Source organism: Panthera leo, chromosome C1 (assembly GCF_018350215.1).
Source record: "Panthera leo isolate Ple1 chromosome C1, P.leo_Ple1_pat1.1, whole genome shotgun sequence".
Lineage (NCBI taxonomy): Eukaryota > Metazoa > Chordata > Mammalia > Carnivora > Felidae > Panthera > Panthera leo.
The window spans coordinates 16555041-16622388 of record NC_056686.1 but is presented as its reverse complement, the minus strand read 5'-3'; the positions used below and the strand labels follow the sequence as shown (position 1 = coordinate 16622388).

The 67348-nt window shown below is 54.8% G+C and overlaps 2 protein-coding genes across 2 annotated transcripts; both read right to left on the bottom strand.

Annotated features, from left to right (window-relative positions):
* Window positions 1–172: 172 nt before the first annotated feature.
* C1QA (complement C1q A chain) lies at window positions 173–3453 on the bottom strand. Its single transcript, XM_042951485.1, has 3 exons — window positions 3356–3453; window positions 2289–2458; window positions 173–983 (listed from the first exon to the last, which is right to left on the bottom strand). Exons 2-3 carry the CDS (start codon window positions 2449–2451, stop codon window positions 409–411), a joined length of 738 nt encoding a protein of 245 aa, XP_042807419.1. The 5' UTR covers window positions 2452–2458; window positions 3356–3453; the 3' UTR covers window positions 173–408.
* A 31273-nt stretch (window positions 3454–34726) lies between these two features.
* On the bottom strand, window positions 34727–64865 carry EPHA8 (EPH receptor A8). The gene is made up of 16 exons (XM_042952738.1): window positions 64806–64865; window positions 57825–58488; window positions 50520–50675; window positions 48201–48536; window positions 43890–44014; window positions 43650–43812; window positions 42329–42422; window positions 41296–41360; window positions 40299–40463; window positions 39923–40108; window positions 39554–39615; window positions 38868–39077; window positions 37811–37960; window positions 37528–37718; window positions 36897–37070; window positions 34727–36754 (listed from the first exon to the last, which is right to left on the bottom strand). The coding sequence occupies exons 2-16, from the start codon at window positions 58420–58422 to the stop codon at window positions 36640–36642; spliced, it is 2790 nt and encodes a 929-aa protein (XP_042808672.1). The 5' UTR covers window positions 58423–58488; window positions 64806–64865; the 3' UTR covers window positions 34727–36639.
* Window positions 64866–67348: the final 2483 nt, after the last annotated feature.

Sequence of the window (67348 nt, the reverse complement as noted above, 5' to 3'; positions counted from 1 at the left end):
TGCACACGGTTGGACAACCGGTAAGGGGTGGCCCTAGGTCCTAGGACTCCCAGGACCTGCTAAATACCTGCTGTAAAATACAAAACGCAGGCCTGCCTCGTAAGCACTCCGTAACTGTCGTCCTTATGCTCCCTCCCAGTGCCCAGTGTAGCAACTCAACAGACGCTCAACAGACATGGCCTCAGGTATTTATTGTAGGAAGGGTTCGAAGAGATCAATCTCCTTACAGCGTGCAGCCAGCGGTAAGTTCTAGGGGCCCCGGGAGCCAGCCCTCTCCCTTCAGACAGCTCAAGCAACAGCACCCCCAGGCAGAGCAGACCATAGCAACCAGAGAGGTGGAGTGAGCGGGCCAGAGTCACACAGAAAAGGAAGCATGTGAGGCCAGGGTCGGGAGGCTCCTTCCCTGGTTCAGATGGATGGGAAGACGAGGAAGCCACTGAAGACGCTGTCCACCTCAGGGCCCTGGTAAATCCGGCCCTGGGCGGGGTCTCTTTCAATCCAGACCCGATCGCCGCGCTGTAACTTGAGAACCGTGCTCCCGGACACCACCTGGAAGAGTCCCTTGCTGTTGGCGTCACAGAAGCCCAAGGAGCGCTGGGCCTGGTCCCTCCCAGAGGACACGATGGACAGGCAGATGTCCCACTTGGACACCACCTGGAAAGTGAAATAGTAGTAGCCGGACACAGCACAGATGAACTGGCCCGTGTTATTGTGGTACGGGCCTTCCTGGTTGGTGACGACCGTGTCGAAGATGACGACGTTGCCACTCATTGGTGGGTTCCGCCTGATGGCCGAGAAGGCTGGCCGTGGCTGGTCCTTGATGTTGCCCGGGTTGCCCTTGATGCCTTTCACTCCCGGGGTGCCAGGGAGACCCAGGGAGCCACTGGGCCCAGGGAAGCCCATGTTGCCAGGGTTTCCAGGGGGCCCAGGGTCCCCCTGGTCTCCTTTAAGGCCCCGGATGCCCGTCCAGACGCCAGGTGCCCCTGTGGGGGAGAAAGGCCAGATCTGGAGTGAGAGTCCAGTGTTCCCTAGTCCTCAGGGAGATGGGAGCTGGGAGATGGCCCGACTGCTGTGCAGTGGAGGATGGGGGAGTGCCTGGGCCTTTAAGACCTTGACTCTGGCTGGCTGTGTGACCTTGGGCAGATGTTTCAACCTCTGAGCTGCAGCTTCTTTATCTATCAAGTGGAAAGAAGTGCAAACAGGCACTTGGGAAGCTGTCAGGTCCTGGCAAAAGCAGGACACTGGCTCGTCCACTGTGCTTCTGGCCGGCCGTGAACTCCACACCCCGCTGGGCCACTGACCCCGATCCCTTTAGGTCAGGACTACGTACAGGACGCCTGGATGCAAATGCTTGCAAGTGTCTCTGCAGATCTCTCTGGCCTGCTGCCGACTGGGAGGCTCAAGAGAATTCCCTGAGACTTCCTTCTCCCACTCTGGGCACGTCCTCCTCTCCCTTCTCCTTCACCCCCAACCTGTTTTCTAGACTGTGAGTTTCTGATGCCAGAAGGGGCTGGCAATGGGGAAGCAGGGACAGAGTTGGGTGTGGGGGGCTGGAAGGAAGCCGAAAGGATAGTTGCCATCAGTCGATCCTCTCTGTGTGCCAGGTGGGGTTATTTCTTCGGTTTACAGATGAGGAAACTGAGGCTCAGAGAGGGTCAGTAACTTGCCTGAGGTTACATAGCAAGAAAAGTCTCCTGAGTCTAAAGGCTAGCACTTTATTCGTTCTGGTAACTTAACAGCAGCCCAGGAGTGTGCACTTTTCCAAGACCTTTCTCATTCATTGCTTGTAGTGGTCCATCCTCCAGGGAAGGAAGGTGAGGCCAAAGAAAGAGGACTCAGGCGCCTGGGTGGCTCAGTTAAGCGTCTGACTTCGGCTTGGGTCATGATCTCACGGTTTATGAGTTCAAGTCCCACATCTGGCTCTGTGCTGACAGCTCAGAGCCTGGAGCCTGCTTTGGATTCTGTGTCTCCCTCTCTCTCTCTCTCTGCTCCTCCCCTGCTCACTGTCTCTCTCTCCTTCAAAAATAAATAAACATTAAAAAAAGAAAAAAAAAAAAAAAGAAAGAGGACTCAGGCAGTAAGGGGGATATGGAGGGGCCTGGCAGCCTGGGGACATGTCCAGAGAGAAGACTAGGCCCCCTCAGCCTCTGGGACCAAGTGTAGAGTGAGCAGGCATCACGTGGGGGCCCAGGTAGATTCCCGCTTCTTGGTGCCACCCCCAAGTCTCCACCCTGGAGGCCAGGCCAGGCCAAGGGAGGAGGGGCTGGGGTCCAGAGGGAGGTACTCACCTGGCTCCCCTTGCTCCCCCTTGAGGCCTGGCCGTCCAGGTCGGCCAGGCGCTCCTGGGGCCCCAGCCTTCCCATCTGGTGCTCGGCACACATCCTCGGTCACTGTAAAGGTCAGGGATGTGGCCAGCACGCAGACCACCAGCCAGCCCCATGGGGCCTCCATGATGCCACTGTGGAGACATGGGCCAGAGTGGGCATCACACCCTCACACACACCCAACTCATACATTGAACCCTACGCCCACAGTGTTCTGTACACATCCCCCCACCACCGAGGCACATACACTCCCTCGAGGGCCTCCGAAGTCTGCCTTCCACCCAGCTCCAGGGACCCCGCACATATACGCAGAACCAGAAATTTGCCCAGATACACACACACACACACACACACACACACACACACACACACACACAGCTGAGCACACCCACACAGTTACATACTCAAACACACAAACACAGCCTCTCATCCCACACCTGCACACCACGGCGAGCGAACTCAAAATCCACTGCACGCTCCTGGAGGCACAAACCGACACCCAAATAGACTCCACCTCTCACTCCCCGAGACACACACATTCATATACTCCTACCGATGATCAATCCCATTGAACAAATATTTATTGAGCGCCTACGCCTTATTTAATTCACACTCTCTCACCCAGATGGCAGAGCTGTGCATACGCACAGGGATTCACAACCCCCTGACACAACACATGTGCTCACTCCCCTACACATTCGGCCCCTTTCAGCACCCGCTGTACCCTCTACGGGGACCCCTCTGCTGGCTCCAACACCCCTAGCCTCTCCCCAGCTTCCTGTGTTTTGGGGGGGCCGAAACCTGGGAACTCTGGCTAGAGCTGATGTGTCTATATTACCACCTCCCACCGTCTCCCAAACCCAAGGAATAAAGGTCCCCCCACTCACTTATTCCGGATCTTGGATCAGTGCCCCTTGCAACCCTGTCCTGGCACAGAACCGGCTGGCAGTGTTCTCCCTCCCTCCCGCCTCGATTGTCCAGCCTCCTAGGTCAGCTCCCCGGGCCCCCACCCCCTCAGGCGCGGGCCTCACCTGCCTCAGCTGGCAGTCAGTTCAACTGGATGCTCCTGTCCTCCACCCAGGGACCCCTGTGGGACACCCAGCAGGGGTGGTGCCTGTCCGGCTGTGGCCAAGTTTCACATCCCTTCTGACTTCCCCTTCTCCTTCCCTGGACCTGCCCCCAGCATGGCCCCAGGGGTCAGAAGCCTACCAGGGACATTTTGAGCAGACCTCAGCAAGACTGGGACACTGAATGTCCTACCCCAGCCGCAGCTGGCGTGGGGGCAGGGACAGCAAGGCAGGAGTCTGCAAGGATGGAGGCGGGGGGGGGGGGGGGGGTACTGGGGGGATGTGAGAACCAGAGAGGCAGAGAACATCAGGGCTGAAGGAATTTTTTAAAAAGTCAGGAACTTGGACTGATCGTCAAAAGCTTGGAAAATACAGAAGAATACAAAGGGCAGTGTGGTAGTGATGGGAAGCTCAGTAATCAGCTTCCTAGACCTGCCACTTCCTAGCTGCCCTTGGGAAGTTACTTAACCTCCCGGGGCCTCAGTTTTCTTTTTTCTTTTAAACTTTTTTTTTTTTTTAACATTTATTTAGTTTTGAGAGACAGAGCATGAGCGGGGGAGGGGCAGAGAGAGAGGGAGACACAGAATCCCAAGCAGGCTCCAGGCTCCGAGCTGTCAGCACAGAGACCGACGCGGGGCTCAAACCCACAAACCGTGAGATCATGACCTGAGCTGAAGTCGGGGGCTTAACCGACTGAGCCGCCCAGGCACCCCAACGGGGCTTTGGTTTTCTTAATCATAAACTGGGAACGACGGATTCTACCTCATCAGATTATTATAACATTTTAATGACATAAAGTACATACAAAACTTGGCACATGGTGAATATTTAATAATTAGCTTTTATCGACATTTAAAAAACAGCAACAGGGGCATCTGGGTGGCTCAGTCGGTTGAGCCTCCGACTTCGGCTCAGGTCATGATCTCATAGTCTGTGAGTTCAAGCCCCACATTGGGCTCTGTGCTGACAGCTCAGGGCCTGGAGCCTGTTTCAGATTCTGTGTCTCCCTCTCTCTCTGCCCCTTTCCCACTCACACTCTACCTCTCTCTCTCAAAAGTAAATAAACACTTAAAAAATTAAAAAAAAAAAAAAACAGCAACAAAGCCCATGAATTCTACCATCTAGAGAATTACTGTTACTTTTTGGCCGGATCATCTAGCCTTACTTACTTATGCTGACAGGGTGCTCACCACCTGTCAGCCCATCTCACTTCACCAGCTTGGACCTGGGAGCACTCTTCTTTGGACTGAGCTACTCTGTCTCTCCCAGACTGGAGACCGATGTGTTCAGTCCTCGGCTGACCATGTCTTTCTGCTTCTTCCCATGATCATGTTTGGTTTTTGGGTTTGTGTGTGTGTGTGTGTGTGTGTGTGTGTGTGTGTGTGTGTTTTCTTTCCTGAGTATTTTACCAAAGGGAAGAGGGGAAGAAGAGGAAGAGGAAGAGGAGAAAATGGAAGGCTATTGACCTGGGCAGATGGAGATGGGCTAGGGCCGACATTTTCAAGCTTCTGGGACTCCTTTTTCATTTGCAATCTTGAGTGGCACCCCCAGTATGTATTCGATAGATACAAATGGGGGTTCTCTGGATAAGAGTGTGGGGGCCCAGAGCAACTCCTGCCAGCCCCTCTCTTGCCCCCGGGGATTCAGGAAGTTAGGAGAGATGGAATCTCATGGGCCATGCCCACATATAATCACCGTGTGACCTTAGGCAAACCATTTCTCTAGGCCTCAGTTTCTCTATCTGTAAAACGGGGATGATACAGGCTCCTCATTGGGTGGCTGAGGATCCTCTGGGGAAGTTGATGCTATCAAACACCACATTAAAATAAGTCATCATTATGAACAATACTTGTGTGACCTTGGGCAAGTTACCTAACCAGTCTGAGCCTCACCTTCTCCATCTAGCAAAGCGAGGGAGTGGTGGGAGGCAGGAAGATTGCACCAGGTGGTCTGTGACACCTGATCCAGCGCCATCTTCTTTGATTATAGTGTGTCAGCCTTGCTTTCCTGCAAGAGGAGTTAGAAATATCACATGTCAGGGCACCTGGGTGGCTCAGATAAGTGTCCGGCTTCGGCTCAGGTCATGGTCTCACGGCTCGTGAATTTGAGCCCCGCATCGGTCTCTCTTCTATCAGCACAGAGCCTGCTTCAGACCCTCTGGCCCCTTTCTTTCTGTCCTTCCCCCGCGTGTTCTCTCTCTCTCTCTCAAAAATAAATAAACATTAAAAAAAATTAAAAAGAGGGGCACCTGTGTGGCTTAGTCGGTTGAAAGTCCGACTTCAGCTCGGGTCGTGATCTCATGGCTCATGGGTTCGAACCCCAGATGGGGCTCTGTGCTGACATCTCGGAGCTCGGAGCCTGGATCCTGCTTCAGATTCTGTATCTCTCTCTCCTTCTTTCTCTCTGCCCCCCTCGCTAGTGCTCTGTTCTCTCTCTCTCTCAAAAATAAACTTAAAAAAAATTTTTTAAATAAAAAGCAATTCGAAAAAAAGAAATATCACACGTCACATAAAGACCAGAGACAGAAACACTTGCAAATACTGTGAAAGGCTTCTCACAGCATAGTTTTCAAAACTTGAAATACACCATCCTTAGAGAAATACATAGTGAGCACATGTGAATGGATTTTTCCCCCCAGCTTATTAATGAAGGAAACGGCAGGACAACAAAACCAGTTCAATGAAGGATGTGAGAAGAAAATATTTATATGTACCTATGTATGGAGAGAGAGAAAAGAGAGATCCAGTAAAAACAAAACCAACAATAACCCCAAAACTAGAATTCTGGAATATTCATCAGCTTGCTAAGTTAGATGCAAAACTGGTTAATGTTTATAGGGCAGTAAAATTGTAACGTTGGGGGGTTGTCTTCTCTATTGGAAAGAAATCATTTGCATGATTTCTTCACTGGCCAAAAATGATTTGTAACTTATCAGTCTTCTACCAGCCAACGGCGATCTTTACAGAGCCTGGACCCTGATCAATAGTAAATAATAAGTCAAGTGAAGTGACATTCCCCTAGAGTGTCAGATGACCCTTAGGAGGACTTGTTAGACAATGTTTTAATTTGACTTTGAAAGGACGCTGGTTATCTATTTGCCTTATTTCCAAGTGTTGGATGATTTTACTTATCAGGCTGTTGCAAGAGTATAAACACTGCTAAAGAAATAAAAGTCATCGATAGTAATGAACATATCATTAGTGTGAAAGTAAACGGGTCAGCGATAGCCCTGTGAATGTCACAAAAGGGACACCTTCAACCAGAGGGGATGGATGGTATTCCTCCTCTTTTCCCGGAGCTCGGACTCCTGGAGGGGAGGCAGGAGAGGGAGGGATGAGAGCCCCCGCCCTGTAATGCCTGTGGAGTCAAAATCCATGAGGCCCAGGTCTAGTTAGGAGTTCGAGTAAGAACCAAAATCTCCATTTCTTTATGGTAGGGTCACTTCTCACCGAGGGTTGCTTGGGTCCCAAAAATCAACATATAAGGCAAAAATTGTAAATGGTCAATATTACCACTGGAGAAAACGATCTTAGGAATGCAGCATGTTGGAGACCATATGATCACTTCTCTATAGCCCTATGCTGTCAGTTTTGGCTTTGACCTTAGAACAGAGTTCTCTTTCTTCAGTTGGGTACCAGCTGGCTAATGTATATCCCCCTCACCCCCCACCCCAGAGCAGGAATTGAATCTTTGAAGACTGGAACCACACAGTGCTGAGGTGTTTCGACCATGGTGGGGAGGGTGAGGGGGGCGCTCATGGGATCTGGGACACACTTGGGGACAGTGGGTCCATTCGGGTCTCCCTGTCCATGCTCATTCCAGAAATAGGCTCCTTGAGGGCGTAAAGTGAGGGCGGTACCCCCGCTACCTTATTTAAATTGGTATTTGTAACTCTTTCTCTCTCTGAATCTTATTAGGCAAAATGCAGACAGTCAACTGTTATAAAACGTGGCTCTGAAGTTCTTGTATTTCTTTTTTTTTCATTAAAAAATTTTGAGGTATCATTTACATACAGTAAAATGCAGAAATCTTAAGCGCACTGCTCAGCGGCTTTCCGTGCGCAGGAATGCACACCCTTTACCACCACCCAGATCGAGAGACGAACACATCCTTCACCCCAGCAGGTTGCCTAGGGCGCCCCCTACCGCCAAAGCGAACGGCTTTCTGACTTCTGTCGCCACCGGTCACTTCTCCCTGTTCTTGAACTTCCATGTAAATAGAAATCATTCAGTGTGTGTTCTTTCGTGCTGGCTCCTCTCACGTCATATGCTTGTGAGACTCATCCGTGTGGTGGCGGGTCTGTTCGTTTCTTATTGCCGAATAGTATTCTTCCATTGTATGCATTTATCACACCTTATCTGGCCCTTCTCCATTGGTGGGTATTTTTGGTCATGATGAATAAAGCTGCAGGAGAACCTGCTGGTACAAGTCTCCCCCCGCCTGTCCAGCCCCTGAGCCTACAAGGCATCCACTCTGCTGTGCTGTTCGAGCACCACGAAGGAGGCATAGCGTTTACGCCCATATCTTCCCCTTCCCCTGCCTCACACCTCTCTCTTCAACACCCCCTCCCTCAAAAAAAAACGCAAACCTCCTGGACCCTCTTTGCCTGAATTTCTTTTTCTCCTTCTCCCCCTCTCCTCCCCTTGCTCTTTATTATGGAGATGACCTTAATCACCTCTTTGTCGGGGGCTAACTCCTTCCCCTCCTCCTGGGCCTTCCCGGGTCTCTCCTCGTAGTCTCCTTCTTCCCCACCCAATAAGATCAGGCTTCTCCTTGGCAAGGTTGGGGGGAGGGTTGGGAATTGGGGAGGGAGAGCTGTCAGAGGCTGACACTCGTCTCCATTGCCCACTCTTTATTCTTTGCCTCTCTCGGCAGATAAAAGCGCTTTGGGGGATTGTCTTCTGAAAAACGGAGGGGATTGTCAACAACAAATAATTTGTTGGGGGGATGAGAGGCAGCATGGGTTCAAATTCAGCATCTGCCCTCTTTTTGGCATGTGCTTTTGCATGAGAGAACTCCTGTGTCTGGGGTGGCAATTGGCCCCTCGAAACTGGGACAGGTGTAGCTTGTCCCTGGCGTGGGGCAGGCACTTAGCAAAAGTCCTGTCTCCTTCTTCCCTTCCCTGCCAGACAGGGGGCTGGGGCGCACTGGCCAGTTGAGAAGTTTGGGAAAGAAAATGTGAAAGGGAGACAAAACAAGGCAGAAGCAATTTTGCTGGGGAAGGGTGAAGAAAAACAGGGAGAAAACAAGCCCCCTCCAACGCTGGTGCCAGCTGGAGCCCAGCACCCTGGAGGCCCGGAGGGGCCTGGGGAAACCCTGGGAGAAGCTCCCCACGACAGGAAGATCTAACAGGGACAGGCAGGAAAGGTGTTAGTGGAAGCCACGAAGCATGCAGGTAGGTGAGAGGTGAAAAGATTAAGGGGATTAAGAGAGTGTGGGACACAAACAGAGCAGGCTGTGGGAAGCCGCAAGGACATAGAGCCTCTGCCTTCTGGTGGTCTGGCCCTGGGTCCTGAGGGCCATGGGGACCCACCGCAGGGGGACGTGGCACCTAGAAGGCCAGAGGGATGCCCACTTTCAAGGAGCTCACATAGATGCAAGGGTTGCAGGAGACTGGCCAAGGAAAGTGCCCCCCCAACCATGCAGAAGTGATCTCCCCCATTCTGCAATGATCAGTCTTGGGGTGTTTTGAAATTGGAGCTGTATCTTGGTGTATTTGCAAGGTGTTAACTGTCACTCCTTAGTAAGCCCAACCACTAGGCTTGCAGAGACAACTCCAGGCAGCTAGTACTAGGACAAGCACCTTTTATAGATGAGGCGACCACGGCTCAGAGAGGGTAAGTGATTCTTATAAGGTCACACAGCCAGTAGGTGGAGAGTTATTTCTACCACATCAGAAACCTTTTTGAAAATGTTCCACTGGCACCCTAGGGATGGGGGCTTTACAGCAGAGACTCTGAAAGGGAGAGGAGCATGGAGGAGAAAAGGATTGGGTAGGGGCACTCTGAAGGCAAGATTTGCCTTGTCACAAATTTACCTCCCCTGGGTTGGGCATTTTACGTATATCATCCCACTTAATTTGCACAGTATTCTAACAGGGTAGCATTTCGATTCTTTTTCAAAGGTGAAGAAACTGGTGAAGTGACTTGCTCATGAGTCCAGGGTTGGCAGATTTTAACAAATAAAAATACTGGATGTTCAATTAAATTTGAATTCAGATAAATACCAGGATGCATAAGATATACCTGTACTAAAAACTATTTGTCCTATATTTTCTCTGGCAGCTACAGAGGCCCACAGCCTGGTGGCCATTGTCCTGCATCTCCCAGAATCACTAGGAAGCCAATCTTGGGAAAGAAGTGTGGACTGAAGGAATGGCTCCTCTCTGCCTCCCAGGTGAAGATGAGCCTTTGTCCCTGCCTAGGGTCCCCGTTACTGCCGTTGTGGGCCAGCCAAGTTTCTCCACCGTGACCCCTACATCATTGCTATAGCAGGCTGTCCTCTGGGGTCTCTCTTCCTGCCCCAGACTTTCATCAGGAGAGGCCACAGTGGGCTGGAGGCAGGGGGTTTGGGTTCTATTTCCAGCTCTGCTGGGTGCCATCGGACAAACCACCCTTCTGGGCCTGTCTTTCCGTCTGTAAAAAAGAGGGAGGAGGGGTGCCTGGGTGGCTCAGTGGGTTGAGTTTCTGATTTAGGCTCAGGTCATGATCTTGCCGTTTGGGGGTTTGAGCCCCGCAGTTCATGGCTTTGAGCCCTGCCTCGGGGTCTGTGCTGATAGCTCAGAGCCTGGAACCTGCTTTGGGTTCTGTCTCCTTCTCCCTCTCTGCCCCTCTCCCCCCTCCCTCAAAAATAGATAAACATTGGGGCGCCTGGGTGGCGCAGTCGGTTAAGCGTCCGACTTCAGCCAGGTCACGATCTCGCGGTCTGTGAGTTCGAGCCCCGCGTCAGGCTCTGGGCTGATGGCTCGGAGCCTGGAGCCTGTTTCCGATTCTGTGTCTCCCTCTCTCTCTGCCCCTCCCCCGTTCATGCTCTGTCTCTCTCTGTCCCAAAAATAAATAAAAAAATAAAATAAAATAAAAAATAAAAAAAAAAAATAGATAAACATTAAAAAATTAAAAAAAAAAAAAAAAAAAAAAAAAAAGGAAGGTGGAGTTGAACCAAAGCAGTGGTTCTCTCCGGTCAGAGTCAAGGAGCCGGTTATGGATACCGTTGCCTGAACTGCACCCCTCCCTACTGCTTCAGAACCTCTGGCTTCCGCGTTTATCATGGGTACCCCAGGTGACCCAGGCAGGCAGGTCAGCACCTTTCTGGAGCTCTGACTGCAACTGAGGATCTTTCCAACCTTGACACATTGGCCGGGTCCACCTTTGGACATGACCTTTCCGCATCTGACAAGCAGAGATCGAGGGCTGAAGGGTCTAGAAGGGCCTCGATGAAGCAGGAGAGGGGGGCAAGTCCAGATATACTGGGTCGGGGCATGAGGGAGGGAAGGTCACTAAATCTCCCTTGGGGATGAGACATTTCCGGCCTGGGAATCCAGAAATATTTCTTACATTTGAGTAGAGATTTATGTTTTTCGCGGCCCCTGCCTGGCTCATATGATTCCCCGCCAGGTTGTTAGTCCCACTGACGGGAAGACCAAGGCTCAGGGAGGGCAGTGGGTTCCCCGTGTCACACAGCAGAGCTGGTCTCCTGTTCTAGTCTCTGGGACCAGGACTCCACCCACGAGCCCCACCTTCCAGATGGAAGGTCTCTGGAATAGACAGTGTCCTGTTCCAGTCCCTTCCCTCCCCAGGCTCCTGGGTTCTGGGCACTGCTTTCTTCCCTGTGATGTTCTGAGGCCCGACTCTTGTCCCTCCGGCAGCTCACTGTGTCCCACACCCCCCTGAGCTCAGGTCCAACCACCAATCACCCTATCTCCTTTCCCTGACCCGGGCGAGCCCCCACGCAGAGCCGGGATCGGGTGCAGGTCTGGGGTGCTCCAGCTCATGCTCATTTTTCCACCTGCAGAGCTGCTCCAGAATTTAGGCTAACGACAGCTGCTTCTGCCCTGTTTCCTCCCCCTCTTCCAGCCCTCTGCTGATTACAAATAAACACCCGGTCTACGCGGGAGAGTAATTAACTCTCCAATGTGGGGAGAACTAATCAGTCTGGAGTTTGCTGCAGGTGGGAAAAGCGAAGGCTTTTTCCTAAGTAGTATGCAAATGACACGCGTAGTATGCAAACCAACCCCTCTGGGCTCCTGGGAAAGGCCGCCAGAGCCTCAACCCCGGGCTGCAGAGGAGAGGCTCTGGGAACGGTGGCCCGTGGCCCGAGCGGCTGGGGACCTCAACCTTCAGGTTTAGGGGGGCTGAAGGGGTCAGAGTAGGAGTGGGGGTTCACCTTCGTGGTTCCCCAGCACCCCTGTGTCTGGAGCACTGGGGGGCGGCGGGGGCTGGAGGGGAAACGGGCTCAGAGCTCAGAGAGGACTGGCTTTCAATCTGGGTCCCGCTGGTCCTCACCTATGTGACTTGGCCAAGTCACTTCCACATTCCTGAGCCTCGGTTTCCTTGTTGAAAGATGGGGATAAAAACGCATACCTTTTAGGCTTGTACTGATAACTGGACAATACATAAAGTGCCTAACATGATTGGTACTTAGTAGGTGTTTAGTAAATAGGAACTCTTTTCAGAAAGCATCAAGATATATATGCCCATAGCATCCCTGCGGCCATGTGCTGCCTAGTCAGGGCCCAGTCCCCCTGGGGGCTCGTTTTGGGGGCATGGTCGGCCTTGTGATATATGACTTGAAAGCCTTCAGGAATGGCCCTCTTTCTCCCAGGCACGTAGGTCTCCTGTCTTGGCTGAAATTCTGCACTGGGCCTACGGTAAGAGAGTGAAGCTCCCTGAAACCAAAATTTCCGGAGGCATTCTCTCTCAGGATCGTGCAAGCGCAGAATCAACCCCAAGAGTGAGCACCTGCTTAAAATGCTGTGCTCCAGGCATCTTGCTCACTTCCCGCTTGTCTAGGTCCTGCTGAATCTCCATCATCTCTCAGCATTAAGCATTGCCCTTTAACATTGCAGGCATAGGGGGCATGAGGACATTTTCTGGGTCATAGAAATATTTTATATCCTAACCAAAGTGTCAGTTGCATGAATGTATACCTTTGCCAAAATTCATCAAATGGTACATTTAAGTTATACGCATTTCAATGTATGTAAATTTTACCTCAATAAAACATAATTTAGAAGTAAATAAAACATAGGTATCTTCTGGGAGATACCACACATTAATGTACAATGATGATGTTGATGACCAAAGTGGTCATCCAGCTTCTGTTGTATACCTCTTGTGATGGGGAGCTCACCACCTAATGGAGCCAGGCATCACTTGTTTGGCAGTGGGATTGGGATTTGAACCCAGATCTGACTCCAGGGTCCAAGGCCTTGGTGTCGACTCTACTTACTCTCCTAGGACTGTATGTGTTCTGGAATTGTCATAGGTGTGATGTCTGAAATGCCTGTCACTTGTGGAGAGATATTAAGAGCTCTTGCACATCTGGAGACACAGGTGAATTGCACTTCCCCAGCCCATCCTAGTGGCCAGGTAGGGTCTGGGCTAGTTCTGTGCAATGACGTTGAGCAGAGAGACATCCGTGATACAAATCCTCCAACATGCTCTTGCCCTGCCGCTGTTGTAGAGCCCTCGTGTTGCAAGGGTGGAGCCACAGGACCCATGTGTCCTGGCTTGCCGAGTGTCTTCATGGAGGACAACTATCCTGGAGAGTCATCTCGACCACAACAGGCTTTGCAGGAGTGATGAGCAAACGTTGCTGGTGTCAAGCCACTGAGGTGTGGGTTGTCACTACAGCGTAACTTATCCTGACCGATGGACCCAACATAGAATGGCATGACATTGGTATTGTTGCTGAGCTCATAGTCTTAGTCATTGCCCTCTTCCTTTTCGTGTTTAGGACTGTCATTGTCATAACAACACGGTTATAGAATGCTTCAGGTGGCTGATCTCTGCTGAGCTGTCCAGGGTCCTGTCCATGGCCTGAGCCCCCACCACTGCCCGGACTTTCATCAGTTCTACGCCATCCAGGCTGGGCACCTGGGATTCTACAATGAAAAATACCCAGACCCACCTTTGGAGAGCTTACATTCTGTTGGGGGAGGCATACATGAATAACTCCCAAAGTGAGCAGGTCATGGGGTGCCAGAGACACCTAGAAACCAGAGGTGGGAGCTCCCAATGGGTAAGACAAGAGTCACCCTAGTGCAGTATCTTGGGAAACTCCTTGGAGGAGGAGGAAGGGTTGGAGGAAGAAGATGGCAGCAGTGACTCCCTTCCTGGGTATTCATAGGATCTCATCATGACTCAGGTCTGAGTCCTAGTTCTTCCACTTCCCATCATATGATGCCAAGCAGGCATTTTCTCTCCTAAAGCCTTGGTTTTCTCATCTGTAAAATGGGGACAATAGAAGTACATCTCATAGGGTTGTCATGAGAATTGAACAAGTTAATATACATAGGGTGCTTTACTCAGTGCCTGGCATATAGCAATTGCTCAATAAACAGCTGTTATTACAACCTCATTGGGCCCTTGCAACAACCCTGCAAAAGAATAGAAATAACTAGGATTATCTGCTTTGCAGATGGGAACAAGAGGCTCAAAGAGGGCAAATGAGTTGTCTAAAACCCACAGCTAAGAAGTGCCTGAGCATGGACTGGATGCTGGGGCTGCCTTTAACCAGAGCCCGTCTGGGGTTGGAATTTGTATCCTCAGACCTGGAGCCTCACTGCTCCCTCCCTCCCAAACTGAGACTCCGTCCTCTTTAAACACTAACTCCTCTCCTCCCCTCCCCCAGCCCCTGGCAACTACTATTCTACTTCCTGTCTCTATGAATCTGACTACTCTAGGGACCTCATGTAAACAAAATCATACAACATTTGTCCTTTCTTGTCAGGCTTATCTCCCTTAACGTCCTCAAGTTTCCTCCATGTTGTAGCAGGAGCCGGAAATTCCTTCCTTTTTAAAGGTGAATAATATTCCTTTGTGTGTATATTTCATATTTTATCCATTCATTCACTGATGGGCACTTGGGTTGCTTCTGCCTTTTGGCTATTGAATGATGCTGCCACGAATGTGGGTGTATCTACTAGAGTGACCCCTCACGTGAGACCCCACTATAGCCACCACCTCAGTGCTTTGCCAGGATCCACGGTTGCCAGGGACCCAGGAACCAGACCCCACCCAGCCCACCACACACTTGCTGTCCTGTCAGCTCCATGCCTTTGCGGTCATGGTTCCTCTCTGCCTGACCTGCCCTTCTACACCATCTCCATGGTCCAAATCCACCCATTGCCCAAGGCTCATCTCGAATTAACCACCCTTCCGGGAAGCATTCTCTGCCCTCCGTTGCCCTCTCCCGTCCCTAAGTACGCAACCCTCCATCTATCCCTTGCTTGAGTCCCTGAATGCTTTAAACCTTAGATTGTTGTTATCTGTGCCTGATCTCACCTACAGCCTCCCTTCCAGAATTGGGAATTTCCTTTAAATATTGTTGAGATGATTTCCCCTTGAAGCAAAGCAAAAATGAGAGTTCCCCCCACCAAAATGTGTCCAGCGTAGGTGACCAAAGAATCTTTGGTTTATTGCACCACTGCGACAAATTAGAAGTAATGTGGTTTCCTGGGTCTTGCCACACTCTGACTTCTCAAGCTAGAAAAGGCAGCAGAGCCAAGAGTTAAGTACTCCTCTTCTGAATGGGGCTTAGAACTGAACAAGCCCTGGGGAGGTAAAGGTGGGAGCCCCCTGGGAGCTGGCCCAGCACGGAAGGTCAGAGTGAAGGGAGGTGAGCAGGGAGGAAATGGTGGGCGAGAGCTCGGGTGGCCTCATCTTGCTTCGTTGATGGGGATCTGAGCCCTGGCTCCACCCCAGAGGCTGGTCCATAAGGCGTGATTGAAAATGGGTCCCAGGCATAACCAAGTTCCCATCAAGAGAGCCTGTTAGCTATGTCCTCCCCAAGAGAAAAAATGGGGGAGAGCAGCGGTGGGGGGACAGGGGACACAGAGACTCCCCTTTTTCTCTGGCCTAGCCCATGATCCCCAGGTAAGAGACTCTTATTTTGTTTGAGATGCCTGGAAAGGAGGATCCTTGTGACTAGACCTCATGACAGTTCAGGAAGGGTCATAACGGACATTGAATTCCTTGATCCACATAGAAACCTCAGCAGACTGTGAATCCTGGAGGGTAGGGCCGGTCAGATCACCTCCCTGCCACACCCTCCCCTCCTCCTCCCCCAGGCAATTCATGGTATGTAAATGGCACCTCCCCCACCATTTCTTTCCTCTCACTTCCTCACCCCCACTCACTTGCCGCAGAAGCAGCCTAGACACCCGGGTTCAAATCCTACCCCCGCCCCTCCCTAGCTGTGTGATACCAGGTAAGTTAGTTTATTCCTCACTCTCCTGCACCTCAGTAACTCCATCTGTAAAATGGGGATAGTAACAGAAGCCACTTCGCATGATTACGGTGAGGAGGAACGCAGTCAATATGGTAATGTCTTTAGAATAGTGCCAAGCACATAGCAAGTGCTTACAAAATACCAGATTTTATTTATTCAAGAAATATATAGTGCTTGCTCAGGGAAGCGTGGCCAAATTAATGGGAAGGCTGAGCCTGCAGAAGGAGCTTGCGTTCAAAGTCAGCAGGTACCCGGGTTGCCTTGAGAGAGCTGCTTCGTTCCTGGGAGTCTCCCTGTCTCCTCCGCAACACGAAGAACACGATTCCTGTTGCCTACACTGCGAGGCTGTCACGGGCATTAGTGGGGGGCTTGAGGTGCAGGCACGGGGATGGGGAGATGAGACAAGCAGCCCCTGGCTCAGCCCTTGGGTCCCCTGCAAAAGGGGCTCCTGAGGAGCCCTCTCTGAGGCCCCTGCTTGATTTCTCCAGCTGCGTGGCTCCAGGCAGATAGGCCGTTGTTGCTGGGATGCCCTGGGTGGGGAGTGGGCTCGTACTGGGGCAGGGAGGTAAGTACCCCTCACTTTTTTCCCACGCCTCCTGTAGGAATGAGTCTGCAGCCTCTCCAGAGGCTGGCCTGACCTGGTGGGGAGGAGAGGAAGCAAAGCTCGTGGGTTGGCCTCTGGGGTCAGCCTGGGCATGGGGTCTGCTATTAAAGCCAGGCCAGGGTAGCAGCTGTGGCCAGAAAGGGCCCTGGCTTGGGAGCTTGGAGGCCAGCTGCTCCGCCTGGCTCTGTCTATGCCCAGCCTCCTCCTCGCCTTCTCATGGTGTTGGCATCCTCATCTGTAACATGCACTATCCCACCTGCTCGTGGGGCTCCGTGGGAGGACGCTTATCAAGGAGCGTCCCAAAGCCAGACAGATCCAAGGGCATCAGAGTCTGGCCAGTGTGTAACTTGCTCAGGGTCCCCCACAGACGTCAGCCAAAGGCAGAGGCAGGTCTGACCTTAGAGGTGTTTGTGGCTGGCAATCCTCTGCTCCCTCTACAGCCCGTCTGCTGGCCTGGGGTCAGTGACCATCTCAGCCTCAGTTTCCCTGTTGTTGATGGCAATGGCAGCTGGCCATGCTGCAAGGAGGGCAGGCTTTTTGTTTGTTTTTTATTTATTCTTTTCTTAAAAAGTTTATTTGTTTTGAGAGAGAAGGAGCATGCTGGGGAGGGGCAGAGAGAGAGAGAGATTCCTGAGCAGGCTCCACGCCGTCATCACAGAGCCTGACTCGGGGTTCACACTCATGAACCATGAGCTGAAATTAAGAGTTGGACGCTTAACTGACTGAGCCACCCAGGTGCCCTGTTGCGTTGTTTTTCTAACATCTAAATGTTCACAACTTTTCTGCACGGTTGATATAATCACTCCCAGTTTACAGACAAGAAAATGGGGGCTCTGGGAGACGGTGTCACTTGCCCCAGGCCACGGGCTGGAAGAAGACTAAGCGAGTAGAGCTTCCAGCTACGCTTTAGCCCATACAGGTGTATGGTCTTGAGCAAGCACTCTGCCTCTCGGAGCTTCGGTTTCTGGATCTGTAAAATGGGACTGGTAGTCCCCCCCCCCCCCCCCCCGGGCAGACGCTAAATAGTGGTAGGCATTAAAAGTCCCAGGAGGCCTGGCTGAGGTTTGAACCAGGGGCTGCATCCCTCCTTGGCACTTGCACACCAGGCTGCCTCTGTCACCGGAGAGGTGGGACCGGTTGGACTCCAAGAGCCTTGGCAGCTTGATCGGGACATTCCCAAGCCTCATCCAGGCCTCGGGGTTCCTCGAAGGCCTCTGCCCGGTTTCATGTGGCCCTGCCGTCTGATTTTGCTCAGAACCCAGGCCGCAAGCCTTGGGCTGGTTTTGGGGACATGACAGCCCCTCTCTCCCGGCTGCTTTCCAGAGCCCATGTGTGCATGGAGTCTTCTGTGGCAATGAGGTGGTCACCACTCCCAGCCCTTTAATATCCGTGAAAGGCTAACTGGGGGTGCCACTCCACAGCACCCCCGCTCTGCTTCTCGGCAGGAGGGGGCGGCTCGGTTATTTTTGTGATAAAAGTTTAATAAATTGAAAGGCACGGTTTTCGTTCTGTGGGTAATTAGCTGCCGCCGCTGTGCTCCCTCCTAATTGTCTCTCTCACTCCAGACGGGCGGAGATCAATAGGAAGCGGCCGCTGCACGGTGAAAGTCACAATTAATTAATTGTCGGGCGTGTGTGTGTCTCCATCTCTGTCACATCAAAGGCCCAGGGGCAGCAGCTGCCCACGTTTCTGGCTCTGCTGGGCCAGCCCCGCCCAGAATCCCCAGAGGCACGTGACTGCGAGCCACTGTGCACGCTTCCTCTCTCCCTCAGGCAGCGGGAGGCTCCTGGAGAAGGGGTCCCCTGAGACCCCAGGCTTAGGGGCCTTCTCTGGCAGCCAGCATTTTCCTACCACCCCACCTCGAATGCAATCTCTGCTATATCCCTGCCCAGATACCTGCTCCCTGGTCCCTTCTCCACCCACCCCTCCTCCCCCCCCCCCCCCCCCCCCCCCCCCCCCCCCCCCGCCTCACCTGTGCCTGTCCAATCCATTCTCCTGTGTGCAGTCTGACCCCGCAGATTTTCTAGACTAAAACTCGGGCTGTATCCAGAATAGTGTTTGGCTCTGGTGGTAGGGGGAGGTATTAACCGGGAGACAGAACATTCTGGGATTCTGGGAATGCTCTACATTTTATTTTGAGTGGTGTTTTCATAGGTGTATGTAATAAGTCATTTTGCAGTACACTTAAGATTGGTGCAAACCCTTACACACACACACACACACACACAAATGCCCCTCTCCCACTCAGTAAAAACTACTCACATTTATATGCCAGTATTAAGACATCGGGATGACTAGGAATACAGCCCCTAATGCTGCATCTTTCCTAATCTTCCCCACAAGCCTTGGAGCTAGGTAGCGTTATCCCTGTTTTACAGATGGGGAAACAGAGGCACAGAGAGGCCTTGGGAGGGAACCAAGGAGAGAGGAGGAGAGAAGAGGGTGGAGGGTGGAGGGGAAGGGCCTGTGGACACCAGGCGGCTCGTGTGTGCCAGCACGAGCTCCCGCGCTTCGCTAATCTCCACGGCCCCCTGAAGGCAGAGGGACGTGTCCCATTTCACAGACAGGAAGCTGAGGCTTGGAGAGATGGGGTCCCTTGTTTGAGGTCGCATGGCCTGGGATGGATGGGAGGGGGACAGAGGAAAGTGAGGGGGAAAGGGGCCCAGGGGTGCGATGAGCTATGGGGCAGTACTAGCAAGGTGCGATATGAAGGACGTGGCGCTGAAGAGCTGCGTGTGAGAGCGTGCGCGCACACGCACGCACACTCACATACATGCACGCGCGCACACGCACCTGTGCCCCCCGCCCCCTTCTAGCAGGGCTTCCTCCTGCCTCAATGGTGTGGATGAATCCAGCTTCCCCTCCTCTGCAAAGCGAGAGAGGAACCGTGGGGCCTCAAGCTTGGCTGTGGCCGGGCCTGGCACGCGTGGCGGGGGGCGTGGCACTTGGACCCGGGTCTTTCCCACCCTCTGGCTCCGCCTGGCGGGGGCACGCAGGGCTCCCAGCCGCCCACCCTCGGCCAGAGACCCACAGCTCCGCAGGCGCAGCTTGGCTCTGGGAGGGGTCAGGCCCCCCTTGTCCCGGACGCCAGGCCTGAACTCTATTCTCCCGCGGCCCCCAAGCGGGCGCATCCACCCGCTGGCACTCGGGGGTGGACAAATACTGTAAGAGCTCCCTCGCTGGTGGGGAGAGGTGGTGCCTGTCCTTCTGTTGGCTGTTTCTCCCTGCCTCCCCTCCATGGCTGGTCGTCAGGGGAGGCCACCTCCGTGCTCCTACCTCCGCTGCCGCCTGTCATTGAGCCTTTGAAGTGGCGCCTGATTTTCCAGTCTGTCTGAAGTCGCTAGCTGCTTATACAGCAGCTGGTCCAGAAAGTCCCCCCGCCGGGCCTTTCCATGACGGTGCCAGCCGCCAGGGACTCCGAGAGACAGCCGCCCGGTCTCGGGGGGGAAGGGGGTGGGCAAGAGGAAGCCCACATGCCATTTCTGTCTTCAGGGTCTTCTAGAGTGAGTTTGCTTATTTTTTGTCTAAAAGGATGAAAAAAAAAAGAGTTTTCAAGAACCCCAATGTTTTATTCTCTTCAAAGATAAAGGAGTAAAGATTTTTAAAAAGAAAAAAACTAAGGGCCAAAGGTAAAGCTTTTAAATTTCTTTGAACATTTTTACTGCTGTGGCAGCCGTGTGGGGGAAGGTGCTGGCCTGGGAATCCTTTCCTGGATGCTAATGTGCGGTGTGACCTTGGGCAAGTCACTTCTCTCTGGTCCTCAGATCCCTAATGAGGACCTGGTTCTGTCCCACTCCACAATTTGGGACCTTCTCACAGGCTGTGCTGTTTGTTTTCTCTGAGACTCACTGCCACGGGCCACCTCCTCCTTCTCAATATAAAAGTCTTCCTCAGCCCGGGGAAGTCAGAGAGACGGGTGGCGGGGCCTCCGGGGATCAGGCGAACAGGATGATCTCTCAGACGTCGGTGCGCAGATCTCCATTTTAAGGATGTCACAGCTGGGGATCAGAGGGGTTAAGTGGCTTGCCCAAGGTCACACAGCAAGGGAGTCTGTGGTAGAAACAGGATTGAATCTGTGTCTTCTAACTCCCCAATCTCATTAAGCTGCAGGAGAAGGTTTCCAGAGACCAGAGGCCGTGTTTATGTGACTTACATTTTTCAACCGACGCTCTTGAGAGTGGAGTTTAAGGGCGAGAGCTTGGAGTCAAACAGAACTTGGGCTTGCATCCACTGCTCTGTTTGTGTGACCTTAGGCAATGGATTTCACGTCTCTGAGTCTCAGTTTCCCTAACTGTAAAATGGGGCTATTCCTCAGGCCTCCTTTATGCATAGTTGTGAGGGCAAAGGATAGGGTGTGCGTGAAGTGCTCAGCACGCTGCCTGGCACGCACAAGCCCTAAATGCCGGCAGCTACTCTTGTGAGCCTTTAGCGTGGGGCGGGAATTGCATCTGTTTCCTTCGGTAAGCACTTGGAGAAGGAGGGCACGCTGGGCCGGTCTCCGGGGCCTGGCTGTCATGCCTGCCTTTCACGCCACACCCCCTCCCACTAGAGCCCCCTTCCTGAGAGAGACAGGCAGCCCATGGCAGGAAGTGTCAACCTCATCTCATGGAGAGGCCTCTGCTGACACTGATGAGACCCCAGGCAGGCGGTGTGGGCAGGGAGCGGCCCAGGGCCTCGCCTCGCCCCCCCTGGGCCTGCCCTTTCTTGGTCTCCCTGTCACAGCTCTGGCTTCAGCCCCAGGAGGCCACCCCGAAGGTTGCCTGGGGCCAGGGAGCCGTCATTCCAGGGGCCGGCCTCAACTGGAGCTGGTGAGTGGGCAGCTGGGTGGGCTCAGCTTCAAGCAAGGGGTGCAGAGGGCAGGTGGTCGGTGCGTACGGGCTCAGGGCTCAGGTACAGAACGCACTGTGTCGGAATCCTGTCCCTGACTCTACCACTCGCTAGCTGTGCGATTTGGCGCAAGCTGAGTCACCGCTCTAAACTCAGATTCTTTGAGAACGAGGACAGGATTCACACTCTCCCCACAGAGCAGGCTGGAGTAATGCCAGTGTCTAACACATACAGGAGGAACATCGTAAGTGGGAGGTGCTATGAATGTTGTTACGCTCTTGCCCTCACGGGTTGGCATGGGGCTCACCATTCACTCCTTATTCAGTAAGGCTTTATTGCACACTTACTATAATTCGCTCGCCCAGTGCCAGGCATGGGGGAGACATCAGTGAACACAGAAAGGATCCCTGCCCTCGTTGACTTGACATTCTAGTAGGGGAGGGTGTGGAAAATCAGGGGCGCAGAGAGGACAAGGGGTGGGGCCTGGGAGCAGCAGGAAGCAGAGGAAAGAACATACAAGACCTGTGCTCAAATTCTGACTCAGCCACTAACTTGCTGAGTGACTTTGGAACAAGCACTTGCCCTCTCTGGGCTTTCGTGTCCACATTTGCAATCACCCAGCCCCACATCACCAAGAGATGAGTCTCCAGCAAGAGCAGTCTTGGGAAGGCACTACGGGAACCAGGTTTCTCTCTCTGTGCAGCTTCCCCGCCCTGAGGATCAGGCCTGGGCAACTAGCTGAGGATGGGCGGGTGCCACCTGCGACACTTCTGCTCAGCCTGGACGCCCCAGCCCAGCAAACCCGGAAGCTATGAACCTGGCAGTCGCTGCTCCACCTCCTGAAGTCTGGCCCTAGGGAAGGAACAGGAACTCCATATGTCTCCTCCAGCCCTAGATCTTCTGTACTAGGACCCCCTCCTTGAAGTTCTGTTTCTTCTAGTTACGCTCAGGATACGATTCTGGGAATCTAGGCAGCCATGCTGCTGGAAAAGACCAGTGACATTCATTCATTCATTCCTTCATTGTCAATCAGTTGGTCAGTCAACAAACATTCATCCAGCATTTACCATGTGGCAACCTTATGTTAGGCACAGGAGATTGGGGTATATCAATTTCTTTAGCAAATAGTAAGCACCTCTTTTGTTCTAGGCTCTAGGCCTGGCACGGGGGAGAAAGTGATTAATTGATTTATTTAATGTTTAGAGATGTCTGCCATGTGCTCTGGGCTGAGTGGCAAACAAATATTGAGGGCCTACTCTGTGCCAAGGCCTATGATGGGTACAGGGAACAAAGACCCGCTTGTTCCCTGAACACCAGCTCTGAGCCAGGCACCACATGCCTGGGAGAGAATAGAGGCTGGCGTTTTGTATGCGGACGTGAAACCCAGCATCTCCCTGTGGCTAATGAATCATCGGGCTCATAAGAGAAACGCAAACGGGCCCCCTTGTCCATGAATTTGCTAATTGAGCTCCTCGAACTCAGACATTAACCTGTATTACCATAAATACTGCAGAGAACAGCCATTCTCAATTGATGCTCAATGATAATGGAGAAAATCAGTAGAGGAATAAAGCTGAAATGGAATCATAAAACCTTATTTTCACCATTAATTTGAACCGAGTCTTCCCCAAATACCTTTCAATAAATCTGTTAACACCCCAGGGCTGGAGAGAGGAGGGTGGGGCTGAAGGGAGAGGCTGTGCCATGGAGGCTGGGGGAGGGGCAAGCCGGGGCTGGGGGGCTGGAGGGGGCTCCTGGCGTGCCAGCCTGCCTGTGCTGCTTTGCTGGGGACAGCCAGCCCTGGTTTGTGGCCAAGCGAGGTGGCTTTTGGTGATGAGTGAACCCAGCTCCACACATGGAGAGAAATGGGGGTGGAGATCACAAGGTGGATACAGGCAGACAGATAGGAAGACAGGACACAACAACTGCCTAGACAGAGGAAAACACAAACTGACAGACAGATGGGCAACCAGGCTAGCCAATAAAAGAATAGCTAACAAGCAGACAGACTGACAGTTGTGATGACAGACTACAGGTAGACTGAGAAATGGGAGGCCAGTCTGGCCGTTGACAGGACAAACTTAATGGGAAAACAGAGAGGAAGACAAACAGAAAGACAGACTGACAGCCAGTCTGACCCACAAGAAGCCTGACAACCAACAGGCAGACCGACAGGTGTAGTGACAGTCTAGGAAGCAGAGCAAAGGAGGAGCAGGCAACCAGTCTACCCACTGAGAGGACAGATGGACAGATGGACCATCAGGGAAGAGAGGCTGGGGTTGGAGCAGAGGCTGGGGAGCTTCCCTGGGTATGCTTAGGGGGTGGGGGAAGAGGGAGGAAGAGGCCTGATAGATGCCTTCATATTGCATGTCAAGCCCCTTACGTGAGGGAGACTGGCGTGCGGGGTGCTCCCCTGGGCCTCGGGCTTCCCGGCTTCTTCCCCTCCTCCTCCTCCTCCTCACAGCCCCATGCATTGTCTGGCACGCGATGCAGGGAGGTTCAGAGCCACTGCTGAGAGCTGCTCCATGGTCGGGGAGTGGGGGCAACTCTTGGACCCCTCTGTGGGTCACCTGTGCCCAGGTGTCTGTGGGAGGTTCAGACCCAGTGAAAGGCCCTACCCCTGGGAAGGTGGGGGTCAGGAAGAGTTGGAGGGAGCCGTCTGTCTTGCTACTCCCCTGCCTCATTTGCACCCTGTCACTTTGGCTACAGCTCTATGTGGTAGGTTCTGTTATTGTCCCCATTTCACAGAGTAGCCAACAGGGGCTCAGAGAGGGGAAGTGCTCAAGCCAAGGGCTCTCAGCAGGAGGGTGGCGGGATCTTTTCTTCTGGGAACCAGGCTGCCCACAGGAAGCCCATGTGTGCCCTGCTCCTCTGTGGTTGGTTGGGCTGCTAGGGTCAGTGCCCTTGAGTCTGTGGGACCCTGGGATTCACCATAGGAAACCTACTAGTCCTAAGATGTAAGCCTCATTGTCCGGCATCAGCTTTTCCAGTGATCAGGACGCCTTTGGTCTCCATCTGAGGGATTCCCACTTATATCAGGTACAAGGTCAGGCCAATAACTGGGAAAATACCCAGTAACTGGGGTCTGGTCCATCAGAATCTCTGCTGCTCACCCCCTGCTGCCCCTGGCGAACATGACTGGTGGAGAGAAATTGGGGGCTTCCCTTAGGAGTACATGTCTCCTCTATGGATGGGCCTCACCTCCAACCACCTTAATTTTCATCCATGTCCTGTTTTGGTCATCAGCACTCAGGGTAAGAAATGCTTCCATTCATCCATCCAATGATAGTAGTAGCAGTAATGACCATTTGTTGATCATTAACCAAGAGAAGATAAGCTATGTTCGAAGCCCTAGATATATTAACTTGTCTTGCCAAGGCTCTGTGAGGCAGGCATCTTCCCCATTTTACTGGAGGAGAAGCCAAAGCTTACGTGGCTTCTCTGAGGTCTCCTAGGAAAAGGCAGAGCCAGGATCTCCTAGACTCTGGGCTGATCCCAAGTATGGGCTTGGTTTGCTGCCCCGGGATGTCTGGGAGTTGCAGCTGGAGCTTGGTGGAGCTTCTGAGAGCTGTGGCTGGGCCATGGGGAACATAGGAGGAGGGGAAGGTGATGGCAGTAGTGGGGCAGGGTGGCTCGGAGGGCCTGCAGAGCCAGGAGGCCTTGATGATTTGCAGGCAGCTTCTTCTACTGCCCTGGGCTGCAGGTGAGAAACACTGTCCCCTCCCTCATGAAAGGAACATCAGTGTTAATCGGATCAGGCCCCAGACTCTGGGCTGGGTGCCTCATCCCTTTTGAATTTATTTCATCTTTAAAACTCAACCCAAGGGGAGAAGGAGGGGAAGGAGCTGAGAGAAGGCTGTGGGAGACATGAGGGAGAAGGTAGGAATTCCACACCTTCTGGATAGGTTCAGGGAGCCTTTGTAGCACAGAGGTTAGCAGCACAGGGTTGGGATCACGTGCCTGGGTGTCATTTCAGCCCAATTACTTGCCAGCCACATGATCATGAACAAGTTACCTCCCCTCTCTGGACCTCAGTTTCCTTATCTGTAACACAGGGCTAATGGTATATATTTCTCTAGGTCGTGGCAGGCATATGATAGGTGTTCAAAAAATGGTAATCGTTGTGCCTAAGGGCTGGTCTGCTGTCATGATTACCCCAGAAAAACTGAATGTTTTGTCTTTCTCACCTTTGGGAAGCTCATCTCTTCCTGAAGTCACCACTGTCTGGTTCTTGGAAGAGCTAGTCTGAGTCTCTTTCCCGGGCCAGTCCCTCCAGGATCTAAAGACAATTGATTGGTGATGCTCTAACATCCTCACTAGGGTCTCCCCTTGATATGGCTCCCAGACCACCTCCACCATGGTATCCTCCCATGGGCCCACTCAAGGGCCTGGTTTTTTTTTTTTTTGTTTTATATTGTTTTGTTTTTCCTTTAGCACAGTCCAGCAAATACTACTGAACCAAGACGTGGGTTGCATCAGCCTTACCCAGCCTTTAAGAAGCTCCATGAGAAATGTTCAGACAAGAAGAGAGATGAGGCTCTAGATGTGCCAGGCCAGAATGGTGCATGGCAGGAAAATCACCTGTCCTGATCATGACTCTATGCTTCCAGTAGTTCAGCTTCAGGTCCTCCCCAAATCCAGAGGTGATCCCAGATCAGGCCTTGGAAGACGCCCGATGTGGAGCTTCAGTACCAAGGACAGCTCCATACCATTGCGGGGCTGCAAGAGTACCCCCTTGGATTTGAGACTCAAGGGAGTCTGGGGAAGATGACTGCCTAATCCTCAAAGAGTTGGTTATAGTTTGACAGACCCTGACGTCTGGTCACATGGTGGAAGTGCTGAATAACTGTTGAATGAATAAGTGGTTGTCTTCATTTCACCAGGACAAGAGTTAGGCGAAATTATGGAGCATAAAGCTCAGAAAATTAGGGAAGCTAATTTTGGGGAAAGCAACTTAGGCCTAAAGTTGCAGGCAAGAGTCTTAATTTGTCTGAGCCTCAGTTTCTCCAGCTATGAAAGGATAGGAAGAAGAACACACACACACACACACACACACACACACACACACACACACAATCTTTCTGAGGCTTGCCGTTTCTTTTAAATGTTTTTTAATGTTTATTTTTGAGAGAGAGAGAGAGAGAGAGCACAAGTGGGGCAGGGGCAGAGAGAGAGAGAGGGAGACACAGAATCTGCAGCAGGCTGCAGGCTCTGAGCTCTGAGCTGTCAACCCAGAGCCCAACACAAGGCTTGAACTCATGAACTGTGAGATCGTGACCTGAGCCAGTAGGATTTAACTGACTAAGCCACCCAGGTGCCCCAAGGCTTGGTCTTTCTTGAGAATAGAGCCAGGAGTGTCTGCCTTTCCTGGGAGGGACACTGGGAAGACCTCAGGGGAAGAGCCAAATGCATGGGTTAAGCAGGGCTTTGGGACTCTGCTGTGCATCTGCAGTTAAAAATTCCATGTCCAGAATGCCCCCCTGAGAATCCTTATATTGAGGCAAAATGACTCCTATTTTGAGCATTTTGACAGACATTCAATTCTGTCACTGGGGAAGAGACTGGGGGAGGGAGGGTATCAGAGGTGACCATCTGGTCTTGGCACACACACACATACACACATGATCCTACCTCCCTCTACACACAGGCACACCACTCATATGTCACACACTGGCTCATGTTACAGTCACAGAAATGCTTATACACTTCACACACACACAAGCGTATATACAATAATATATCTATACCAATCACATATATTTGTGCATTTTATGTATGTTAATCACTGAATTCTACATACAAAAACATATCTGTAAACCTCAGCCATCCTCAGTTTCATAGCATATGATTACCCATCACAGTCATACTCACACAGACACATGCACATGCAGTAGTATACCAACAGTCATACACACACTTGAAGACAAAGCCACATGTGCCCTTTTCTACAGCCATATGCCACCAAGTGAACAAAAGTGTCCACACAACCTCTCATGGTCATCCACTTACATAAAAGCAAAAACATACAGCAACAGATTTCACCCCTTTATCCCATCACTCATCCTCTATGGCCAATGAGGTCTTGGAGTCTTAGATGCTTTCCCCCAGGAGCAACTGTCCAGAAGACAGATACAGGAGTGAACTGCTGGTGATTCCTGAGCTTTGGACAAAGCCCACATTCTTAACCATTCCCCTCAGCACAACCCACCATTACCACTCCCCAGGGAGTCAGGCTGACCTGCATTTAAATCCCTAGACACCATTCATTAGCTCTGTAACACGGAGCATGTTACATAACCTCTCAGTGCCTCAGTTTCCTTATTAATGAAATGGGGATAGTAATAATAACACTCTCATAAGGCTGCTGTGAGGACTGGAAGGTGTAATGCACAGAAAGCACTTGTCACTGTCTGGTACATGACAAAAGTGCAGTAAATAGTGATTCATTATTATTAATAACAATAAGCCACCCACTTAGGCTCCCATTAAATGCCATACAGACAACCTTCTCTTCACAGTCCTTTTCACAGGAGTGTGTGTGTGTGTGTGTGTGTGTGTGTGTGTGTGTGTGTTGGGGGTGATTGTTACATTCAGCATCCCAAAAGAATGTCAGCATTGGGAGGGAGGGGGCTGCACCCGGAATCTCCTCCCCTCACTGTCCCGTTCTCAGCCCTTAGGTCACCTTGGCCATGGTCCTCTTGAACTTCTTTCCTGATGGTTCCCAGCTTCCTTCACCTGACTCTCTACATTTACCCAAGTTCCCCAGGTCCCCTTCTTCTGTTGGGGCCCTGACATATCAAAGCAGAATGGTGGCTTTCTGGTTTATTTTGGTTTATTTTGCATTTGATACTGGACCCCTTATTTTTGGTATTCAGAGAGGAGCTCTTGTGCTAATCTCTCCACTCTAAATGCTCGTCACATTTCTCTTAAAGCCACAGGACCTCCCCCCATTCCCATCTTTTATTCATCACCTTCTACCAGCCCCAACAGAGGAGACATGGAAATACAAACTCTCCAAGGACTGTGAATTTCACACCAGCAGCTGACCCTTCTCCAGCAGCCTGAGGTGGGGGAGATGGAGATGTCCCTAATGAGGTGCCTGGGCATTGGGGGTGGAGTATGAGAGGTGACCATGGGTCTAGGTCATCACCCCCTGGGTGATGTGAGAGATAGAGGAACCACACAGTGAGGGCTGTCCTGGAAGGCAGGACTCTAAACTACTGGGGCTCTCCACCCCTTCCTGCTTCCAAGACTTCACCCGCACTCACCAACAGCCTTGCCCTTACACCATCCCAGAGACACCCAGCCACCCTCCTCCTGCTGTAGTGACCAACACTAGGCACTATCCCTCTGTCTTACCTTCATATTATCCTCTAATCCTCAAGACAAGCCTGTGCAGTGTGTTTAAGCCCTGACCTCATTTTATAGGTGAGGAGTGATTAAATGAAGCTCAAAGAGGCAAGTGACATGCTCAAAGTCACATGGTAGGGAAGGAGAAAGAAACTGGCCTGACAATAGGCAGATACCCAGGACTCCAGGAAGGATTATTTGCCTGTGCCTTTATCAGTCACTGAATCCTTACCATGATCCAGCCCTCGGCTGGGCACTGGGGTTCTCTGGCTAAATAGGGACAGTTCTGACCTTAATCAGTCAACAGTGAAGGTGGAAGATCTATTACAGTGCAACATAAGTGCTTTAATGTGGAATCCTGGGGTCTGTGGGATCTCAAAAAGAAAGAAATCCAACCCTAAATTAGGGAGAGGCCCCAGAGGTTGAGAGCTGCAGGATGAATAGGAATTACCCAGGGTGAGAAGAGAGGAGGAACATTCCTCTAGTGGAAGAGACACATGGCACAGTCATGGGAGAGGGCCAAGAGTATTTATGAGTCTGCAGGTATTTCCTCATGGCTGGAAGGTCCTCTGTGGGTTTGTGGGGGAGTAAGAAGAGGGGATGAGACAAGAGACATGGGTGGCACCAGTTTTGCTTGGCATCTTGGACCACCTCTTTCCACACTTCTTCTAACCCCCAACCATATTATCTATTCTCTTCTCCCAGTGAGTCCCCTCATAGGGGTAAGAAGGTTTGGCTGGACTTGTCCACACTTGGGGCTCAGAGAGTTGTTCTTCTAGGGAGATTTTGCGTTTTCTCAGGGAAATCCAAAGACAGCAAGTCTTCTTCAAAGAGATGAGATCCTAATGGTGAAAATCTAGGTGTTATGTTTGATCAAAAGGTAAGGCGTCCATCTGCCTGAGGACTTCCTGTTACTCCTCAAATCACTCTTATGGGAATTTGTTTCTCTTCTGCAGGTGGTGCCTAGAAGGGCAACCAAGAGCCAGAAGGTAGAAGAGTGTCTGAAACTGCTTTGGGGGACCTTTCTTTAAACACAAACTATAGGAAGTTAGGTGAAGAATCTCAGAGCCAGATTATGCTTCTGATGCCATGTGAATTTGGGTGAGTCCATTTCCCTCCCTGGGCAAGGCTGGATTTCTTTACCTAAGAAAGAAGAAGCGTGTGGAGAATTACCAAGCTGATTCCCCTAAAGTCCTCTAATCTATAATAAGAGCAAAGGGACTTATTCCAACATTCCATGATCCTGTGATTTGGCTTCTATGTTTTCTTCAGTCTATGAGCATCTTGAGGGCAAGAGTGATCTTATTTATTCTAGACTTCATATCCTCTGCCAAATACAGGGTCTGTCACAGAACAGGTGCTCGGAAGATATACATTCATTCTTTCAATAAATATCTGTTGCACATGAATGAGGGCCATCACTGTGCTGTGTACTGTTGGTAAAGCACTGAGTAAATTAGATGCAGTACCTGCTTCCTCAGACCCTACTGAATTATGGGAGCAGAAAATAAGCAAGTAAATAAATGATAAATAACTTCAACTGGCTGTAAACGCTATAAATATAATAATATTAGGTAACGTAGTAGAATGTGACTCAGGTGGAAGGTGGCCACACTCAGGCTGAACCTTTTATCGACATGGAAGAACATCCCAGGCAAAGGGCAGGGCTAATGCCAAGGCCTGGTATGTTCAAGACATAAAAGGAGTGAGGGAGAGGATGGTTAGAGGGAGGGAGAGGAAGGTTGGAGGCAGATCAGGGAGGCCAGAAGGAGCAGATCATGTAGGATATTGTAGGCCAGGTGAGGATCTTATTTTATTATTTTAAAAATTTTTAACATTTACTTATTTTTGAGAGAGAGAGAGAGAGAGAGAGAGAGAAACAAGTCATGGAGGGGCAGAGAGAGGGAGACAGAGGATTTGAAGCAGTCTCCGTGCCGTGAGATCTGTGAGATCATGACCTGAGCTGAAGTCAGTAGTCGACTGATCAATCAACTGAGTCACCCAGACACCCCACGATTTTCGATGTTATTACAAACTTGATAGGAAACTTTTGGAAGGTCGTAATTAGGGAAGTGGCATGGTCTGGTTTTTAAAAGATTCCTTCATTATGGGGATGAGAGAGGAAGCAGGGAGACCATCCCCTTAAGATGTCCAGGGGAGAGGTGGTGGCGGCGTCTCAGACCAGTGGTAGGTGGGGATAAATGGTTACATCTGGAACACAGTTTGGAGAGAGAGCTGACAAGACCTGCTGATTTTTTTTTTTTTTTTTTTTTTTTTTGCAGCACACCAGCTGCTGCCATTGAGGTTCAGCACCACGGACAGCGCACACCTGCGCGTTCACCCAAAGTCCGTTCCTGTTTCTCGGGAGACACTGAGCGTCCTGAGGGCGACTCTCAGACCTCTACCCTTGAGGTTTTTAGTCTTTATTTTTAATCATAAAACATTTCAATATACAGAAAACTCATAAATTAATGTAACAGACACGGATGTGCCCACCAAGATTAAATGGGTGTTAACATTTTACCAAATTTGCAGAGTCTATTTTTAGACTTTCAGGAGAAACACACCAGCTAGAAGTCTATTTTAAAAAGGAAAATAAGTAAAACACTGTCAATACAGCTCAGTACCCCTTCCTTCCTTGCCCTTCTTCCCCAGAGGTAACTAAGCTGAAGTTGGTGTTTATGTTTATCTGTTGTATTGTCATTATCTAGTTACGGATTAGAAACCTGTAATTCTATTGTTACACATGTTTTTAAAGTTTACATGGGGCGCGTGGGTGGCTCAGTCGGTTGAGTGTCTGCCTTCCGCTCAGGTCATGATCTCACGGTTCGTGGGTTCGAGCCCCGCGTTGGGCTCTGGGCTGACAGCTCAGAGCCTGGAACCTGCTTCGGATTCTGTGTCTTCCTCTCTGCCCCTCCGCCACTCATGCTCTGTTTCTCTCTGCCTCTCAAAAATAAAGAAACGTAATAAAAAAAATGTTAACGTTTACAAAAATGGTATAATACTGTATATATGCGGTTGCCATTTATTTTTTCACTCCATACTGTGTTATTCTTATCCCTATTGGTACATGTTGATCTACTTTGTTCATTTTAACTATGGTAGATGATTTCATTGTACTTATAAAACAGCTTATTTTCCTGTTTCTCTGCTGAGAGCAGTTAGGCTGCTCCTCATTTTTCTATTATATACCAAGGTGCAATGAATATCCTTGGACATGTATCCTTTTGCATGTGGGTATGAGTTTCTCTAGGATGTGTAGGAAACACTGTGGGTGCCCTGCCCTGATTCCTTTGACCTGCAAGTGCTGTAAGAGTTAGCTGCCAAGGGCTCATAGCTGCTCCCTTCTTGGGAACATCCTCACCCAACAAGATATACAACACCACCCACTTTCCCGCAACGGGGCAGCCTATAGGCAATCAATGACTGACACGGGGTACAAGTCTGACCTCCTTGCTTTAAGGCAGATCCACTCTGTGGTATTATTAATGCTCCAGAGTTCCCTGTGGCATCAGGTTGAAGATAATCTCCAATGAGAACATATCGTTGCCTAGCATTTCCTCCCACCCTCTCTGCCTTCCCCTGTCTCTTTCACCTGGGAGTTCTCCCTCGATAAATCACCTGCACAAGAATCTCAGGCACTGCTTCGAGAACCTAATCTGAGCACACACTAAGGTGGAGCTGTTTGGTCTTAGATTTGCTCATCTTAAAATTTACTGTTTCCAAATTGCTCTCCAAAGTAGTTGCACCAATTTGCATCCCCACTAGTGGTTTACAAACATTCCTATTCCCCCAACACCTTCATGAATACCAGCATTAGAGACTAAGTTTGCCAGTCAAATTGGTGCAATACCTATCTCGTTACTGTTAACTTGCATTTCCATGTTTACCAGTGATGTTGAGAATCTTATTTATATCTTTATTGGTCATCCACATTTCTTTCTCTGTTTCTTTGTCTGTTCATATCTTTTTCCCACTTTCTTATGTTTCTAAATGTTTTGGTAAATTGATTTTTTGAAGTTAAAAAATTTATTTTGGAAACTAATTCTCTCTTGGTTGATTATACAGCTTGCAAATATTCTCCCGGCCATGGCTCTAACAAGTCTATTTTTGTATGTATGTCATGGAAAAGTTCTCAATTTTATTGAAATAAGGTTTCTTAGTGTCTTCCTTTATCATCTGTGCTTTTATTTTCTGCTCTAAGGTCATAAAGTTATTTTCCTGGTTTTTTTTTTTTAAAGTCTTTTTAAAAGTCTTATTTTTTTTAAGTCTTTTTAAAAGTCTTATTTTTTTCTTTTAAAAGTTTTATAGTCTGCTTTTTACATTTAAACTTTAATCAGTTTGGAATTTATTTTGTGAGTAGTACCAGCAGGGATCTAATTTATCTTTTTCTATGTGGGTTGTCCTAATTGTCCTAATGTCACCCATTAACTAGACTATCCTTTACCCCTGTCATGTTTCAAACTCTCAAATACATTTGGATCTGTCCATAGGCATTATTATTCTCTGTTCTTTTTCTCTGTTTCTGTATTCCCAGAACCAAATAAAACTATCTTAATTATTGGAGCTTTATAGTAATTATTGATATCTGGTAGGTTGAGGCTCCCATTCTCTTCCTCCTCTTCTTTAAAATTGTCTTGGCTCTTCTAGGTTATTATTCCATATACATTTGGGGATGACCTTGTCAAGTTGCAGAGAAAACCCCTTGTGAGGTTTATTGGAAACAAAATATATAGATTAAACTGGAAGGGACTAGCTGACTTCATGACAGCGAGACTTCCTATGCATGAACCCCATTTGTTTTTTCTGTGGCTGTTAGTCTTTCTTCCTCTTCTCTGCATCCATACTCACACAGGGGAAATGAACCTCCAAACCCTTCTCATCCTTCAGTGCCCAGCTGAATGCTTCCTCCTCCAGGAAGCCCTTGGTGACAATCTTGGCCCTCCAGGCTTTCTCTCCTCTGACCTCCTCCAACCCTTCTGCATGCCCCCTTTCCCGGACACTTAGCATAGGGTCTGCCTTCACCTTTGTATCCCCCAGTGGCACCCAGCACATAGTAGGTGCTCCATAGGCTCTGATGATTAGCCCTTAGGGAAGGAAGTGTGTGGTAACAGGTTCTTCCTCATAGGAAATGGCTGGTCCTGGGGCGGCGGGGTCGGGGAGGCCCGGAACAGAGTTTATTTGTAGAGTTTCAGGAAAAACACACCTGGCTAGAAATCAGACGGGTCTAGTTTTACATGGTTGCTCTGCCAGTTGGGACACTGGCCTCTCTGAGCATGCTGTGCCCATCTGTAAGATGGAGACAATACTACCAATCCATAGGGCTGCTGTGATTATTAGTGAGATAACATAGGAAACACAGCAAACCTGTTTTCTCCCCGGTCCTACGTTTCCAATTCGAGGGAGGTGCAGGAATGAAGATCTTCCTTCAGCTTGAGGGCTTGCTCATCAATAGGACCCCCAGGGGCATCTTCCCCAAATGGACATAGTTGGGCTCTGCTCTGCCTTGGACGCCACTGTCCTGGCTCTGCTGCCGTCCCTTCTTTCCTGGATCAGAGGTGGGTCCTCAGCCCCTGATGTAACTAAAGCAGATGTTTTCATCCTATTGTCCCTTCCCTGCCCTGTGGCACCCAGGTCTCTCAAGGGACCCCTTGGTCCCAAAGAAGTCGTTCCCATGAAATGTTCCTGCCTTATGTGTTCCTCCTCCGGAGAATGTCTTTCTTGCACAAAAGAGCTTGAGGCAAGGGCAATGCCTGCCTGCAAGGGATTGTGCCCCAGTGTTAAGCACCATCCGCACATCTTGGGAGGGAGAATTTGGGGCCTGTAGGGGTGCTTCCTAGCAGAGCATGGGCTTTGGAGTTGGACAAGCCAGGGTTCTGACTCAGCTCCCCACAAACTTGACTTTATAGGCGAGTTGACTTCTGTAAGGCTCAGTCTCCCTATATCTAAAATGGGTGCATGAATCCTACCTCCCAAAATAGGTAAGACCAGAACAGAAAAAAATGTATGGACTGCATACACTAGGTGCATAGCATAGGCTGCTCTTCAGCAGGTGATGTCAAGGTTGAAAGGACGGAAAAAAATGGGGGACACAGGCAAAGATGAGGCAGAATTTATTCTCATTGTGGGTACGTTCAAGACTCAGGATGAAGACCACAGAGAAGCAGATCCTGGGACCCCAAGGCTACCTCACGCTCGGGGCAGGGGCCACACTTTTGCAAGTGCCAGGCTCACTGTGTCCCCCTCGACGGTGAGGATCAGAGCCCAGGAACTGGGTGAGAGTGGGCTGGGGGTGGGAGGAAGTCAGGGTCCTCCCCGGATCGTGTTCTGACCATGTTTCCGACTTCCATAGGAAGAAAGAACAGCTCGGCTATATAGTAATATAATATATAGAGGTGCAGAGAGCTGGCCGCGGCACCTAGGCGGGGCTGAGACTCCCCAAATTATTGCAGGAGGGAGGGGGGACTCAGTGCTGGTGTCTCTGCGGAACAGCTGTGCTGGCTAAGGGGAGGGCTGGGCTGGGGGTGGGGAGCTGGGTTTGCCCCTCCCTCTGGGGCCGGCAGGGGGCCCAAGGCATCCTGCCTGGTGGGGTTCCTTGGGCCCTGCCCGCCAAGCTTCCCCTGGGATGGTGCTTTCTCACCCTGGGTGCTTTTTATGTGCTTTGAAGACCATTTTTGCATTGTCAGGAGTGAGGAAAAAATATTCTGACATGGTAGAAAAAAGATATTTACATACCCTGGTGGGCCGTAAAGGGGAGGGTCAGTTTGGGGATGGGGGAGCTCCTGAAGCCCCCTCTTACCCACGGCTGTCAGTGTGGGATGGGGGGTGGGGGGGTAGAGCGCTGGGCTGGCAGGCAGGTGGCCTCAGCTCTGAAACTTGGTTGCTGTGTGACCTTGGACAAGGCACAACCCCCCTCTAGGCCTTGGTCTCCCCAGGTGGTACGAGAGGGGTGGACAGGGGGCTGAAAAGCTGGGATCTTATGGCCCCTGATCCTAGGATGGGGACACAGGCCAGGGACGGGCAGTGAGAGGTTGGCAGAGGGTCTTCCAAGTGAGGAGCCCTGGGCCAGGGAGGGGCATCAGAGCCCAGAGGGAAGTTCATGGCCCCTGGCCCCTGACCAGGCAGCCAAGCCCAGCCAAGGGCACCTGGCATACTCTGCAGTGATGCCTACACGGTAGGTGGCCAGAGGGGCTGGCCGGGAACCCTGTTTTCCTGTCGAAGCAGCGGTGGGAGCCAGGTGGAGGCTGCAGGCGGCCCCTCACCAGCTAGAGGGAGGGCGCAGACCTGAGATACAGCCGGGAGGGGGCTCACCCGGGCGGAGACAAGGGTGGGCCTCGTGCTGGTGCAGTTCCAAAGCGGTCCCTACTCCCTGACTCCAGGTGTAGGGGGAGGTGGGCATGGGCCTCTCCCTCATCCCTGTGGGTGCTGGGGCCTGGGTCCATGCTCAGTGGGCAGTGTCACACGGGTCACAGGCCCGTGACACATGTCCTCATTCATGACGTGCCATCCATGGTCACGCACATATGCCCCCCACCAAATTGGATAAGCACGCACACCACAGGCACACGTCCGTGCTTGGACCCGATGGGTGGACACACACACATGATCACAAATGTTCACAAGGGCTCCCAGGACCTCATGAAAACAACCCCTACAGCATGTGATCACACGCGCGCACACACACACACACACACTCTCTCTCTCTCTCAGAGGCAAGCGAGTGATGTCTCTGTTAGGCTCAGTGTCACTGAGGCCTCAGCCGGGGACAGATGTCCCAGCCACGCTGGGCACCAAATGCCGCTTCCCAGGCAGCCTGACTCCGGCTAACACCAGGTCCTGTGGCGGAGCTCTTGGCCTCCCTGGCACCTGAGAGGAGGGACCAGAGGCTGGGAGCTGCCCGACCTCCGGCCAACCCTGCAAGTCCTCCGATGGCCGACATGACCCGGCGCAAGTCCTCTGGTGGCCGACACGACTCGGGGCCACTTTTAGTTGCTGCCCGGGCCCCACCAGCCTCAGGTCAGAGGTGCCGACGGGGCCCCTGGGTGCTGGTCAGCTGGGCCCTCATGGTCTGGATGCTGCCCAGGATCTTCTTCTGGTGGCCCATGAGGGTGATGCCCAGGGCACGCACGTCCCTGTGAAGGAAGGGCGGTGCTGACCGGGTTGGCCTGGGAGGCCAGGTCCCCCTTCCCTGGAGCTGCCAGCCTGCCTCTGGTCTCCTGCCCTCTCCCCCTGTCCCCGCCCCCACGGGCACCACCACCCGGCCCCTCCACTCACTGAGCGTTCATACGCAGCACCATGCCCAGGGAGGAGTAACCGCCGGCTGCAAAGTGGTCCCGGTAGCGGCCCATGCGGATGGAGTCCAGCCAGTCCCCGACGGTGAGGCCCCCGCCGCCGCCCCCGCCCCCACGGAGGTCAAAGCAGCTCTGGGCAAAGGCAGGGGGCGGGCACCTGAGGCACAGGGGTCCTTGGTAAGTGGCCTGCCAGGGCCTCTGCCTCCCTCAGGGACCCTCGCACTAGCCGCCCTCGGCCTCCATCCAGGCTCAGCAGTAGGCAAAGGGTCTGAGAAGCTCGCCCCCAGGCTGCAAGGAGAGGGCTGAGGAAGGCCCAGACAGGGCAGGGGTCAGAGGCCCAGGAAGCTCAGAGGTCAAGGGTCCAGGCAGGACAGCAGTCAGGGGCCCAGGCAGGACAGGGGTCAAGGGCCCAGGCGGAATAGCCGTCAGGGACCCAGGTAAGGCAGGGATCAGGGGTCCAGACTTGATGGGTCAGGAGCCTAAGCAGCACAGGGGTTTGAGGCCCAGGTTGGGTGAGGTCCAGATGTCAGGGCTTACACTAAGTCTGAGCCTTATCTCAGGAAATACTGTGAGGGCAGCTGGGCTTGGGCAGAGCTGGGGTGGGCACCAGGCACCTGTTGACAGTGGCCGTGGCCCTGAGACTCTCAGGGCTCCGGATGAGGGCATCGAGGACACTGACAATCTGGGAAAAGCGAGGCCGCTGGGCCCTGTCCTTGTGCCAGCAATCGAGCATGAGCTGGTGCAGGGCGCGCGGGCAGCCCATGGGCGCAGGCAGGCGGTACCCCTCCTCCACGGAGCTGATGACCTGGGGTGGGGGCAAGCACAGTGCTGGGCTGGAGGCCGTCCCTCCCTCCAAGGCCCCCAACGGCCCCTGCCCAGCCAGGGTCCCGCACTCACGTCACGGTTTGTCATGTTCCAGTAGGGCCTCTCCCCATAGGCCAGCACCTCCCACATGACCACACCGAAACTCCACACATCGCTGGCGGAGGAGAAGGTCCGGAAAGCGATGGCTTCGGGTGCCGTCCAGCGGATCGGGATCTTGCCTCCCTGCAAGGCACACAGGAGTGCTGAGGGCCTCTCCCCAACCCGCAGTGGGGAGCTAAGCACTGGGTCCAGGCTGGGAAACTGGCAGTCCAGGAGGGGAGACACGGCCTCCACCTTCCTAGAGCACCTGTTCTGGTCCGGGAGACCTGCACACACAGCTGTCGTGAAGACTGAGCGAAGGAAGTGTGTGGCGGGCCTGGAACATAGTAGGTGCTCAGTAAGTATCAGTCACCAGGCTGATGCCTAAGCAAGAGACCAAGCCCACGGAATGTGGCTTGCTCATCACCCTAACTGCTCTTCCTTTCTTTCCTTCTTCTTGGGTTGGGTTTTTTGGGTTTGGGGTTTTGGTGTGTTTTCTGTTTTTGTTTTTTTGTTTTGTTTTGTTTGTTTTTGCCACAAAATCCTTTCTCTAAGCGAAACTTCATTAGGACGCTCAGTGGGTGAGACCTAAGGGAAGGTTCTCGCTGAGGCAGGGTGGGGGGCCTGGGTCCCTGCCCACTCAGCCTCCTGCCTTGAAGGCGGCCCCCAGGGCACCTCTAGAGAAACCCACAGCTCTATGGAACACGTTCTGAAAATGCTAGTTTCTAGCCAATCCTTACAGACAGCTCTGGAGTGGATTTGTGATTCAGGGAGACGCCACCCCTCCCCAAATCTCCCCGAGAGTGAGTGACGAGGGGGAGACCAGCCCTGGTGTCTGCCCAGGCCACCCAGGGGTACAGAAAGGGTGGGAATGGGGGCTCGCATTTCCCGGAGGGAGAAACAGCTGCAGAGAAGAGGTAGGACGTGCCCCAGATTGAAGGCAACCCTGACACTTCCAACTTTACTTGACTACGTGTGAGGAGCCCCCACCCCCACCCCCTGCCACCTTGCCCCTCCCCGGGCCTCCTGGGAAGGGGTGTGGACTGCGCACCGTGGTGGTGTAGGCCGCGTCGGGGTCGTCCTCCAGCACCCGGGAGAGCCCGAAGTCGGACACCTTGCAGACCAGGTTGTTGTCGACCAGCACGTTGCGGGCGGCCAGGTCTCGGTGGATGTAGCCCAGGTCTGAGAGGTAGCGCATGCCGGCACCCACACCTCTGAGCATGCCCACCAGCTGCATGATGGTGAACTGCCCGTCGTGAGTCTGTAGGGGGACATGGCTGGGCTTCAGGAAGGCTCTGGGCAGTTTGCGAAGTATAGGTGGGGCTCTGAGGACTTCCCACCCATTTTGCAGAAGGAGAAATAGAGGCCCAGAGAGGTTAAGCCCTGCGCCTGAACGCTCAGCAAATAAATGGTAGGGTGGGGGCTGGGAGTCTAGCGATTTCCACCGCACCCACCATGCCTTCCAGCTGGCTGGAGCCCTGGGTCCCCGCAGAGGCACCCCTCTGAGCCTGTGTGCAGGGCAGAGGACCCGTGCGGCAGAGGGACCTTCATGTGAGGGGGCCCTGAAAGGTAATTTGATTGGCTGCCCCTTAAGACCCCTCCCCATGCCTCACTCCCCTTCCCCAGGTCCACTGGGTCCAAGTTCCTAAGGGTGTTTGGAGGCCTCACATGATCTCCCAACACCCAGCCTGAACTTCCCTCCCCCAGCCCATGTGGAAGGACGGGTGGGGCACGCACCCTCAGGAAGGCGTCCAGGGAGCCGTTCTCCATGTACTCAGTCACGATCATTGCCAGGCGGCCTGGGGAGGGACAGAGGCAGGGGTGGCTCTTGGTGGGGGGATCAGACCTGCTGATCGGAGACCCCAGGAACATGCCCCCTCTGAGAGCTGCCAGGAGGTGGGCCAGCACTTGACAGCTTCAGAAAGCCTAGGGTTCCCCCTGGTGTCCCGGACTCTGGGCCCCCTCCCAACCAAGTCATCCAGGGACCTGAACCAGGGGGACGGGGCAGGGCAGGGGCAGAGCATGGCAGTCCAGGGATGGACCCAGACTCCTGGTCCTGGGCAGGAGGGGCCCTTCAGGGTGAGGCTGGCCTCGCCTGGCACCTACCACGGGTGACGACACCTTCAAGGCGGATGATATTGGGGTGGTCAAACTGACCCATGATGGATGCCTCGCTCAGAAAGTCCCGCCGCTGTCTCTCTGTGTAGCCGGCTTTGAGGGCCTTGATGGCCACGGGCACGTCCTGCTGCCCTGGCACCCGCAGCCGCCCGTAGCAGACTTCTCCCGACTCTCCTGTGGATCCCGAGCAGGGCAGGCAGGGGAGGGCTACGGGACCCTCCTCTCCACACCTGGTCCCTGGCACGCCCCCTGCCCCACATGTCTGCCGTACGGGCTCCTTGGTTCCCCTCTCCCTCTGCCCTGGGTGGCCCTCCCCCGGGCACCCCCCTGTGCTGTCCCCACCTTCACAACCCCCGAGGCTCACCAGAGCCGATAATTTTCTCGATGTGGATCCTGGAGGCTTCAATCTCTCTGGTGAAACCGCGGCCCGCCCGGCCTGGCTCCTCATAGTTATGGGGTTCTGCATAGAACTGGGGCTCTGGGATCTTCCCTGGGGGGTGGTGCAGGGGCAGGAAGACAGGTGGGGGTGCTGAGGGACCAGGAAAGAAGGGCCATCAGGAGGGTGCAGGAGACTTTCTTTCGCAGCGTTCTTTCTATGGGCCTGGGAGAGGTCTGGGATGGGGGCTGGAGGGTAAGGAGCATCCCTGGGTATCTCAGGATGTGGCGGCAAACAGTAGGTGCCTAATATGTGCTTACCGAGCGACAACAGGGTCTCTGTGGAGGAGCTATGGGGTCTCTAGAGGACACTGGGGTTTCCAGTGAGTTCTGAGTATATCTGCTGTTAGGTTTTCTGGGGTCACTGCTAGAGTCTTTAAGGTCTTTCTAAGTTGTTCTGGGGTAGAAACGTAGCAAAAATGTTTTCATCACAAAGGCCAATTTTGATTCACAGCAGTTCTCTAGAAGACTGTGTTAAGGAGGATTCTGATGTTGCGTTCAGCTCAGTGAGAATCAGTACCATAATACTAATGTCTACCATGGGCACAGAAGTGCGGTACGGAGGTAGGCTTTCTCCTAATTATCCTTGTTTTCTGGGGCCTCTGCAGGGTCCTGAGAAAGCTCTCGGTAGCACAGGTTCTTATCCAAGAGCATATGATGCCCCCTGCCCCCCACCAGTGTGCAGAATTGTGCGTGAGCGCACAAACTTGTGCATTTCCCTGGGTGGAGGGTTTCTAGCCTTCTCAGCGGGGTCTGCAAACCCAATAAAGGGAAGCAGCACCTGAGGCCTCAGGTCTCTATGACCTCGCTGTCTTTCCCCGGGGCTCTGCTCTTCCCTGTGGGCCCTCGCTCCTCCCACCCGTGCCCTCCCCGGGCCGGTGCTGGTTCCCACTGTGACCCCACGTCCCTGGGTCCCCCGCACTCACCCTGCCCGTTCTGATACTGCATCTTCTCGTCAGAGTCCTGGAAGGCCTTGCTGTAGCCACAGTGCCTGTGGAGGACGGCCCTAGCCTCAGCCCTGACCCCGTGCAGGGCCAGAACTCCTCCCTTCCAGCTCCTTCCCCTTCGGGGTCAGCCCCTGCAGAGGGGAGTCCCTGCCCTCCGGCTCTCAACCCGGCTGGACCGTGACATCTTTGACAGTTACAATTTGCAAAGTCAAGCGCACTCGGCCCGCACAGCAGTCTATGCATCATCAGCCCCGTTTTACACGAAACCACCCTCGGTGGGGTGGCCGGGAGGCGAGCCCTCGGGTGTCTACCACACTGTGTGACCTTGGCAAGCCCCCTCCCTCCCCTGGGCCTGTGTCTCCAGGAAATAGGACAATGCTTCCAATTCTCACTGCCTGTGACAGGAAGTACACAAGCGTCTCATCGCTACCTCCCTCTGCGATGGAGTCAGAGAGAGAACGACGGCTTCGGTTTTGGCAGACCTGGGGTCCCGTCCCAGCTCTGACATCTACTTGGTGGAAGAGGCCTAACGTCTCTGGTCCCCAACTAGCTCCCCTGCAACACAAGACCAGGATCTCCACATCACAGGCTTTAACAAGGTGGTCACCCGAAGTGATGTCCACCCCATGGACTGCATGGGAGCGCAATTCCAAGCCAGGGGCCCTGATAAGGTCCCTCGGGAAAGACGGACCTGGGTGAACAGGGAACAGAGGAGGGTCCGGGACAAGCCCGGGGTCCTCTAGCCTTTCGAGGTTGTTCAGAGACGAGGGGCTAGGTGAAGGAAGAAGGGCAGGCCAGAGAGGCGGACGGAAAATGGGGGATGTGCGGGGCATGCGGGGGAGGGGGGCGGGTAGCGGGCAAGACAAAGTGAAGGAGGAAAGAAGAGCAGGTTTATATGAGGAACCTGCCCGCAGGCACAAGGGGAACGCTGGCTTGGTGGGGCTCGGCACAGGCTGGAGACACAGGGCTCCAGAGGAGGGGCTTGGGGTGGTTGGGGGCAGGGACCACACACCTCTTTTTGCAGATAAGCAGGAGCAGAAGCACCACCAGACCCGTGATGAGCGTCAGGCAGATCCAGACAATGGTCCTGGTGTCATAGCGGGGCCCTGCAGAGGAGGAAAGCGGGGTGGGGCACCAACCTCTCAGGCCCGGGGGTCTGGTGGCTCTTCCGGGCTCGGTGGGCAGCGTCCTCAGCTGTGAGTCAGCCCAGAGTCCGGTCACAGGCCACCTCCCCCTCTGCCCCCACCCTCCGCTAAACTTCCCTTTCAAGACCCTGCTCACCCATGCTTCCTGGCTTCCTGCCCCGGTGCCACCACTTCCTGGGGCTCTGTGAGCCGCAGAGAATCACTAGACTTGTCTGAGCCTCAGTTTCCTCAGCTGTAACGGGCCTGTCCTGCCTGATAGTCAAACAGTTAACAAAGCCGAATGTGCTGAGAGGTGCGGGTTTCGCTCCCAATTACAGGGCAATCCCAGGGTCATCTTGTGTTTAGACAAGAAAGGTGTGGCTCAGAGAACTCAGGGAACTTACTCAGGGTCACACAGTAAATGGGACCGAGCCAGGCAGGATTCCTATCCGGCACAGGAGTGCCAAGGCAGTGCCAGTGGAAGGGGGTCATGAACTCAGCCTTGAACCTTTCTATCCCAGTACCACCCCGCGGAGGGTACCCGAGTGTAGAGCTGAGAAAGGACCCCAAGCAGCTGGAGACAGGGGCAGGGCGTTTCCAAGCCTGAAGGTGCCTCAGAATCACCCCGAGGGCTTACTAAACGCTGCATGGCTGGGCCTTTACCCCAGGGTTTCTGATTCAGAAGGTCTGGGGTGGGGCCTGAGAACCAGCATTTCCAGTACCTTCCGGGTGATGCTGCTGCTGATCCCAGACTACGCTGTGGGCACCACAGTTCTGGAGGCTGGGGGCAGGAGGATACTGCGGAAGGGGCACAGAACTCGTCCCCAGACCGACCAGGCTTTAATCCTGCCTTGCTGGGTGACCTCGGACGATTCATTTTACTGCTTTGATCCTCATTTTCCTCATCTGTGAAACGGGGATGTGGATAACGGCAACGCACTAGAGGGCCTCTGGGACGGTTATAAGGTGACCGTGCTGGCAAAGGGCGCCATGGCACCTGCACGCCACACCGATACTCAGGAAAAGCCAGTGGCAGGTGGGCCGTGATCAGCTCTGTCCCTTCGGGCAAGTAACCTCCCTTCTCTGAGCCTCAGGCTTTCACCTGTGAAAATGCCAACCCAGCACAGGCACCCACTCAGCACATCCCCTTCCTCTCACCCCCCACGGCCCCTGGCCTGGCCCAGCTCCCTCGTCCTCCCCTGCACTCACGGGGTTTCCCGGTCTCCACCTCCATGGCCTGGCTGAAGCGGCCGCAGCCTGCAGAGGTGCGGGCTCGGACCTGGAACATGTAGCGGGTGCCCGGCTTGAGGCCCGACACAGTGGCCCTGGTGGTGACGGCCTTGAGGGTGGAGTAGCTCTGCATCTCCTTGTCCTGCCCACGAGAGGGGTGGTCGGCCAAGGGTCCTCCCGCCTGCTTCCCCTCCCCCCTCCTCCCTTCCCTGCTGGTACCTTCTCGTAGTACTTGATCTCATACTCCAGGATGATGCCATTGGGTTGCTCTGGCTCCTGCCACAGCAGGGAGACGCTGGTCTGGCCCGCCCGCTCCTGGCGGATCACCACCACCTGGGACGGGGCTGGGGGTGGGAGGCCAGCCTCGGTCAGATGGGAGGGTGGGTGATAATGGAGCCCGGCCTCTGTCCCAGGGACCCTGGTTTGGGCCGTGTTCACCTTGCCGACAGTCCTGCCCCGGCCCTAGGCCGCCCGGCATCCTCCAATCCTCCTAGCAAATCACCGGCTGCCGCTCTGGTCGGTCACCCGGGGTCGGCACAGCCCGGTTTCGGTCCAGGGGTCTAGAAAGCTGGGGTTGGCCTGACCCAGAGGAGGCCTGACTAGTCCAGCTTTCACTGCCTCCACCTCCCCGCTGGCCAGGCCCATCCACTGGCAGCGTGCTGGAGCCCCGCCAGCCTCACCCAGCAGACACCCTCGTCCACGTGGGCCCCACCACCCGATGCCTCCCACCCCGAGCCCAAGGCCTGGAGTGGAGCAGGATCTCGGGGAGATCCTGAGGAGGAAGAAGAAAAGGAGAAGGAAGAGAGGGGCAGGACGGAAGGAACCAGCGTCCTCACCGCCTGGACTTGGAGAGTGTGACTACAGCAGTTCTGACACTCAGGGGAAGGACCTGAGCTGAGCCCATCTGAGCTCAAGCATTCCCGTTGTCACACTAGGTCCCCAGTGCACCCCCGTTACTCGCTGACTGAGCCTTTCAGTCCCTCCCTCCCTCCTGCGTTCGGCGCAGTTACCCCTGATGTGAGTCTGCTGGGAAGTACCAGATACAGACCCCACGGCAGCCAAGCTGACTCTCGGCCCCACACCCCCAGGGTCCCCCGGCTGCCCCCGGCTGCCCCCCACGCCCAGTTCTTGCTCCCTATCAGGGCATCCTGTCTCCCCGGAGCTCCCTGAAGGCAGGGACTACGCACAGCAGGTGGCCAATAAATATTGCTGGGTGGCTTTGACGTGACAAATTAAGAAGTCCAGAGTGAAGTTGGGAGAGTGTGGCACAGGGGGCCCCCCACCAGCCTGGGAATCAGGCCTGGGTTCACAACCCGGCCTTCTCTTGCTGGCTGGGACCGATACCATCGGGGGGGGGGCACTTTCCCCAACCAGAAAGAGAAGCTAGAAGCAGCACCAGCCAGGAGGAGGTGAGGATCAGATAAGACCATCGTGGTGCCAGCAGTATGTGGGCGCCTCTTAAAAACCAAAGAACTTCCAAGGCCAGAGGTCCCGTGTGAGTGGAGCAGACACAGGGGGACAGAGCACAGAGGTGGAAGGAAAACAGGGTGGGGTCACCTGAGGGCTCCAGGAGGAGGTGGCTGCTGAGAAGACAGAGTGGGGGGGGGGGGGGGAAGGGGAGAGGATAGAGGGAGGAGGGAGGGGGAGAGGGAGGAGAGACGGGGAGGGGCCAGCATTCTGTGAGGCTAGACCTCAGCCATTTGCTCAGGGCTGTTGTCTGCCCTGGCCCCCTCAGGATTTCCTGAATGCCTTCCCCACATGCCTTGTGGTCAGCTAGGACCTGGGGTTCCTGTAGTGACCACGGCAGCCCTCGAGGAGCTTGTGATCTATGACAGAGACAGAAAGCAAGAAGGTAAATCGATGTGCAGTCACAGGTTGGTGAAGTGCCATGAGGGACAGAAGAAGGCACTGCGTGTGATGGAGGGAACGTTGTGTGCAGGGGCCAGGTGGAGTCAGGCCATTTTGGCTGGGGGTGGTCAGAGTGGGCCTCCCCAAGGCAGGGGTGACAGTGGAACTGACGACTGAAGGAGCCAGCCGCTGGACATCACAGGGAGGGGCCTGTCGCTCAGAAAGAGAGGTAAAGCCAAGGCCCAGGGGCAGGGCAGGGCAGGGGGAAGCCAGGGTGGCTGCAAGAGAGGGAGCTGGGTAAAAGTGGGCAGGTGAGGCTGGAGAGGTGGGTGGGGTGGGTGGCATGGGTGTCCCTCGGCCCTGGGAGGATCTGAATGGGATCTGAGCTCAGGCTGAAGCTGGTAAAGGGTTCGTGTACGACCGGGCCTCGCTTACATTTGGAAAGCTCATTCAGGACGCAGTGTGAGAAGGCATCACGGGGCGAGGGGAAGGGGGCCCCTGTGGTTGCCCACACAGCACACGCTGGGGGTGTGGACAGTGCTGTGGACTGAGTTGTGTCCCCCTCCCAAATTCATATATTGCAGCCTTAACCCCCAACCTGGTAGTCTTTGTACGTAGGGTCTTAGGGAGATAATTAGATACAGAGGGGGTCACGCAGGTGAGACCCTCATGATGGGATCAGTGCCTTTATAAGAAAAGACACCAGACACTTCTCTCTTTCTCTGCCTTGGAGGACACAGCAAGAAGGCAGCTGTCCACAAGCCGGGAAGAGGGTTCTCACTAGAAACCAAACTGGCCAGCATCTTGATCTTGGACTTCCAGCCTCAAGAACCGTGAGCAAACACCTCCAGGGTTTAAGCCCCCAACCTACGGTATTTTGTTACGACGGCCTGAGCTGAGTAAGGCAGATGCACTGGAAGGACTCTGAGGGGGCGGTGGTCACCTGAAGTGAGGCCCGGTGGGGCCGGCGGGTGGTGGAGGAGGGAGGGAGGGAAGGAGAGTCAGGCTGACAACGGGGTGTGGGGCTCCAGCATCCCCCTGAACAGTGGTGCCGTGTCCTGAGACGGGGGGCCTCTGGGAGGTGCAGGTCTGGGGGTGCTGTGTGGCTAAAACACATCCAAGTGGGGGGCGGGAGTGGGCAGCTAGGCCTCAGGGGAGAGGTCCAGGCTGGTACATTTGGGGGATGTCAGCCTGAGAGCGGATTCCAAGCCACGGGCCCCGATAAGATCACTCGGAAAAGATGGACCTGGCTGAACAGGGGAGGGAGGAGGGTCTGGGACAAGCCCAGGGTCCTTCCAGCCTTTTGAGGTTGTTTGGGGAAGAGGGGCTGGCAGGATGGACAAGGGCAGGCCAGACAGGTGAACAGAAGATGGGGGATGTGCAGGGCTTGGGGCCAAGACGCAAGTGTTCCACCAATGAGAAAAGAACAGGGAGAGAAGTCCCTGCGGCGTGTGGCCCGGTGGGGGCATTGGACTTCAGGGGCCAGGTGGGGAAAGATGCCTGACTGGAGCCGCCCAAAGAGGCTCACCGAGAGAGGACGCAGACAGCTCTTTCAGGAAGGTTTCCTGGGAACAGAAATGGTCTGGGGGCTGGAAGGGAGCGTGGCTTCAAGGGAGGGTTTCTCTTTTAACGATGGAGCGTACTGATGGTGTCGGGAATGCCCCTGGGTTCTACCCCACCTGCACCCCGGCCAGCCAGCCACCTGCCCCAGTGTCCCTGGAGACCAGTGGCCGAGGGCAGGGCCCCACGCACCAGGCACACAGGCCTATTCCCCACTGTGTCGCCAGCCCCGAGCACAGAGCTGGGCATTCGGTGCGTGCCCCACAAATGCCGGTTGGAAGAGGGTCTCTTGAATGGACAAAGCCTGGCATCAGGGAGGGGGTGCCCTGGGCTCACCGTTGGATCTCCTGTTTCACTTGGGTGCGAGGCAGACCTGGGTTTGAATCCTGCCTCTGCCACTTCCTGTGGGGGTGACACAGAGCCTCAGACTCCTCCTCGGTGACATGGTGAGAATAGTGACTGCTGGACCAGGCCTGCGTGGTGTTGGGGGGAGACGGGGTCGGGGCCACGGTGGGCTTAGATGTGTGCTGGGGTGGCCGTTAATGGAGAAGCTACTGTGGTGGGCTCTTGGGCCGGGCTGTCACTTGACAGGCAGGACTCACCAGAATTTGGAAAGGGAGGGGCTCCAGGGGCTAAATTCAGCCCGGCAACTGTCTAGACACACAGAGATAAATGGCTGTTGTCCAAACCAGTGCAACCAAATCCCTCCCAGGGGCAGCAGTGGCAGGTGTTCTGGAAAATGATAATCAGAGTGATTTTATTTTTTAATGACATTTATTGAGCAGGTACCTTGGGCCAGGTGCTGGGCTCGGACTTTTCATTTCTCTCACTTAAGCCCCCAAATAGGACCTGAGGCACGTACAGAGGCAGAGAGAAAGCTCTGGAACCCAGGCCTACGATGGCCGTGGAGGCCCGTCTCTGACCTTGTCGGATTCCTCCCACCTACGGGGCAGGATCTACTTTTCTAAGGGTGTGGAGAGCCTGCAACTCCCAGTCCTGGGGAGGAAGGCAGGGCCAGGAGGGGCAGGCACTTGCCCGAAACACCACCGCGTACGGGGCGGTGCTCCGATCCTGCGAGGGCCAGGGGCCAGGGAAGCCGGGGCACGGAGCATCTCCGCCTACCTGCCTGGTTCGTGGTGATGTTGACAACAGCCGCCCGGCGGGGCTCGGGGCTCAGGTCGGACACGCCGTTGACGGCCTCGATCCAGAAGGAGTAGTTCATGTGAGCCAGCAGATTGGCCACCAGCAGGCTGGCCCGCACCAGGCTTGTCTGCTGGGGCACGAAGCGGGTGCCACTCCCACACGTCTCGCAGTGGCCCAACGCCCAGGGGCAGCGGCGGCACACGGCGTTGTAGGTGATGTCGTTGCGGCCGCCTGGGTCCAGGGGTGGGGCCCACTCCAGGGTCACGGATGTCCCATTCACGCTGGAGATCAGGTTCACCGGTGCCGAGGGCGGCCCTGGGGAGGAGAGAACGGCAGGCGGCCGTGGTGGGAACCCCCTGCCCTGTCCTGCCACAGGACCTACAGGGATCGAGGTTTGCGTTTCCCAGCGTTTTCATGCAGAGCAGGTGGAGAGACTGACAACCCTGGGGGGGGGGGGGGGGGGCGGGGGAGGGGCCCACAGCAGCCACCCTGGGGGCGGGTGCGAAATGCCTCTGTCATTTGCCTGCCGCATTTCACTCCTTCACCCTGCGCTGGACGTAAAACACAGACCGCTGAGCACCGCTTGGGCGTAAAATGGAGGCTCCAGGAAGCCCAGGGGGGGGTCTCTGCAGCAGTGTGTGTCCAGAGCCCCAGTCTGGGAAGCGCAGAGGTTTTGGAGAGAAAGGTGGGGCTGGGGTAGGCTCCTGGGGGCGGGGATTCGAGTCTGGAGGGACTGGGGGTGCTGAGGGGGGTGGGCCCTGGGGCTCAGAATTTCAAGCCTCAGCATCTCAGGCGGAGACTCTCAGATCTCAAGAAAATAGAAGAGTAGAATCTCAAAATCATAGAGAATAGTAGAATCTGAAGGGTGCGGAATACTAAAAGCTTAGTCTTTTACAGTCGTAAGATTTCTAGAACCCGAGGGCACTGAATTGTGGATTTGGAGAAAAACTGGAGTCCGGCTAGCTGAGAACAAGTGTCCGTGACCTAGAGCTGGGCTCACCTTGCCTGCAAAGCCCATGGTAGGCACCACATCGCTCAGCCATCCTTTCTGTATTGGCAGGTCCCTTGTGGGGAAAATGCATGGGTCTGGGCAGGACAGTGGATGGAGGGAGGGAGGGACAAAGTGTGTGTGTGTGTGTGTGTGTGTGCACGCCATGTACAGGGAGCCCGGGAGCCGGGTGTGATGGAGGTGGGGGGAGGGGGAGACTGGAGACTGGGGGGCAAAACCAGTGAGAAGTGCCCCTCACTCCACCTCAAGAGACCAGCACTGGCGAATGGGGTAGGCTGAGCTGGCTGCCACGCCTCCCAGCCGGGATGTGAGAGGCCCCTTCCGGCCAGGAGAGGAGGCGATGAAGGAGCCCCCGCCGGCAGCACGCAGAACGCCCAGGCACACAGCCCTGCAGGCGCGGTGTCAGAGCCCCTCCGAGTCCCCTCAGGTGCACAGGGCAATGAGCACACGCAACCACGCCCTCTCCGGGCACACGCGCCTCCCCTGCTGGGCCACGTGCGCACACGCTGGGCTCACAAGGCACATTCGTCCAAGTTCTGCGGGGACCTGGGAATCCCCTACAGGGACCCACATGTGCACACGCACCCCTCAGAGTCCTTTATGTACGTGGGCACGAGACTCTCACGCTCGCGCCCAGGCACACAAACACTATGCGGGCCCCTTACGGGAGCAGCTGCCGACACAGACACACACAGTGTTCTGATCGCTGCCGGCCTCCCAGGGCACACCCAGAATCAGACACACGCATGCCACATCCAAGCAGGCGGCCACACATAGTTCCTATACACACTCACCCCACACCCCACACCCACTAAGGCAGCTCAGGCAGTCCGTCGAGGACGGCAGCGGTTAGGGGGCTCCTCTGACAGGCCCTTGCTTCACAGGAACCCCCTGGCTCGCCCACCCCAGCTCCCAGGGCAGCAGTATCACTGCCGGATCAGAAGATGACCCAAAACACCTGGTACCGGGCGGGGCATGAGTCCAGCTCTCGTCTGCTCCCCGAAGCAAAGAGGAAAGACTGAGGGAAGGAAGGAAGGAAGGAAGGAAGGATTTCCCTGTAGAGATAGCAGGTGACATGTGACAAGAAGTAGGGACCTCAGAGAGGTCAAAGCCACCACAGAGGAGTCAGTCGGAGTCACCCCCCCTACCCCAGACTGGCCCCTGGCCCAAGAGAGCCACCTGTCCCTGCCTCACCCACAGAGCACTGACTGGGTCCCTGGAGTCCTGGGAGCATGCGGTCCTGGCCCGGTCTTGATCTCCAGGATGCTGGGGCTCGGGGTGGTACTCACGGGTGCAGGCTGCAGATGGTGGGTCCAGGGCCGCACGGTAGTAGCTGAGGTCACAGTGGCAGGCCTGGGCAGCGGGGGCTGCAGAGTGGCTGTGGGGAGGGCAGCGGGCGCAGAGCTGGTCCCCAGGGGCCGACTTGTAGAAGCCCAGCTCACAGGCTGCGGAGGACAAGGCGGCTTCAGGTGAGCCAGCCGGGCCACCCTGGCAGGCCTCGGGGCAGCTTTCCCCCTGACCCAAGGCTTCCAGTGGGATCTCCCGAGGGACACGGGTGTAGCCCTTCAGCATCACCAGGCCCTACCCTCATCTGCAGATGGAGGGACCGAAGCGCAGAGAGAGGGCCTGTGACTTACACAGGGTTGCACAGCTAGTCGGGGGCAGAACTGAGGCTGGGACCCCGATACCTGAGTCCCGGCCCCGAAGTCGGCACAGGAAAGAGCCTCGTCAAACCAGAGTCACGTCTCCTGCTGCGGCCCTTCCCACCCAGGCCTGTCTCCAGCCTGAATCTGTCCATCACTGGACACCGGGCCCTGAGTGAGACACTGCCTCGGGTGTGGGGGTCAGGAGGCTCAGCATCCAAGGGTTGGGGTTGGGACTTGGGTAGGAACGAAAGCTGGAAGGGAATGGGGCGGGTGGGAATGTGACTGGAAAAGAGACCCAGGTGATAGGACCCCTATAAAAATATAGATTCCAGGCCCCACCACGGCCAGCCAGTTAGAAGAGCCAGGCGTGGGGCCTGGGGATCTGTTTTCCAAGCTCCCCAAGCAATGCTGACTGTCCAGGACTCGCAGGCTCCCGCCCCTCCCAGAGCCTGTCACCGTGACCGGGACTGACCAGTCTTGTACGTGACCTTCTCCCCGGCCTCCGCCACACCTGCTTCATCTCTCACCTGGATGACCCAGCCTCCAGCCTTGCCTCCCCAGTCCCCAGTCCCAGCTGCCAGTGTGACTGCCATTCATTCTGCCCTCACAGAGCCAGCACCTTGGGGTGTGGTAAACGAGGCCGTGATCATTGCCAGGAAGGAAATAAAGCGGGTGAGGTGGCAAAGGGCAAATTGTGCGAGGAGCTACTTTCTCAGGGAAGGAAATGGTATTTGAATCGTGTCTAAGCAGTAAGAAGTTGTCAGCCACACAGGGAGTGGGGGTATTCTACGTTATGGAACTCCCTGAAACGACACCTGACTTGGTCACTGCCGGTTCACACCCTCACGGCCTAACAATAAAGCGTGGCAGGCACAGCCCTCCTGCAGCCTCCTCCAGTGTCACCTCTCACTCGCCATCCACAGGCCAAACTAAAGGACCGGCCACTCCCCACACCCAGCAGGTTGTTTCCTGCGTCGGGGCCTTTGCACGTGCTATGCCTTCTTCCTGGGATGGCTTGTCCTTTTTGTCCACCTGTCAAACTCTCAAGATTTATCTTCCTGTCCCTTGGAACGAAGCCTTTCTCCACACCTCCACGTGTATGCACACACGCACATGTGCAGGTGCGTAGAAACAACTCCTCCCTGCCCCACTTCTGCAGTCCCTGCTCAGTATCGCCACCGATAACACTATGGCTGTACTTGTGTATCGGTACGTCTGGCCCTCCTCCTAAACCGGAAGGTGCTTGTGGGCAGCTCCTGGTGAACAAGGGCAGGGCTGCCCTATTCATCTCAAACTTCCTAGAGTCTGGCTCGGAGCAGAAGCGGTCAGTGCCACGTTTTCAAAGTGAGCTAATCCCGCCGTGATCTGCTCTGCAGCAGGGAGAGATCCCGGGAGTTCAAGGAGGACCAAATGCCACCTAGCCGGGTGGTCCTCAGCTGCACCACGGACCTGACCTCCTTTGCAACAGGGACCACCGGGAAGTTCACTGTGTATTATAACAGCTAAAATCAAGTTAATTTGTAAAATGCTACAGGCTTGAGAGAAGACCCGGCATCGGGAGAAATGATACCGCTTCCCAGACTCAGAGGGCGTGGAGCCAGAAGGGGCTCACAGGTTGGAGAGTTGGCGAACGTGTGCCTCAGTTTTGAGACTTCTTCCCTCCCACCCCTGGAGAGACCCACGAGGGCACAGGGCTCACTGGGAGCTCCGGGTTGTGGGGCTCCTAGCTGACACACTGTGATCTCACCTCCTCCTCCCAGAAGCCCTCCGGGAGACAAAGCCCTGGGGCACAGCCTAGGAGCCTTCCTCCAGGCCCAGGAATGGGGCAGAGGAAGGTTTTGCGCTTCATCGGCAAACATTTGTTGAGCCTGTTGTTGAGCTGAATGACAGTGACCCATGTCGGCTAGCAGTTTGGGGACCATTCGCTCATTCCTCCCCTCATTTATTCCTTCACCCACATTTATTGAGATTCTACCATGGAGCCGAGATATGAGAAGTCGGTCCTGCTCTCAATGTGCCGTCGGAGCAGTGAGAGGCACACAGCACACGTATGGTGACACCCTGGGGTGATTCATGGCATAAAGCAAGCACAGCACGACAGCCTGCGGGTCTTGAGCCCCTGGCCGTTCAGAGTCCATCTGGTTCTTGTCAGTTAAGAGCGGAAACTTGGAAGCAGGCTGCCTGGGCTCCTCTTCTGCTCTAGGCGAAGGGACGCTAGGCAGCCTGCTGGGCCTCAGTTTCTTCATCTGTAAAATGGGGATAATAATAGTCCCCCACCTCCCAGGGCTGTTGTGAGGATGGCATGAGCAAATGCATGTGAATTCATGTCAGGACAGCGCCCGGCACTTATCACGATGCTACGTGGCTGCCATTAATACATTTGTTTGGCAGAGAGGAAACCGGCGGAGTGCCTTGCTCTAGGCTCCTCGCTGGGCCAGAATGCAAACCCAGGTGGGGGAGCCTCTGGAGCCCGGGCCTTTCCCCCACCAGCCTCTCAACATGGACCGGGACTTAGAGATGGCCTGGCCATTCTGCCGCTCACCGATGGGCGGTTCTCACGCGCTCTGCTAATACCCATATGGCTGTAACGTGTCAGAGCCAGATTAATCCGCGCAATGAAAATAAAATAATCTTTAATAAGAATACTAATCACCAGGCCTCGGGGAGCCCGGAGACCTGGAGGCAGAGCCGGGAATTAATGGCCGAGACAGATGGAGCGGCCCTGGGCAGGGGCCCGGCCCCGCCCGTCGACCCAGGGTGCTTCCGGAGTCTGCGTGGCCCGCGTGTCGGCCGGGAGCCAGGCGGGGCTGCTGCCCCTGCCGAGGGCACCTTGCCCAGGCCGCCTGTCAGGCCGGCAGCTGCCTGAGGCCCCACCACCTCTCCCCTCTCCCCCGCCAAGAGCCTGAGATTTGACAAATAAGGTGTCTGCCGGTGGATGACCAAAGGAAATTAATTCTAAATCAGATTTTAAACACAGTCAGGAAGGCAAAAGAGCTCGTCGCTCACGCTCCCCCTCCGAAACGAGACGCTCTGATATTTATAGAAAAATGATTAGGGCCTCGGAGGGTGGTTTGTATTCTGCGTCCAGGTGACGGGAAGGACGGCAACCAGGACTTCAGACTCGGGGCTGCTGCTCTGCTGGGTGATGTTCTGAGAGGTCTCTCCCCTTCCTGGCGGGGAGGGGGCTGCAGCCAGCTGTGGGGGGGTGGGGCCTGGGTCTGGAACTGTGTTGTGAGGGGACCGCTCTGCTCAAGGAGTTGGGAGATCTGGGATGCAATCACACCCCTAGCTGTGTGCCCTTGGGCCAGTCACACCACCTCTCTGGGCCTCCATTTCCCCACTGGCAGACTGGACGAGCTCCGCCTGGCTCTGACGTTCTTCTGTGGGTCTCTGAGGCCTGAGGGGTCTCGGTGAGGCCTCAAAGAGCCGGGCGACTGGCTTGGTCCCTTTCCCATGGGCTTTCACTGTCTTCTCTGTCAAACTGAGTGCTTCCCGGCCACTTCTGAGGAGAGCGGTGAGGGTGAAACCAGGGGGAAGGGAGGCCGGGAGGGAGGCCACTGCCGTGGGCCGGCCCCTGCTGCAGGCCTCAGGCTCTGGATCCCCTCCTTTCGCTAGAAGGAAGGTGGAGGGTTCAGGCTGGGCAGGCGGGGACCCCAGGGCCCAGCCTTCCTCCTCAACGGTTTGCTCAGAGACAACTGTCTGATGGAGAAGCCAGGGGCCCACGGTCCTCAGGGAGTCCCACGCAGGTGGATCGGCGGTGGAGGGGAGCCACAGCTTTGAGAGGACAACTCAAGCAGCCCAGAAGGGCACCCCCAGTCTGTTCCCAGCTCCTGCTTGGCCCCCCAGCCTCCTCACTCTCAGGGTACCCACCCAAGGAGGGGTGAGGATGGGGACTGCTGGCAGGGCCTCGCATGGCGGGAGGGGGCTCAGTTTCAGACCCACGTTGCTTCTTCAAAGGAGGTTACACAGACCATCACAGAAACCCGCGACAGGAGTGAGCGAAGTCTCTCCCCGTGCCACCTACCACCGGCATCCCGTCCCCAAACCTCACTGCCTGCCGTGCGTTAGGAATTAATATTTTTTATAAAACCTGTAATTATCTCGCAACCGGCATAATTATGTTGTATTGTGATTTAGATGTAAAATTCGAAACGTGCCGCCATTGCCTAACCCTGCTTTGACATTTCTTTGTTATTTTTTATTAATGTGCCAGTGCTGCCAGGAAACGAGACTGGCCTCGGCCTCTCCCAGCCCTGGGATGGTCCTGCTGCTCGGGACTTGGGAGCTTCTTTTTTTTTATTTTTTTTTATTTTTATTTTTGAGAGAGAACAGAGCTATGAATGGAGGAAGGACAGAGAGAGAGGGGGACACAGAATCCAAAGCAGGCTCCAGGCTCCGAGCTGTTAGCACAGAGCCTGATGCGGGGCTCGAACTCACAAACTGAGATCACGACCTGAGCTGAAGTCAGACACTCAACCGACTGAGCCACCCAGGCGCCCCGGGACTTGGGAGCTTCTACCAGGAGTCCTGCCCTTGAGTCGCTGTGGGACCTTGGGCAAAACACACTCCCTCTCTGGGCTCCACTCCCCACCCCTGTCAAACAAGGGGGCTGGAGCAGCACCGGAGACCCCCGATCCCCCAGTCAGGAAGACCAGTCTCCCTCCCACGAGCAAGTGTGTCCCACGGCACGCTGGACAGACAAGGGTCTTACTTGCACCAGAGTGGGGGCCAGCGGCTGACCTTGAGCAGGTATCCGCTGAGCAGCTGGCCTGATTATTATGGCCTGTGCTATGCCAGTTCCTAACTGCTCTGATGTTACCCCAGAGAGGAGGGCGATGGGGTCTGGCAGAAGGCTCTAGGGACAGAGGGAGCAGCTGAGGGCTCTGGAGGGAGCCAGCCTGGGATCAGAGCCCTACTCTGTGACTTAGGTGGAAGGGGCTCAGTTTGTTGCATCTGTAAGATGGGGAGACACGACCTCACTCAGAGGACTTTTGTAAGCATGAGAAAGTGTGTGAACTCCCCGGCTGCACGGACTCCCTGTGCCGAAACCCCCGTGCCTGGGCCACACTAGATGCTCAACAAAATGAGTAACTGCTGTGAGGAGTAAGAAGCGCTCATTCACGTGGCAAACGTTCAACAAACTGTCGCTAAGGGACTTTATTATCCGCACCAGAACGAGGGGATGTTGGAAGCCAGCTCAGGCAGGGAGAGCGCTGGTGCTGGGCCAGGCATAGGTTACATACCTACACATGGCTCCGAGCAAGACAGACCTGACTCAGGCCCCAGCTCTACCTGTCACCAGCCGAGAGGCCTATGCAGCGACACTACCTCTTAAGCCTCAGTTTTCCCATCCGTAAAATGGAATGGTAATACCCGCCTTGCTACAGTGAGCCAATGAACTGATGTGTGAGCATCCCTTTGTGAGCTGTAAAGGCAACGGGGGTGTTTGTTATTGTAATTACCCAGTGGGAAGTTGAGAAGCACAGGGATGGCTGCGATAGGAGCCAGGAGAGGCTGGGAGCCTGGGAGCCTGAGAGCCAACTAGGCCACAGGTGATAGAACAAGTCCAGAAACAGGCAAATGTCACAGAAGGTGCTTTGGGGGTTAGGGTTCTGGAGAAGCAAAGACTCACAGCAGTTGGGAGTGCGAAGAAGGACTTCTTAAGGAAACCAGAGCCCCCCGAGAGGGGCTGGAAAGGGCCTAGTGGCTGCACGGGAGATCCTGATCCCACAGAACTACCTTGAGCATCACCTGAAATTGTCAGCCTGTGCCCTCCTCAGTCCTGTGAGCACTAAGGGGCCCTGCCTGCCTGCTGGGGCCGAGGGATGGGCCCCGTCCCAATTCCTATCTGGGGCCAGGCCCTAGTCTCTCTGCTCCCTGCACAGGAACCTCCTCCTTCCCCAGGAGAACCAGTGGTCCCAACAGCAGGCTTCACTATGCTCTGAGTGGCTGAGCTGTCGTGTGCCCAGCCCCCGGGGAGGCCAAGGAAGGGCAGAGGGCAACCAGGCGGAGACCAGTACAGCTGGGTCACCAGCTGTCTGTCCAACTAACTCTCCCGGTGACCCGGGTGCTTGGGATGCCTCGTGACACTGCCCCCCAGAGGGGCACAGTGGAAGCGTGAGGCACGTCCACGCAGCCTGGGGTGTGGGTCCTGCTCTCAGTCTCTGGCGTGGGAACGCCAGCAGCATGCTCATGGGGAGACAGCTGCTATGCTGCTGCGTTCTCCGCCTTCCCTTTCACAAGGACCTTGGCTGTCCCCTCCCACAGGTCCCTGGGTAAGATCCCCCCCCCACCAAACACCGGCAGGCTGGTCCAGGTGCCCCAGTGACACACCCAACCTAGAGAGTACCCCCTGGGTGCCCCAGACTGCACTCATTCACCCACGGACTGGTTCCACTTCCCTCCACTCCGTACAAGTTTGGCGGTTTTAAGCACAGACTCGGGTGCCAGACTTCTGGGTTCAAGTCACAGGTCTGCCACTCCCGCGCTGTGTGCCCCCGGGCAAGTTCCTCTGCCTCTCTGTGCCTCTGTCTCCTTGTCTATGAAACCAGGATAAGAGTAGCTTCTATGTCACAGGGGAGGCCCGGAGACTAAATGAGTTAATATGTGAAAAGTGCCTAAAACGATGCCCGACGCACGTGAGCTCCTAGAATCGTTCCCTCGCACAGGTATGTGCCCGAGCACACGGGCGTGCTTAGACGTACCCCTCCACGGCGCCCACAGAGGGCGCCACCCGGCTGCGGCGTGCCTGCCTCCGTTCTCTCTGCCCTGCTCCCACGCACACGCTCCCACGCACGCAGGCGGCCTGGTGTATTCGCTGACCCACGAACCCTGGAAGGTCACCCATCTTCCCAGGTGCTGAGCTCGCCGCCCGGATCCCTGCCGGCCGCCACGGCCCCCACGCCCCGCCCGGACTGAGCCCACGTGCCCCCCGCGTGGCGCACTCACCCACGCAGGCGTCCCGCCGCTCCTCGTAGCCAGCGCTGCACACGCACTTGCCAATGGGCACCAGCCACTCGCCCTCGGCGCTGCAGTACATCTTGGGCGTGTCCCGCTCCTCAGAGTGCCGCACGCACTGGCCCCGCACCTCCACCAGCGAGGACGAGTCGGCCCCCGTCACCGCCTCCGAGAAGGCAGCCAGGTTACGCACCATGGTGGGGCACTTCTTGTAGTAGATGCGGAGAGACAGGATGGCGAGGCACGCGCCGATGTCCTGGAAGGCCAGATAGAAGCCGCGCTTGCTGAGGGGGCCCACGCCGCGCACCTCCGTGTTGAGCTTGAGGCGCCGCACGCCCAGGTCGGCCCCCGTGAAGCTCTCGTCGGCCGCAATGGTGTCGATCTTGAGGAACTTGCTCTCCTGCGTGCTGGCGCCCAGGTCACGGTCCGACTCCAGGTAGTAGAGGTTGAAGGTCTCCTTGCAGGTGCCCAGCACGCCGGGCATGCTGTTGCAGTCACGCAGGGTGAACTTGATCTCGGCGTAGACCCGCCGGGCACCGTCGCGGGGCACCCAGCTCGTGCGCAGCCAGTTGTTCTGGTTGGGGCTCATGACGTTGCACACCTGGTACGTGTGGATGGGCTGGAAAGACTCGTCCACCTCGTTGATGGAGTCCCACTGCGGGCAGAGAGAGCACAGCGCTGACGCGAGAGGCAGCACCTCGCCCTCTCCTGCCGGTCGCCCCGGCCACGTGCCACGTGCAACATGCATGGCCCCGGGGGCATCCTGGGGAACAAGATGGAACTTGGGTCTCTGCCCTTGGGTTGCTGACCTCCTACTGGACTGTCACAGCCGTCAGGCACTCTAGAGAGCTCCACATCCTTCTGGGAAAGCGTGTTTTGCTGCATTGGAGCAAAGACAGGCTCAGACGTGTGAGCCACATGTCTGAGGTCACCCGGCTGGTGACCGGTGGAGCCAGCACTGGAATTGATGCCAAAGCTACAAAATCCAACCTTGTTTCTACATGGCGACTCCAAACACTCCCGGAGGTGGGGGGGAGTTTGGGGGTATTCTGTTTGAGTGATTCAGGGAGCCCACGGGTCCAGTTTCCCTATCAGTCGCCAGAGGGATCTTTCTAATTCATGAACCTGACTATGCCTCAGATCCTTGAGAAAGGGAGTACTAGGATGTGGGGACGTTGAACGTGGTGGTTTCTGGGCCAGGCGCTAGCCAGGTTATCAGTGATTCAGAAATAAATCAGACACAATCAACAGAGCGAAAGGCAACAGCCCTGCGCATCACGTGTCTGATAAGGGATTAATATCCAGAATATATAAAGAACTCCTACAACTCAACAACAAAGAACCAAACAGCCCAATTTAAAAAATGGGCAAAGGACTTGAACAGACGTTTCTCCAAAGAATATATACAGATGGTCAAATACTACATGGAAAGATGCTCACCATCCCTAATCATTAGGGTAAATACAAATCAAAACCACAATGCAATACCACTCCACACACACACACACTAAGATGGCTACTATCAAAACAACAGAAAATAACAAATGTTGGTGAGGATGTGGAGAAACTGGAGCCCCTGTGCCCTGTTGGTGGGAAAGTAAAATGGTGCAGCCACCGTGGAAAACAGTATGGAGGTTCCTCGGCAAGTCAAAAATAGAACTACCCTACGGTCCAACAACTCTACTTCTGGGAATATATACACAAAAGAATCGAAGGCAGCGTCTCAAACAAATACTTACACACTCATGTTCACAGCAGCATTATTCACAACAGCCAAAAGGTAGAAATGACCCAAATGGGTCCATGGTTGGATGAATGGGTAAACAAAATGCGGTATATCCAAACAATGGGATATTATTCGGCCTTGAAAAGGAAGGAAATCCAGATGCATGCTACGACATGGGTGAACCTTGAGGATATTCTACAAAGTGAAATAAGCCGGTGAAGGAACATATATTTTATGATTCCACTTATACGAGGCACTTAGATCCACGGAAACAGAAAATGGAATGGTGGTTGTCAGGGGCCGGGGGGGCTGGGGAACGGGAGGCTGGTGTTTCATGCGGACAGTTTCAGTTTGGGAAGATGAAAGTTCTGGAGATAGATGGTGGTGATGGTCACACGACACAGTGAATGTACTTAATGCCACTGAATTGTACACTTAAAAAGTGGTTAGAATGTGGTTCGGAAATTTTATGTTATGTGTATCTCACCACAATTGTTTTTTTAAACCCAGTTCAACGGCTTCATTAAATTTTTTTTTTTAATGTTTTAGAGAGAGAGTGAACGGGGGGACGGGGCAGAGGGAGAGAGAGAGAGAGAGAGAAAAAAATCCCAAGCAGGCTCCACACTTAGAGCCTACGCGGGGCTCGATCTCACAACCCTGGGATCATGACCAGAGCCGAAGTCAAGAGTCAGACGCTCAACCAGTTGACCCACCCAGGTGCCCCTACCACAACTTTTTTAAAAACAAGGAAAGCAACATGCCAGAAATTCTCCCTCCCCTTGACCATCTCACAGTGCATCAGACAAGGTGGTAGGGTGCTCTATGCCAAAGAAGATGGGCATCCAGAGGGGGGTGGAACCTCCTGCAGGCTGAAGCAGGAAGCTCTTGCAGGGGGAGTATGAGCAATGTCCCGCGAGCAACAAATAGCCCAGTTTGGACACAGAAGATTCACCTCCAAGATCCAGTGTTGACAAATGATCCAGGAGCCAAGAGATCAAGACCTCTTGGTCTCTAACCTGCTGTGTGACCTCGGGCAAGCTCCCATTCCTCTCTGGGCCCCAGCTTCCTCAACTGCAGAATGCTGGTTGGCCAGAAGCAGTTATTGTGGGCTGAGTTCAGTGGACTCCTGATGGCCCCAAGGAAGGGCTGGGGGCTGAGGGCAGATGGAGGGGACGGGCTCCGGGTCCCTGCCTTGGCTCGGCCAGAGATGCAATGCCTTGCTGTCCTTTTCTCGGGCCTCTATGGGCAGTTGCCCTTGAACTAGAGATCCTCTTACTTAAGGGGGGTGGGAGGTAAAAACTGCTCCTCATGACGTTCTGAGAATCTGTGGGGCTCTGAGTAATTCACAAGGGTTGGAGTGAGGCCTCGGGGGTCTGAAGTCTGACAAAAGCCCCTCCATCTCTCCTTGTCTTGGCCAGCCACGTGGTCTCTACCCTCAGTGCCCACCCCCGTAAAATGGGGCTCAGGCAGGCCCGCCTCAGTGAGGCTCGAGAGGACGAAAGACGTAGGCTGCCAAGTGCTTTGGCTTGGGCCTGGCCCAGCAAGGCACCAGAGGAACAGGACTCCTACAACGCCGACCCAGCAGCATCTTCCTAGCCCGCCGGCGCCTGCCTCCGGGCCCCCTGGGGAAGGGGTCCGCGGTGTGCCAGCCTCACCCGAGAGTTGATGCCTCCTACACCCCCTGCCCCTACAGGGCCCCCCTGTGCCCCCCACCGCAGCCAGGGCCTCTGGGCAGCGTGGTGTCACATCTGGGGTTAAAGTCATTGTCACAATTAACGGAGCACCAAAGAGCCAGCCAGCTGCTCCCTGTCCGTTTCCTGCCAGGAACCTGGATAAATTAATCAGCTCCATCTGAGTCCGCTCCAGCCGCCCTACCGGTGTCAATGGCCTGGCCTTGCTCTGCCGGCCCCAGGGGCTGCTGCAGACACCCAGAGAGGCACGAATTCCTGGAGGCTGGTGCAAGGATGGAATGAGCCCTGTTCTCCACCCCGGCACCGGCCCCCACCGCTGCTCTGCAACTCCGTCCTCTGTCTGGAACAGAATGCCCTGGACCAGCTGTGCAGCCCTGGGCACATCACCTCCCCTCTCTGAAGCTTGTGCTCCCGTGAAATTGGCGGGGAGGGGCTGATTCCAGCCCCTCCCACCTACTCCAGGGGATCAGGTGAGACAACAGAACGTGACTTTCATCCCAGGGCAGCATCATCGGTTAATTCACCAGAAGAGGGGGAGTGCGTCCCAACGTGTGGAGGGAGGGGCACATCCTGATTAAGAGTCTGGGTCCTGGGGCCAGACTCCCCCCAACCTTAGCAGAGTTGCTTAACTTCTCAGGGCTTCCGATTTCTCACCAGGAAATGTCCCTTTCATGCATCCTCATTGATGGCAACTGCGATCATCCCCGTGTTATAAACGGGGAGGTGGAGGTGAGGTAAGTGACTTGCCTGAGTCACACTGATTAAAGGCAGCAGCGTAATGGCTCATCCAAGACCCAGACTCTTGGCTCCTAGGCCGTGCAGCCTTGCCTGACAATCTGGTCATTTTGCTGACGCTGGAGACAGCCCTGGATGACCCTTGTTCCCAGGCTATTTAGGAAACTTCAGAATCAGAGGGGTGCCTGGAACACAAGGACCACGTCCACAGGCTCCCTAGCCAGCTGGGCAGGAGAATCACCTGGAAAGTTTATGAAACAAAAGATTCCCAGGCACCTCCCCAGACCCCCTGGATGCAGGGATCTGTATGCCTCACCTGCTAGCCTGGAACAGGCTCAACATCCAGAGTTTGGGACCCAGGGATCTCACCCAGCCTTCCTTCCTCTCTGGACAAGCCCATTCTCCAGGTCCCATAAAGGTGGAAGGTGGCCCCTGGCTGAGCAGACAACGCTGGATTGCCTCCCACCCCTTCACAATGAGGACACAGACCAAAGAGAACACCAGGGACTCAGCACAGGCTCCGGGCCGGAGAGACTGGAGTTTGAGTCCACCATTTGGAACCTGCCTGATGGTGGACAAATTATTTCTTGCTTCTCTGAGCCTCAGTTTCCTCATCCGTGAAATGGGGTGGCTGTACCTACTCACAGGATGGGTTGTGGGGATTACGAGATAATGTCTGTGAATTATTCAGAGCTATGTGAATATACGTTATTTGTTCTAACTCCTAAACAAGTAAGGTAACTCTGAGCCGTGCTTTAGAGCATTCTGCAAGCAAACAAGCCTTAGATTTCCAGAAAATCATCGACAAGTCTGGTCATGCTCCCCACCTGCTTAAAACCTTTACAATTCCTTGTTACTCTAAAAACCAAGTCCTAAGTTCTGAGTAGGACAGAGGGACAGAGACACCCAGAGCCAACCTGGGGCCAGGCCCACTCCTTCCTGGCTGCTGAGTCTCAGGGGAAATGCTGACCCAGCCATCAGCCAGGCAGTCACCCACTCAAAGGTCGGCCCCCCGCCACTGGCAGAGCTGGCCCACTTTATCAAGCCCTTTCTCACCCATGCTCACCCCTGGGAGACAGCCATCTGGGGGCACACACAGAGGAGCATTCCACAAAGAGAGACTGAGGCCCAGGGAGGTACAGAGATACCCCGAAGACCCAGCCTTTACCCTCAGGCAGGGCTGACCTGCTCTGGCAGAAAGGAGTTCCCTCCTGGTTCTTAGGCCCATGTGGCCTGCCTGTGAAGCTCCCCGAAGCCTGCTGCATGGGGGCTGATGACAATGGACTCAGCTTACTGCTGCCAGGACACGAAACCTCCAGGGAGAGAAGAGGGGGGCTCTGTCCTGACCCCAGCCACAGGCCACAAATGACCCGGACAAAAACACCACCCTGGGGTGCCTGTGTGGCTCAACGGCGTAAGTGTCCAACTCTCGATCTCAGGGTCATGAGTTCAGGCCCCGAGCTGGGCTCCACACTGGACATGAAACCTACTTAAAACAAACTAAAACCTTATCACTTGAAACCTACTTAAATAAACAAAAACCCTACCCCAAAGTGAAGACATACCCCTACTCCCTTCATGAACACTAACTCTTGACATCAACATCGCCCTCATCATCATTAATATCATTCCCCTCGTCTCCAGAGCCGCGGAAGCCAGTGTTCATGAAACAAGTCATGCGTACTCGATGTGCCTGTGTCTATGGCGGGGATGTGAGGGTGCGTAACTGACACACACTAATAACGATGACAGTGCCCAGTGAGGGCACACCATGTGCCAGGCACGGTGCCCAGACCAGGTGTCACCTCCCCTCACCCTTGCAGCAAACCCCATGACACTGTCACAGGCACATCCCTTCCAACAGCTGGGGAACTGGGACTCAGGGAGTGAAGTGGTGACCACCAGGGCCACCCGTTTGTCGATGGCAGAATCGGGCCTCTGCCAGGCTCACGGGTTCACTTTGGCTTGACTGCCCTGCTCACCCTGGGATCTGGATAAGACACGTGGAGGGACGGGGACGGTGCAGCGTTGTCCCTGGACACCCTGAGGTTACCGCGCCAGCTCCCCGGGAAGATGGGAGGGGCCCCCTGCCTGAGAGCACACAACCCAAAGAGACCTGATGGGCTCAGCCCAGGGTCACCGTGGAGGCCATATGGGCCTGGGGGTTTGGCCACAGTGGGTTCTAGCAGTGCCATCCAGATGATTCTGACAGAAGAGAGAGGCAGGTGGGGGGGTCCAGGGGTCTGGACAGCTCCTGGCGAGGACGGGGCGTGAGAGGCGTGAAAGGCCTGGCTGGGGCCCTTTCCTGGCCGCTCCTGGCCATTGGCACGTCCCCGGCGACCCTGGGCCCAGTTGTGGCATGTGACTCTGTAGGCCCAGAACCCAGATATAAGGATCCCACACTTGGGGCCTTACACTTAAGGACTGGCAGCCCAGCACCAGATGGTTCTGTAATCCCAAGGGTCTGCACACAGGAAAGGAAGGGAGGTAGGAAGATGGGAGGAAGGTAGGAAGGTAGGAAAGCAGGAAGGCGGAAAGGTGGGAGGGTAGGAATGAATGCATAGTGGATGGATGGAAGGGAGGAAGGAAGGAAGGGAGGGAGGGAGGGAGGAAGAAAGGGAGGGAGGGAGGAAGGAAGGAAGGGAGGGAGGAGGAAGGAAAGAATCAGCAGCTCTGTTTCTAACTGCTGTGTGGCCTTGGGTAAGTCCTTTCCCCTCTCTGGGCATCTGCTTCCTTTTGATCTATCTGATGATAAGACTGTGAGTCAGAGCCTTTCTCTGCTCATAGAGGATGACGCTGGCCCCACTGCCTATCACCTACCCCATGAGCCGGATACGTGAGCCAGCCCCAGTCTCCATGGATGGTTGATGTGTCCAGCAAGTTCACTGTAAAACAGGAGACAAGAAAGCATCAGCCCCTGGGACACCCTTCCCCTGTCCCACAGAGCAGCCCCACCTGGCCATACGGGTCTTCACTCAGGCCAGCCCACACCAGCTCTGTGTCTGTGGTCTTTCTCATTTCCCTTCTCCTTCAAGGCTCGGTTCGAGTTGTCCCTCTTGCCCGAAGCCTCCTTCCACCACCTCGGCCAAACCCCCAGAACGCAAGCTGCCCCAAGCGCTGGGTTTCCCTGGCTGGTGATGCAGCGGGATGGTTAAGAGACGGGCTCGGGAGTCCAGGAGGCCCGGGCCAGAATCCCAGCCTTGCCACTTTAGGAGCTGTGTGTCCCTGAATAAGTCCCTGCCCCTCCCTGAGCCCCAGGTTCCTCCTGTGAAAAATGGGCATGACAGTGGATCCTGTCTTGCAGGGTGTTGTGAGGGACAACCTGATCCCCGTCTCTCTCGTGGGACACGACAGCATCCAAAAGCACCCACCAACATTCACACTCTGCGGTCATTTGTCCCACAGGAGGACTGGCCCCGGCTTTGCAATCACCACCGTCTCGCTGGAGATGCCTGGCACCTAATAAGTCCTCCGTGCACGTCTGATGCGAAGAGATTGGGAGGAGTAAGAGCGGCCTCTCGGCACCTACTATGTGCTGAGCTCTGCGAGGGGCGCTTTGGACGCCTCCTCTGTGACCTGCACAACTGCGGAGAGGTGCTGATTCTTATCTCTTTACCAATGAGAACACGGAGCCTCGGGGAAGTTCGGGAACATGCTTGGAGCCCCACAGGCGGAGCCGGCAGGGCTGGTGTTCAGAGCACCTGCCGAGGCAACCGCAGACAGCGCCCCCAGCCCTGGCAGGACCCGTGAGCAGTCACCGCGGTTGAGAAAGGAGTGCTGGCCCGGAAGGCGAGTCTATTCTAAGCCAGATCCTCCAAGGGGAACCTGCAAAGCCTCCACAACACAACAGAGAAGAGCTTGCCTTTGGAACCAGACACTGCTGGGCTCATCTCTCAATGCAGCTACACAGTAGCAGGTGACCTTCACTTCTCTGACCCTCAATTTCCTCCTCTGTAAAATGGGGATAATAATACCTAGTGCTGACAGAGGGTAAACTGTGGAGCCCGGAGTCAATGCCTTATTAACGCGAATTCCCTTTCCCGAAGTCCTGCCCCTCCTGCCTCTCTCCTTGGACCTCAGACCTACCCATTCACTTTGAGGTGAGGAAGCGGCACTAACCTGTTCAGAAATCAGGGTTTGTATCTCAAATGCTGTGTGCCCTGGGTAAGTCCCTTCCCCTCTCTGGGCCCCTGCTTCCTTTGATCTATCTGGTGAGGACTGTTCGGAGGGCTTTGGGTTCCACCTCCCCACGGCTTTCCATTTCACTCTCTCTTCCCATGCACCCCCTCTCCCAGCCTTCGATCATGGGCTTCCAACTAGGCTGGCTGGGCCAGGTTACAGAGGTTAAAGCTGGGGCCCTCCTGGAACTTTTCTGCAGGGAGGCTGGGTGTCCTTCTGCCTGTGATTTGCATAGCTCTGCGCCTGCCCCTCAAAGATGGAGACAAGTGTCTTCAGGAAATGCTGGAGTGAGGATGCTCTCTCTTATTTGCTGATTTTCTCCCTCCTCTTACCCTCCCACCCCATTGTCAGAGCCCCCAGAGGGAAGGCCGGCTGGAGAGAGAGCTCGGAGAACGAGGGTCGGGCCTCTGCCCGCCTCCCTGGGTCCCCAGGGGTCAGGTGGGATCAGGCCACGGAGCCAGCGTCCGCAGAGGGATCTCCCCTCCCCAAGCCGGCCCCACGCCAGGGGCGCAGGCAGAGAGAAGCCCTCCCGCCTCCTTCCCTTCCTCTCAGGCAATGGAGAGAAAACTGGGTCAGGCAAGCTCTCTCCTCCTGCTGGCTGGTGGGAGGGGGAGGGGGCCGCACTGCAGTTTCCCCCAGACTAGCAGAGCCTAGTCCGGGGAGATGACGGGGCCGGGGACCCGGGGGCTCCCCCATTCCAACCCACATTCCAGATGGGGTCTTGGAGCCGGAGGGCCCTTTCTCCAGCTTCCCCTGAATGCAGCTCAGACCTGCCCCGACCCAGGGGCAATCAGAACAAATGTCCACCACTCAGACTCCTCCCCGCTGGAGGGTCCTGACTCTCAGGGCAGGGGTGGGTGTCTGCAGACCCTGCTTTCCAGACCCCTCCCACCCCAGGAAGCCTCACCACATTTGCTGCGGATTCTTGATCAGCCAGCCAGGGGGCTCAGATAATCCAAAGATAAGTCAAAAGTCGATTCTATCGGATTCAGGAAGAGCTATAGGATTCCAGGGCTGCTTGTTGTGACTCCTTCCAGAAGCTTCCCTGACCCTGCCCTCCTCTCCTCTCCCTTTGTGCCCCTCCTCCCTACCTCACACACCCTCCTAGGGGGGTCCGGGGGTGGGGTGGGGATGCAGGATGTCTGTCCAGGAAAGCTCCAGGCCCACCGGAGGTTTCTTCAGAC

Excerpts from the sequence above, each read along its gene's own strand:
- C1QA (XM_042951485.1), bottom strand. The coding sequence starts at position 2,451 with ATGGAGGCCCCATGGGGCTGGCTGGTGGTCTGCGTGCTGGCCACATCC. Across the intron at positions 984-2,288 it reads GGGGGAGCAAGGGGAGCCAG|GGGCACCTGGCGTCTGGACG; the intron begins GTGAGTACCTCC and ends TCTCCCCCACAG.
- EPHA8 (XM_042952738.1), bottom strand. The coding sequence starts at position 58,422 with ATGAGCCCCAACCAGAACAACTGGCTGCGCACGAGCTGGGTGCCCCGC. Across the intron at positions 37,719-37,810 it reads GGAACATGACAAACCGTGAC|GTCATCAGCTCCGTGGAGGA; the intron begins GTGAGTGCGGGA and ends CCCCCACCCCAG. Across the intron at positions 36,755-36,896 it reads GTGCTGCGTATGAACGCTCA|GGACGTGCGTGCCCTGGGCA; the intron begins GTGAGTGGAGGG and ends CTTCCTTCACAG.